Below are 72,089 nucleotides of genomic sequence, written 5' to 3'. Positions count from 1 at the left end.
TAGAAAACACAGTTCTAACATAAAAAAAAAAAAATAATTGAGTACAATAATCAATGAAATATGTAGAAACTAAAAAGAAACAATAGAGATTGGCGAGCAAACACAGAGGAAGACGAAAACAGGGGAGATGAGATATCAATTGCAACTGATACCATGTCAAAAGATAAACTCAAACTCCACAGATGAAATAATTGAGTTTGCAATGTGCATAACTATGAAGAAAAAGAAGCATTTGAGAATTGAAAATTTGTTATTCACCGTTCTAAGTTTAAAATGAGATACTATAACTATTTGGGTCTTGTTATCTTGTGCCCTAAGGGCACAGGATAAGAAACTAAATGTAGAAAGTTAATCTTAGAAATTGTGCATTCATAACCTCAAAATCTTAAAACTTATGTTTTCAATGCAATATTTATTTTTTAATTCTATTTTAAGATCATTATCTTGTGCCCTTAGGGCACAAGTTAACATTTCCCTAACTATTTATATATAGAATACAATTAACTCTTATAACTTGACTATGGTTACTAATCTAACCGCAGCTAACGATTGTAACAAACTAATTGTTGTGACAGTTAAAGTGGTTATAGTCTAGTCAGTTACTTGATATGCAAGTAATTGCTTATTATTCTGACTAGTCATAATTTAACATGTCGGTTCATGTAAGTTAGTTAGTCCCTGTGACCCAGTACTCTGATGTAGTCGGTGACGAGAGTCCGTGTTTTGAAGCAAGGCTTACAGTTTCTACCACTAGTCCCACTCGAGGATAAGAATTTAGCTATGGAGTCGATATATAACAAAGTGACAAGATTACGTGATATCCTTGTGGTTCATCAAACATTGGATGAGGCATGATATAATAGAAGGATGAGTGTTATGACGACTCTCTTTCTAATATTCACTTTCTTATACTTTGGAAATGGATCCCAAATAAAGTGGTGAGTCCCAAGTAAGTTCACCCAATAAAAGTGTTTCTAGTATTTCTCATAATATCATATCATATCCCGAATGAAGAAATGCAACTAATACTCTAAAGATTGGTTACAATAGCATATCATATCCTGAATTACTCCAAAGATTAATCTCTTAAATACTTCAAGAATTTCATTTCAAATACAGCAATGTGAGAAGATTGTATTACTACTGATCAGAAGTGAGAAGTCACGTAATATTAAATTAACACTTAATTAAAAAACTTGCGTATAAAAAGTTGGTGAACATCGGATACAATTCCAACTGTACTTATAAGAATAAAATCCTGACTGATGATAACTGCTCACAAAGAATAAGGTAATTAAAAAAAAAAATATTGAATGTAGATATAATTTACTGAGCCACTAGCTATCACTTGAAACCCTTCGGTTTATTTTCCACAATTTCCAATCGCATAGGAACAACGAAGAGACCCTATTTATGTATTGGGAATCAAGATATAGAGTAACATGTATGTACAACTCTTAAGATTAAAGTTTGCTCTTTTTCCATAAAAAAAAAAAAAAAGAAGATTAAACTAAAGTGGCCTCATTCAACTAATTTATTCATTCCACACAGTATTAAAGCAAACCCGATAAATACCAAACTATTCTATCTATTCAAAGTAGATTAAAACATTTTCTAGAATAGACTTCATTCACTTGAAACAGAATGGCCAAAAAATATGAGGGACCTGCTATCGGAATCGACCTTGGAACAACCTATTCATGTGTTGCTGTATGGCAGGAGCAAAACAATAGAGCAGAGATCATACACAATGATCAAGGAAACAGAACCACTCCTTCTTTTGTTGCTTTCTCTGGTGATCAAAGGTTGATTGGTGATGCTGCTAAAAATCAAGCTGCTTCAAATCCAGCCAACACTATCTATGGTGATTTATCTTCTTTTTTTCAATGCATAAATGTTATATAAATTAATTTCTCAGATATGCTTTGATTAGAAAAGAACAAACTATACATAATTTTCTTTTCTTCATTCAGATGCAAAGAGGTTAATTGGAAGGAAATACAGTGATATCATTGTTCAGAATAATATACAGCTGTGGCCCTTTAAGGTCAATGCTGGTAATGATGACAACCCCATGATTGTTGTTAACTACAAGGGTGAAGAAAAGGGCTTTTTCGCGGAGGAAATATCTTCTATGGTCCTCACAAAAATGCGGGAGATTGCAGAGAAGTTTCTGGAGTTCCCTGTTAGAAATGCAGTGATTACAGTTCCGGCATATTTCAATGATTCTCAGCGAAAAGCCACTAAAGATGCTGGTGCCATTGCTGGCCTCAATGTAATGCGGATAATTAATGAACCAACTGCTGCTGCTCTTGCATATGGCCTTCAAAAAAGAAGTAATTGTGTTGAAGAGAGAAACATTTTCATCTTTGATCTTGGTGGTGGCACTTTTGATGTGTCTCTCCTCACAATTAAGAATAATGTTTTTAAAGTTAAGGCCACTGCGGGAGACAGTCAACTCGGAGGGGAGGACTTTGATAACAGAATGATGAATCACTTTGTTGAGGAGTTCAAGAGGAAAAACAAAGTTGACATAAGTGGGAACCCAGGATCCTTGAGGAGGCTGAGGACTAGCTGCGAAAGGGCGAAAAGAACTCTTTCATTTTCTCTTATCACTACTATTGAGGTAGATGCTTTGGTTCAGGGCATTGACTTATCTTCATCTATCACTCGAGCAAAGTTTGAAGAAATCAACATGGACCTCTTTGAGAAGTGTATGGAGATCGTCAAGACGTGCTTTGTGGATTCTGGAATGGACAAGAGTAGTGTAGATGATGTTGTCCTTATTGGTGGGTCGTCCAGAATCCCCAAACTACAACGGCTATTGCGAGACTTTTTTAATGGGAAGGATTTGTGTATGAGCATCAACCCTGACGAAGCTGTTGCTTATGGTGCAGCTTTACAGGCTGCTTTGTTGATTGAGGGCATTAAGAATGTTCCGAACTTGGTGTTGCAAGATGTTACCCCGTTGTCTCTTGGTACATCACTAACTGGAGATGTCATGGATGTAATAATTCCAAGAAACACTTCCATTCCTGTAATGAAGACTGAATACTATGCAACAGTTGAAGATAATCAATCCTTGGTCTTGGTTGATGTCTATGAGGGTGAGAGTATGACAGCCAGTGATAACAAATTGCTAGGTTCGTTTGATTTATCAGTTCCTCATGCACCTCGTGGCCTTGGTATCAAAGTATGCTTTGCTATAGATGCAGATGGTATATTACATGTCTCTGCAGTGGAAGAAACAAGTGGTAATAAGAAAGATATTACGATAACAAATGAAAATGGTCGACTGTCTAGAGAAGAAGTTGAGAGAATGACTCAAGAAGCGGGGAATTTCAAAGATGAAGATATAAAACTTGAGCAGAAAGCTAAAGCAATAAATAATTTGAACGATTATCTTTGCCATGTGAGGAAAGTAATTGCTGATAGTGATGTTAGTTCTTTGGTTTCCCCTTTAGACAAGTTGAAGATCTATACTGCAGTTGTGAAGGGCCAAAATTTGTTGAATGGCAACAAGTGCGAAGAAACACAGGTCTTTGTGGAGTTTATGAAGGAGTTTCAAAGCTTGGTTGATTCTTCTTTGTACAAGATCACCAATGGAGTTTGAAGAATTAGATCTAATTAAACATTTATGCAATTAAAGATGTAAGCTTTTGACAATGAAACAACATGTATGAAAATGGTAGAATAATCAAAAGAGTGTTCTACATTTCCTAAGTTTTTTTAAAAAATTATCTTTTGCACATCATTTTATTTCTAAATTTATTTGAATAAATATAAGTTGTATGTCTTGTCGAAAAAATAAGTTGTATGTTGTGCTTGGCTCTCATATGTTCTGCTCTCAAAACATAGTTTAACCTCTTTAAATTTATTTTGTTTGTGTTTACTCTGATTAGGCAATAAGCTTAAGGTCTTACTCTCTTTTGTTTGTAATAAAATGCAAACAGAATACTTTCTCTTATTTGTTATTTTTAATCGGTGTCTTGAAAATTGGTTCAAATATAACCATAAAAATATATTAAAGAAAATTAATTAAAAGGCTACTAAATGTTAGAAAACATATTGGTTCTTGTTCAATCCCTTGTTTCCAACATGATCTAGTGTGATGAAAATGAGAATGGAAAATTGTTGTTGGATAATAGTAGAACTAGAAGTAAAATACCAGGGCAGGCGTTGGCAATTTAAGGGACTAATTCAGCTTCTTAAAATTAAAAATAAAAATAAAAATAAAATTAGAGCAAAGCGTTGATGTTTAATGTCACCACGTTCTGTGTCGCTTATCCGGATAACCCAACAAGTTAAAGCGTCGGACATATGAATCAAGTTAAATTATCTTTTCCAAAAGAAAATTAAATGCAAACTACATTTAATTTGTTGTCCCTTTCATTTTCTCCATAATCAACAACCAATGAAAATTGTTTTTACATCTTCCTATAAAATTTATTTCAAGGATAAGACAAGAAACTATGTTATAAACTACTCCCTCCGTTTCACAATACTTGTCCATTTTGAAGAAATTACACATACCAAGGAATCAAATAAATGTTGTCATTTTTGATGAAATTCTTTGTGTTTTTTCTATAATACCCTTACTCATTTATTATTTCATTCTATTATTTCTCTCTCTACAATAAATAAGTAAGGGTATTATTGATAAACCAATAATTAATGTTGCATTGAAACTTGAAAGGGACAACTAAAATGAAACAAAATAATTCTCCAAAATGGACAAGTATTGTGAAACGGAGGGAGTACTATGTTTTAGTTTTCTTAATAAATGTGAAATTGTGAAATTATTATTTTTGCTTATAATATGGGAGGGAGGAAGTAGTTGAGATGACTCCGGTTATAATACCAATGAATGCAGATCCTCTTCATTTCCTTAAAAAATTGAGATCTCACGCTTATTGCCAATGCGTTTTGCTTAAGAAAAATAAGTCAGAAAACAAAAGTGAGAATAGTGAAATACGAAGAGAGAGAATACATGTGTCCTAAAGTAGCCATGAAATACCATATCAACCTATCTTTAAGACTAGTTCTATATTTGTTAAAAAAAAAAAAAATATACTAGTTTTATATCCCTTGGATACAAGAACTGGAAAATATATATCCACTTGAGAAAAATGACTAAGCTGAGAGAAAAAATAAAATGTAAAAGTAAAAATTTGTATAACTACACGGTGTTGGTGTCATATTTTGTGCGAACAAAACATTTTTAGTGTCAAACTCAATTTTGTCGATCCAAATTTTAATATATATATATATATATATATATATATATATATATATATATATTAATGGCAAATATATATTATATATTTGATATAAAAAGGAAAAATATCTTACAAGAGTTCAAACACATATACAAATTTGACTACAAAAAGTACTTAGGTCATGCGATAACAAAATCCAAGAAATCCTCCCTCAGAAAAACAAGAGCGAAGACTAAAGCCACAACAGAAACACAAAACTCCTAACTGGAACACCCAACACGATCAAGAGAAAGACTATGAGCAGAGCCCCTCAGTCAACCAACTCATAGACAAATCCGCCACAAGACATTATCAGTGCCAACACAGAATAAGTTCATGATCCCACTCAAAGAAGGAATACGTGTGCAGAATGTTTTCCTAAAAACCACTTCCAAGAGGTGAATTTAACCATATCCACCAACTGGAGCACATATATCTCCTTCCCCAAAAAGATGCGAGCATTTCATGATCTCCACAAAGACCGCATAACAGATTGTCAGATTAATAAGAAACCTAACCTCTCCTTTTTTCCTCCATCTAAATCGAACATGTATAAAACTAAGAAGACTCGCTAGATCTGAAGGTAAAACCAACTCCCACCCCAACCACGTAAACACATTATACCACACATGACATAAAAAAGGACATCCAACAAAAAGGTGACTAATCGACTTTACAATCTCACTTCAAAAAACACAAGAAATACCACCAAGATCAACTATATTTTTCCTTGAAAAGAGATTTTGTTGAGTCGGAATCATAACTTAAAGTAGCTGTGAAGAGAAAACATTTACCTCAAGAAGAGACCAAGACTCCCACACCTTTGCAATAAGTTGAAAGATATCTACGTACCTTCCGTACACCACACTATCTCTCATATGAAGAAATTTATATGCTTATCTCACTGAAAAAATGCTCGATGAATCATTGCCCTAGACACAAAAGTCTGCACCTTCAGAGAAGACCAGACTCTCTAAAGCCTAGAGCAGCTCTGTCAAAATCAAAATTTCCCACTCAAAAAGATCTCTCCTCCGCTTAAGATCATAGACCCATTAAGATCCCTATTTGATGGTCATATCAAACAATTTAGCTTCTTTCTGAATAGAAACTTGGAACAGCCTAGGGAAACGAATACTCAAAGGAATAGCTCCTAACTAGGGATCTTTTAAAAAATATGTAGATCGACCATCTCTAACCTTCATGAGTATACTTCAGTGAACCAATCAGTAAATCCAGGATGACTTTTTCTCAATAAGGAGTTCTCCTTCCACCAGTTTGAGACACCTCTTCAAACCCCCGCCATCCCCCCACAATGATCCCAATGAGAGCCTTTCAATTATCTAGCTCTTACAATATCTTTCCATAAATCCTTCCCTCTTGTGATCAACCTCCAATACCACTTCTCCAAGAGGGCAAGATTAACCAATCTTTGATCTCTGATACCCAACCCTCCTTCAGTCTTAGGCTTACAAACATCTAACCATGGAACCCAAGGAATCTTCGTTGCCCCTTTATACCCTCCCCACACAATTTTTGTATTATTATTAAAAGAACTCAATATCATTGCAAACAAGTATGAACATATTTTTTTGACAAAATATAGTAGATAAACCTGAAAAGAAAAGTACGGATAGAGCAATAAGTACAAAGAATACTCGAAACCAGACGAATAAAGAAAAACCAAGGTACAAAACCCAAAACAGAAACGGAAAGAAAAAAGAACAAAACCACAACAGGTCCCACAAAGGCCACCACCTCATAAAACAACATTCTCAAAGGAGAAGTGCATAAGGAAAACGAACAACCCACCGACCAAGCTCAAGACGACCCATATGGTAAGAACATAAATAATTAAACATAGCATATAAGTTCATATGGTCATATTATTATTGAACAAGAACCACATCATAAAGGCCCTGTAGTTAAAATGAAAAATACATATACCTTGGTCCACAATAAATTTTCCATACTTTCAACGACTTAGACCCAACAAGGTATGAGTCATCATCGTCGGTTTCACTAACCCTAATCATAAACAACAGAAGAGTATGATAATATAGAAAATACACCATATATATCTGAATCCCGCATCTCTAGCTGCCCAGCTTCACCTCCTTAATAAACCTGAAAAAGAAAAAACAAAATAAAAAGTTAACGTTAAAATGTAGATGTTTAGCTTACTCATACTAAACTAATTTAAGAAAATGCAGGTATTGTGCCAAAAAAAAATTGTGTTTGGAAGCTAATCCTCTTGGTAGTATAGTAGTAGCATCCAAATGTGCAAATGTCGTGGCAGGCGTAGGATCAGTCAAGTCAAACTGGTGCTTGCTGTTGCACCAGGGGCAGTTGTACCAGGTGCTAAAGCGTGGTTATTTTGTATCCATTGAATAAAGACATGTTATAATCGTATAGCGGTATTAGAAAACATATCTTGAGGGTGCCCTAAAGCACTCATTATTCATTATGAATATACAAACCAAAACTGTGAAATCCTAAAAATATAGACACCCACTTGAGTTGTGATATGATTACATTGCGATGTCTAAAAACACGGTCTAATAGATCATTGTATTGAGTAGTTGGATCATAGTCGCTTACCATAAAAATGGATGCATGTGCAGCAGCACCAACTATGAGAAATGTTGAGTAACCAAGAACATTGAAGAAAAGAGAAAACTAGAGAAGAAAATCAGAGTGAAATGAGTGAAGAGCTCTGTACTCAGCTTCAGAGGAAGATCTGGAAATGGTTACTTGCTTTTTAGCTCTCCAAGAGATGAGTGAAGAACCTAAAAAGAAGCAGAATCCAGTTGTTGATCTTCTGGAATCCACACACCCTGCCCAGTCTACATCAACATAGCCCAGTAGTTGCTTCTCTGAACTTCTAGGGAAGAAAAGACCAAGACCAGGATTGTTCTTAAGGTATCTTAATACTCTACAAGCAGCTTTGTAATGTGTGATTGTTGGGGAATTCAGAAACTGGCTCAGCTGCTGTGTAGCTAAAGAGATGTCAGGTCTAGTAGTGTTCAGGTATAACAGTCTGCCAATGAGCCTCCTGTAGCAAGACACATCTTCAAAAGGTGCACTTGTGTCTTGATGCAACTTGATGGAAGTATCTAAAGGTGTTGATGCAGGCTTGGAACCTAAAAGACCAGAAGAATCAAGTAAATCCAAGCAATATTTCCTTTGAGAGACTGAAATGCCTGCTTTAGAGTGAGCAACTTCCAATCCTAAGAAATATTTGAGGATCCCCAAATCCTTAATCTTGAATTTAGCATCTAGAATGGACTTGATTCTTTGAAATTCAATCAGAGAAGTACCAGCCAATATGATGTCATCAACATAAACTAAAATTGCTGTAAAATTAGTGTTATGTTGAAGAGTGAATAAGGAGTAATCAGATGTGGACTGAGAGTAACCTTCATGAAGCAACAAAGCAGTCAATTTTTCATACCATTTTCTGCTTGCTTGTTTCAAACCATAAAGACTTTTCTGCAGTTTGCAGACTTTGCCAGGCAAGCTAGAAACCCCTTCTGGTATACTCATGAATACATCCTCTTGCAAATCACCATGAAGAAATGCATTGTTAACATCTAATTGGTGTAAATGCCAGTTTTGAATAGAGGCAATAGCAAGAAGGGTTCTAACTGTAGTGAGCTTAGCAACAGGAGAAAAAGTATCAAAAAAATCCAGTCCCTCAATTTGATTGTAACCCTTAGCTTCCAATCTGGCTTTGTACCTTTCAATAGAGCCATCTGCCTTATGTTTCACTCTATATACCCATTTACTGCCAATTGGCTTCACATTGGGTGGTAAATCCACAATGGACCAGGTACCATTAGCAGTCAATGCCTTTAATTCATCATTCATAGCCTTTAACCAATGTTCAGACTGACATGCCTCCTTATAGGTTTTAGGCTCAGTACTTTGAGTAATAGAAATGGAAAAGACTCTATGTGATGAAGAAAGATGATCAAAAGAGTGAAAATCAGTAATGGGATAAGAAATACCTGAGTTGACTGATTTTGATGATGAAATGGAAGAGTTATTGCAGATGTAATCTTTCAAATAGCTGGGGGCAGACTTGACTCTGGTAGACTTATGTATAACAGGTGATGAAGGAAGAGGAGGGTTAGTGATGGAAGTGGAAGATGGTGGTTCATTGGTGGAATTTGAATTTGAATTGAAAGGGCCTGACACAGTTTCAGAAGGAGGAGTTTCAATAACAGGAGCAATATCATAATCTTGTGCTAGATGTGTATGATATTCCCATGAGACATTTGAAGGATTATTTTTATAAGGAAAAATACTTTCATGGTGAGTGACATTTCTAGAAACAAAAATTTCTTTGGAGTGAGTGTCAAGAAGAATGACTCCTTTCATACCACTTTTATAACCAAGAAAAATACACTTTCTTGCTCTAGAAGCAAGTTTGACTCTGTTTGCCTGAAGAGTTGATGCATAAGCTAAAGAGCCAAAAACTTTCAATTGATGCAAATCAGCATTTTGATTGTGTAATAGAAAATAAGGTGTTTGATTGTTTAAAATGGGGCTAGGCACCCTATTCATAATGAAGACTGCATGAACTGCAGCATATGACCAAAAAGATTTAGGTAAGTGGGATTGAAAAAGAAGTGCTCTAGTGATGTTTAAAATGTGTTGATGTTTTCTTTCCACCCTTGCATTTTGTTGGGGTGTTTCAACACAGCTAGTTTGATGCAAAATACCTTTAGAGGCATAAAACTGAGGCATATTAAATTCAGGACCATTATCACTTCTAACAATTTTAACATGACAGTCATGTTGATTTTCAATTAAGGTGATGAAATCTATGACATGTTGTCTAGTTTCACCTTTAGATTTCATTAAGGTTATCCAAGTGAATCTACTAAAATCATCAACAACAGTTAGAAAATAGGAATGATTATGAACAGAAGAAATTGAAATAGGACCCCAAATGTCAAAATGCATCAATTCAAAAGGCTTTTCAGCTTTATTACAACTTTCAGGAAATGGTAATTTCCTGTGTTTAGCAAAGTGACACACATCACAAGTTGCTTTAGAATCTACATAGACAAAAGGAAACTGAGACTGTAAGGACTTCATTCTAGAAAAAGAAAGGTGACCTAGTCTAAAATGCCAAAGGGCACTATCTGGTAAAGGAGCAAAGTTGGGAACAATCTTGCTTGCTGAACAAGTCAGCTTATTTGAAAGATTCAAGTAGTATAACTCCTCCCTTTTATCACCAGAACCAATCATCTTCTTGGTTTTCTTGTCCTGAATAAAACACTGGAAACCATTAAAACTCACAATACAATTTAAGAAATTTGTTAATTTGGACACAGAAATGAGATTAAAGTGAAATTCAGGGACATAGAGAACATCATGAATGATAAAATCATCAGAAAATTTAATGGTTCCAGATTGATTTGCCATAGTTAAATGACCATTAGGTAGTTTTATGTTAGTAGGAATGATTTCATTGTAAGAATGAAACCATTTTAGATTTCCACAAATGTGATCACTAGCTCCTGAATCAATGATCCAAGAACTTAGAGTAAAATTGTGACAAGTTAAAGAAGAACAGAAACTAGTACCTTGCCTGTCAGTTGGTGAATGACCAAGAGACATGGAAGAAGAAACCTGATTAGAAGCATGTGCAGTTTTTGAACCTTGGTTAAGAGATGAATTCTGAAGTAAAGATATTAACTTCTCATATTGCTCATGTGTAATAGCTGGAGCAGTAGTTTTGCTATCACCACATGATGAAGACTTCTCATCATTAGTAACATCCTCCTTTGCAATATGATTAGCAGATGAAGAACCAAAAGTCTTTTGAAGGTGAGGTGGAACTCCATGTTTCTGCCAACAAGTTTCCACAGTGTGATTCTTTCTACCACAGAAAGTACACACACGTACACCATGTTTAGAATTGGTTCCTTGAGATTGTGATTTTCCAGAAGAGTCTCCCTTGTACTTTCTGGAATCAGCATAGTTAATCAAAACTGAATCTTCACTAGGTGAAGCAAAATTTCCTTGTCTTTCATGTTGCAAAACCATGGAAAAGATTTTGTTCATGGAAGGTAATGGATCCATTAACAAAATTTGAGACTTAACCATAGCAAAGTTCTCATTCAAACCAGTGAGAAATCTAATTGCATAAAGCAGATTATGATTTTGTCTAGCATTGCGCATGAATTCACAAGAACAACGTACTCTGCACACACAATTTGGTACAGGCATATATATCTCAAGCTCCTCCCACAAAATCTTCAACTCAGAGTAAAAAGCAGTTACAGACTTGGATTCTTGTTGCAAAGCATAGATTTCTTGCATAAGTTCAGAAATTCTTACCAAATCTCCTTGAGAGAATCGTTCTTTCAGATCGTTCCAAACATCACATGCATTTTCCATGAAAATTATGGATTGTGCAATTGAAGGAGATACAGAATTTACAATCCAGGAATGCACTAAGTTGTTGCAACGATTCCAAGGTCGAAACAGAGGATCAAAATCATCAGTGATAGGTTCAATTGTACCGTCAACGAATTCAAACTTCATTTTGCCTCCTAACGCTCTTCGCATTGATCGAGCCCAGGAATGATAGTTTAAACCGTCCAAAACCGGAGAAACAGTGACAGATGAAGGTCCATCACTAGGATGAACGAAGAAAGGACTAGATTGATCAGTGAGAACATCGTTGTTACGAGGCGCCATTGATGGAGCTTGAGAAAACTTGCGGAAGACGAATCAAAAGGCTCTAGATACCATGTTGAGTAACCAAGAACATTGAAGAAAAGAGAAAACTAGAGAAGAAAATCAGAGTGAAATGAGAACTTTTTCATTGAATAAGAGTTTGTTACAATGATCTCTTATATAGGTTGTTATTGTAGGCACATACTATGCTACTGTGTATCAACCCTATTACATTGTACCCTATCATCCCTATAAACTAGGAAGTTAGTTATTTCTGGTAACCAACTCTGAACTAGTGCCAGCTCATGTAACTTGCAGTGCAAGTAACTAAGGTGTAGTGTTAGCCTGTGGCACAAGTAATTGAGAGGCATTGTGTTCCTGCTGCTCATCATTCAATAATGATTCTTCTATCCTTTTTGTACTGTGTTTCAACAAGAAATCCCCCCAATCCATGTGTTATGTGTGAACAATGACTTTCCCATAGTCGGTAGCTAGGTATGTATAAGGAGGCATAGCATACATATATTAATTTAATTTTGGTACACTTTCAACATAGAGTTTGTTCACTAAAAAATTATCACAATTATACTATATGTAATTTATAACAATGCTTGCAATGGAATAAGAGGGAAAAAATTCTGTAAAAAACATATTTACTTATTGGAGCAGTGATGTGGTTAAGAATTTCCTACTTTTTAACACACTTCTTTGATCCAAAATCGTCAAACTGTTTTACTTATTGTGTATCTCTCTTGTTAGTGTAGTGGCATGTAAAGTGTTCAATATTAATTGTATGTTGGTTGTTGACCTGCTTTGCACGTCTTGTTTTAGTTCTCTCTATCAATCAATAACAGTTTGCTTATAAAAAAACCAATTAAATAAATAGTCATATAACCTTTCCGAAATTTAACCCGTGACTTTTTAGTCACATGACAATAATTTTACCGGTGCGTCAAGGCTTCCCTTATAATCATATACACTGGTGAAAGAAATTAATAAACAAAGCAAATGTTATAAGGAAAAATACGCACCAGGTAATAAGTAGCACCATGGTGGAGCGAATCAAGGGTAACACCCCATTCATCGGTTAGAACTGGAGTACCAGAGGAGTCAAAGAGAACTGCTCGATCTCCAAAGGATGCACGAACGTTAAAGGGCCCCACATCAACCATGAATGAGGCGTCCTTAGTAATCACAGTACATTTTTCCGCTCCATCTTCCACGCCAAATCCTGACAAACACACAAAAGAAAATTCATCTCTCACATGCAACTTGGAAACACAGACTTTAACTAAATGAAGTCTTGCGCATTGCACACGTCCGTGGAATATAATAAAACGAAATCATACCCGGAACTTTAAATTTTGGGTGCATATATATTTGTAATTTTTAAGGGAGCAATATATGTAGAAATTGATATATTTTTGTTGTTTTATCCGTCTGGTTCTCAAAAAGCGGCTTGGTAATTTTGCGTTTGGCTTAATCAGAAGGTAAGTAAAGTCTAATAGAAAAAATTGTTCCAACTAAAATTCACATTAAGTTTGTTTTAAACAGTTCATCTTTAATTAGAACTATTAACGACTCGAATTCAATCATTAGTTTTGTAAAACTTGATATTGATTACCTTGACGTTGATGATCAATAATGGGGAATGGAACAGCAACAGGTGCACCAATGGTAGTCGGAGGAAGAGGAGCAAGATCAACTGACTCATCATCATTACTTGATGTTGTAGCAACACCAAAATTAAGTTGTGGGTCTTGCTGGTACATGTGAATCATATTCATTGCTTCCTCTTGACTCTTCTCTTGATCATATCGGTCATCGATTGAGGAGATTCCATTTTTACTTCCATAGTTCATGATGATCTCGTGATTAACTAGAGGTACATCAACATTCTGTTGAGGTAAGGGTTGAACCATAGAGGAGCTTCCATTAACACTTCCATAGTTCATGAAACCAGATAAGTGATTAAACCTATGTGGTGTTGTCATGGCATTAGGCACTACTTCTTCATTAGGGAAAGAGAAAAATGGGGGTGTGGGTGGTTGTAAATTGGTTTCAGTCGGGGTGTGAAAATAAGCATCAACTTGGTTTTGGTTCACCGAGACTGCGGGGGAATTAGAAAACACCACAATCCCATCATTAGCATTGGAGAATCCGATATTGTTAGAAATTACAATTTCATCGGGAGAGGCTTTTTGATGACCAGAAGAAGATGACGATGATGAGTTGGGTGGTGATGTGAGTGTTTGATGACCAGAGTTTTGTTGTGTTTCTCGTTTCTTGTTGTGGATGAATCTCTTCTTTTGTTTGCTTCGAGACTTGCGGTTTTGAAACCAGTAAAAGACATTGGCATCACCAACTTGACCAAACTCTTGTAATTGTTCACGTATCTTCGTAATTTCCTCCCTTGGTGGGTTCACCATCCCTGTGTTGAAAATGGCTTCGAGAATGCGAATTTGTTGTGGTTTTGGGTTCCATCTTGGCTTTGGTTCTGGAGTTCTCTCTTCACCATCTCCACCTAAACAATATTTGTTAAAAGCCAATCAAACATGCTAAGTTTACAAATTCTAAAATTTACTAAAAATGTTCATTATATTGTATGAACTACCGAGTATTATGATATTTCTATAAAACAATGACAAAAACTACAATAGAAAAATTTATTAAAAATCAGATAAAACAATCAGATAATTATTAAAACAATGACAACATGAACTATCATAATTTTCTTTTGTAGTTTATATATCTAAACTGAAAAATTTGTAAACTACAATATGAACTATATGGAGTATTATAATATTTCTTTAAAACAATTGGATAAATTATCTTCATCTGTTTGCCTTGGTTTATAATCCGTAGTGTATACAATAAAACAATGACATAAACTACAATAGAAAAACTTATGTATATAATTATCAAAAATATATTTAAACACAATTTTTTTTCTTTAATAAAACGCTGCAAATATTGTAAAAAATAAAATCAATTATATTAAAATATAATTGCTCGATCGGATCTCAAGTGATGAATTTTAAATAACATAAAATCGACACCCAAACGAGTATAGATCAAATTTTAGCACTAAAAATCTAAAGTTTCAAATTTTAAATCGATTCGTTTAGGTTTTTTTTTTCCATGTTGGGGACATAAACTCGAAACTATAATACTTGTGATTTGTTTATATGACCCCCGACATTGAAAAAACCACATCAATTTAAGTTATTTTGATTGAAATTTTGAGTTTATAGACATTGATTTGGTTCTTTCTTACACACATACAGATTTTGATTAGATCTAACACATACGATTGAGTTTGACTAAATAATAATAATAATAAGTAGAGGGAGTTGTTTCAAAACCAGTTAAGAGAGAAGAGTTGAGGCCTTGAGAATTCCGTTGGTTGGACGCATTGGTAGACTTCTTGAACATGCTAGGCCAATGTTTGTTCGAGGAAGCCATCACTGATCGACCGATGATTTGCTTGGATTGATCGACAAATTATGGGAAATTATTGAACTGGAAGCTAGATATCAAAAGACACACAGAAGATTATTAGATACAGAAGCACTAAAATTGATAATAAAGCAGATACTAACTGAAATACATAATACAATGTATGATATTAAAAACGGAAGATAAAAGGCCAGTATTTAATATTTACAGTGTAAAAGTGGACACAATAGAAACAAACAAAAACGAAAAGAGAAACAAACAAACAAAAAAAAGAACATGAACCATGTTTGCTAACTCTCATGTATAACTTTATCTTTTACTTACACTTTTGTTTTTCACGAAAGTTTGTGTTCTGTGGAGAAAGGAGTAAGAAAACGAATTATATAATAAAAGGATAAATAATTGATCAGGGTATATATCTCTTTCTCACTACGTATATTTTCAAAGGAAAGAAAAAGGAGATAATTTTGCTGGATTTTGGGTTTGCATGAAAGGTGTGATAGAAGAGAAGGAGAAGAAATAGTTGTTGTAGGTAACTGTAATGGAAGATGATGCAATTGCAAGAGTAAATAAGGGAGGGTGGAGGTTTCAAAGCTAAGAAGAAATGTGAAGTGTTTTCTTTGATTGGAAAAACGGTGCTGTGTTAGTAATGTGCAAATTTCTTCATGTTAATTTGATGAAAAATGTGGAGATTTTTGGATTGACTCGAGGGGTCTTTTATTTTCATCTGTTGCATTAGAGATACACATCTATTTTTATTTTTTTTCAAAAAAAATTCTCTCTTTTATTTTCGGTCAAACTTAATAGATATCTAATCTTACAATATCCACATTCCCTCCGATTACATTTATAAGCAAAAAATGACTTTTTAGATCATCGAATAATTAATGTATTCGGTCACATTTATGGGTTAGATACATTAATTATAGGATGTATCTAAAAAGTTGTTTTAAATGTGACCGAATGGAGTATATCACACATGCATATACCGCCTTATGGTCACTATTATATAAGAAAAACCAACATTTTAGATTCATTCATTAAATGATGTATGTGGTCTATAATAAAGATCATGTATATCATTAATTGAATAAATCCAAAATGTAAATTTTTGCTTTTAATAGTGATCGGAATGTGTATAAACATAGTCATTCTGGTCTTAAATAAGTCAAAATTCAAATGTATATTTAGTCCAAATTTGATGTAAATGCATTTGACTTTTTGTTTATATTTAAAACCGAAGAGGTGTATATATTTTGACTTACATTATATATTGCTATTTTCTATAAAGTATTTTATGGTACATTGAACAATTAACGGGTGGTCATATAGTTATTTTCTTAAGTAATAAATTTAAGATAAATTTTATGAATCAAAAGATAAATTTTATGAATCAAAGATATAAGGGAAATGTTAATAACTCAATTGTCTTCGTGAGCTTAACTCAGTTGGTAGGGACAATGCATAATATATGAAAGGTCCAGGGTTCAAACTCTAACTACCCAGCAAAAAAAAAACTCAATTTTTTTGGAATAACTATTATATTTAGGGATACTTCCACTTGAAAGTGCATTCAATCAATCTCACGTCCCTTAAAAGAGTATCCAAACAACTAAGTCCTTTGTTTGACTCCGATACTCCATTTGGATTAATAGGGTTGCAAGCTTCTAAAAAGTCAGTTAGATGAATATTACAGTCTTCATCATCCTTACCTGAGTATTGTTTCTCTTTCAAAGCAGTGAGAACTGAGTTTTTGATGTCAAAGAAGACAGATTTTGCTGGCTGAAACCCCTAAGCTACTTCATCAAGGTTGTCGAGTCTTCCATAGTCTCCTAGTGTCATTTGTTCCATGACTTGATGCTCTTCGTCTGATGAGAAACCACTTAAACTTGGTAGTGGAACGGTTGCTGCTTCTCTTGCTTCTCGGATACGTCTCTGAATTTCCCTCTCAGTTTTGTCTATGTCGAAGTCAAATATCAAAGTGTCTGAACCTTCACCACTATTATTTAGAAATGACCCTATTATTTAGGAATGACTCTATTATATTTAGGGATACTTCTACTTGAAAGTGCATTCAATCAATCTCATGTCCCTTAAAAGAGTATCCAAACAACTAAATCATTTGTATGACTCCGATCTCCATTTGGATTAATAGGGTTGCAAGCATCTAAAAAGTCAGTTAAATGAATATTACAGTTTTCATCATCCTTACCTGAGTATTGTTTCTTTTTCAAAGCAGTGAGAACTGAGTTTTTGATGTCAAAGAAGACATAATTTGCTGGTTGAATCCCCTAAGCTACTTCATCAAGGTTGTCGAGTCTTCCATAGTCTCGTAGTGTCATTTGTTCCATGACTTGATCCTCTTCGTCTGATGAGAAACCACTTAAACTTGGTAGTGGAATAGTTGTTGCTTCTCTTGCTTCTCGGATACGTCTCTGAATTGCCCACTCAGTTTTGCCTATGTCGAAGTCAATTAGCAAAGTGTCTGAACCTTCACCACGCATGTAATAACTCGCAAGTGTTTAGTTGCTAATGGCAACATACATCATAACAAACCAATATAAAAACATATCCGAGAGAGAACAAGAGAAGGAAGAAATTCTGCCTTGAAACTTTTATGCTTGACCCTTGCCTTGAACCGTCAGTGTTCTGAATGAATAATAATGTGTGCAAGGGTCTCTATTTATAGAAAATAATTAACTAGGGTTTAGGAGAATAAAATTGGTCTTTTTAGGATAAGAAAATTGGGATTTTTACACCGATCCAGCTTGGAAAACAAGTTGCAGGAAATTTATGCCCGCAGCTGGGCGCAGATGGTGCATGAGGCATTAGAAACACTGCCTCGTGAGATAATGGCGCATGGCCATGCTGTAATGGCACCTGGGGCAGCCCCCGAATTGCGAATTCTTGCGTTTTTCAATCGTTCTTCAGTCTGGAAACTCCAAGGAATTTGAAATGAATTATCTTAAATTTTTATTGTCTTAAAAAAAACTTCTAAGAACGGTTGACTTCAATATTCTTATCCTTGACCCTTAATGTGATGTGTTGATTTGTCGATTTACATGATTTCTCACTACAAAACACTCAAAACACCTATGGAGTTGCATGATCTAGGATAAAAGTGAACTACAATTACTCGAGTTAAAACAATACAATATGTTTCTCAGATCATTGACAACTCCTATATCTCTAAACTTATTTGTCTTCAAATGCAAAGAAAAGTACTAAAAACATAGCCAACAATTTCATATGATGCTCTGTCATCATAATTTTCAATCAAGCATAGTAAATATATCTAAATTGTCATATAAAGGAACCACTTTTACTTATGAATATAGAATTTTACCACGTATTTTTGCTTGTCCCTGATTGATTAAATAGATAAGTCTAACCTTCTCTTACCATAGGAAGAGGATAAAATTCATATGCAACGATTCCGGATATAAGTTAGATAAAATTCTATAAGCTATTTCTAAGTTCAATCACTCTTCCTATGTATGTCACACTCCCTAGGGTTATGAAGACATTAAGACCGATGCAAATAAAAATTAAATAGATCACAAATCATAACTAAATAAAAGTTTTGCATTAATAAATTCTAATAAACAACTAGAGGTTCATTTTAGAAACCTAATCAAAGGATGTTTAGTTACTCATGGTAACCAAAGTCAAGTTACAAAAGAAATAAAACATACTCTACGAAGAAAAGTTGAGGAGAAAGATTCATCTTGATGCTCATAGTGATTTCCTTCCTCTTGAATCGCTAAGTTCTAAAGTAGAAATTATGATTAAAAGTTGTTGTATTTATAGACATACTTACACATGGGTTTCGGTTAAAAACCTAGTCTTTTTCCTCCAACCCGCGTTTGTATTTTGACAAAACTGCAAGGACCTTGCGCGTGGGGCTACGCACCTCACGCGTGAGAGCAAAATAGATAGTTGTTTTTGCTCTATCTCATGTGCATGGGAATGCACCTCACTTGTGGATTCATCCTTCAATGATAGTTTTGCCTTTTTCTTCATCTTTTTTAGTGTTTTCTTTCTCCAAATTGGTCTTCGGGCTTGGGATAAAATTTCTCCATTTAGTAATGTCTATAGACGCCTCTTGAATATCCATTCCATGTCTTCCATATCTTCATGAGGTGTCTTGTTCTATCGAATTACATGATTTTTCAATATTATACTTCAAAAATACCTATTAATTACTTGGTTTAAGGAAGAAATATAATTACATGTCTCGATATGAAAACATTAAAAATTATACCTTAAAAGAACGGTGAGGCCTACGTTACCCCCTCACGATTTGGGGGTAATTTACCCCTCATGATATCCACCAATCAAATTGAGTAGTGTGTACTTTATTAACTAAATTAAAAATGGAAAGAATTTTTACATAAAACTTTTGTTATTTGCAACTTTATCCCATATTCAAGTAATGTGCTTTTATCTTTCCAATCACAAAATTTAATGAGATATTTTATTTCCACATTTCAATTGTTTAGACAAATTTTATTCTTCTATTTTATTTACTGTTTTTTGTTTCAAATTTTTATTTTTCTAAACAGATTTTTACATCATATCTTGTTTTTTTAAGCTTGGATAAGGAAAAAAAAACATTCCAAAACGTTAATTTTTCGAGCATCAACTAGATTATTATTTTTATTAATTAGATTATTATATATTATCATATGCTTGAATCTATCAATATTAGCCTAAACGTCATTTTATTTTATTTATAAGATGACTAAATGCTATTAACCTAAACAAATATTTTCTTTGACAAGTTTAAAAAAACGAAGACTCCTTTTAGTTTTTGAGAAAAATTGTCAGGGCCGACCCTAGGCATAGGCGGGGGGGTGCGACGGCCTAGGGCCCTTGCTGGTAAGGGGCCCAAATTTTTATTTTATTACGAGGGTGCATATAGAAATATTTGATTTATGGGGGTTGATATAACAAATTTCACTGAAAGGCCCTAAACATTAACAGGATGAAGTGCTGGCCCGAAGACTGTTAATGATTTTGGCCCTCTTGGTAAAATTTGCTATATATACCCCCATATAGCACAAAGATTTCTTAATAGACCCTCCCTATAAAAAAATTGTTTTTTCTTAATAATGTGCCAAAAAATTTATTATCGATGAAATTTGTTGTATTTTTTTGAGCACTTTGTTCCCAATAATGTGTCACATTAATATTAAAAATATTGGTGATATTTGTTGTTAGAGCTTTGCAATTTTATACGACAAGTATGAGCCAAAAATTAGAAGAAGTGTTCTAAGAAAAATAAGACAAAAAAAATTGTATTGTGTTTATATTTGTAAATATTTGGAGGTAGAAAGACCACCTCAAATCCATAATAAATTAGACCCCAAAAAAAAAAAATTAAAACTGCAAAATAGTATCCTGGGTGTTAAACCCATGTCCATGTGATTATCAAACACAACCATCCGCCACTAGGCCACTCGTTACTATATGAATAGTTTCTCACGTTAACTAGTTGGCCACTCTTTATTAGTAGGCCACTCATTACGAGGGAAAAGCGAAGAAAAAACAACGAAATAAAGAGCTTATAAAAACACAATAATGAGCTAAAAAAAATTATGATGTATAATGTAAGGAGGTCTTTTCTCATATTATGCCTAAGCCCCCAAAACTCTAGGAACGGCCCTGAAAATTGTAAGACCTAATTTAGTCTTTTGAGAAATATGTAATTCACTTTTATTTCCCCAGAAATATAAATAGATACAACTTAGCCTCTACTTTCTTTACATTTTTTTTATTGATGAAAGATAGATAATGGAAAGAAAATAAGATACTAGCAATTTTTTTGAAAGATACTAGCAATTATTTAGTAGTATTGTATAAGAGATTTTTTTAACAAGCAAAAATTGAAGATATTAACACAGACAAGAAAATTCCTTGGCACAAGGTGTACCAAAGAGACCTTCAAGAATTTACAAGCTGTCAACAAAGTCAAGCAAGGTGATTAGCCAATACCCAAACACATAAACAGGTTTGACCAAAAACAAAATTGACTCCATTGGCTTTTAGCGACCACAACGAAAGATATTTTACTTTATCCAATAACTGAGGGATATAATTTTATTTATTTTTAAATAACCTACAATTACGTTCATTGCAAATAATCCAACCCGAGAGTAGCCATACAAGCTAAAGAAATGAGCGACGAGCTTTCATACCACCAACATAATATATGAACTGACTGAGATGGTCTGAAATACTATAAGTATTCGCTCCTAATATGCCAATCCAAGATCGCACACCATGCCACAGAGAACCATACATGCTGCAAGAAAAAAATAAAATGGTGTGCCATTTCCAAGTGTCCGCAACCTGTCATACAAACAGAAAAATTTGCAGAAATAATACCACAATGCAATAGGTTTGACTTAGTGGGAAACCTATCCCGCAAAAGTCACCAAGCAAAAATTGACACCTTCAAGGGCGCCTGTTTGTTCCATATCAAATGCCCAAGGTGAATGAGCAATGCCCAAGGCGCATGCAAGATGCCCATGGTAAATGCCATGTGCCCTTAAGTATTTCTTGTGACTATTTTTTTTTTTTTGTTCATTTATATATTTTCTATTAATAAAATTAATTGGAAATCAAATTTCACAAAATATTTATATATTATTTTTACAAATCCATCCTATTTAATAATATACGATATTTGAACTCAATCACTCAATCATACTCCCTCCGGTCTCAAATATAAGAAAATATTCCTTTTTTAGGTTCATTGAGTAGTTAATGTATCTGGTCTACATTGTAAAGCAGATACATTAATTATTTAATGAATCTAAAAAAGGAATCTTTTCTTATATTTGAGACCGGAGGGAGTAATATACAATATTTTTTTAATGGACAATTATAAGATATTAATTTCTACACATCAATCAATACAATTAATAACTAAAACTAAAGGTCCACATTTAGTTTTAAGAGGTTCATTATAATTGAGGTTCATATTATACACACTCATAATACACTATTCACTCATAAGCTTCATTAACAAACATCAAACTCAAACCCCCCAACAGTGAAGGAAAAAAAATGAAAAACAAGCCAAATTATGTTGTAGAAGTTGCCGGTCGATTAATTTGAAGCAAGAGCTTCCACGAGAGTACAAACAGCAGATATAGGGTTTCCAAAAATAGCTGAAAATAGTAGCTTGAAGATCACAACCGCTATCTTTGTGTACTTGCTCATAGTACTTGCTCTCCTTGACTGTGTGAGAACAAGTTGAGCTTCCCTATCTCCTTCAGAAAAATAACCCCTCCTCCAATTCTGAAGAATCAAATCCTTGAAACAAGCCACATGATAGCAAGAATTTCCATCATCATAAGACCATCCTTGAACATTTCCCATAACATGCTTATGCTTACATTTAGCACACTTTGAATGAACTCCCTTAGACAAATTCAACGTCACGTTTCCATTATCATCAGAAATACTATGTTGCAGCTTCAAACAACATGGATGAAGATCATAGTCTGTGCTAGAGCAATGATAAACAAAACCTAACACATCTTTTCCACAAGCATTACAATATCTTGTTTTATATCCAGGTGGTTTTCTATGGAACTCGAAATAGCTTTTCTCGAAAAATGGATGAAAGGCGTAAGGATCGGGATTTGCACATACTTCATGAAGGACATAACTGCAATTGATATTTTCACAATGGTAGCTTGATCCAAACCCTAATTCTCCACAACCACTGCATGTATATGGGGCTCCTGGAGGCTTCCACTGCAATGAGTGTTCGTGATCCATCTCAATTAGTTTTTGCGAATCCTGTTGAAACAAAGCAATAAAGAAAGGAAAATGCTACTTCTCAAGAAAAATAGCTTCAAGAATTTTTCAAGACACAGTTGGCAAATTTTAATTGGATGATTTATTTGTCCACTTCCTATTTTTCAGCCACACCTCCTTGAATTGTGGCAAATAGTGCATTGTGATTGGTTACTCTTTATTCTTGAAGAATTCTTGATGTTATTTTTCTAGAGATATAGCATTGCTCATAAAGAAATTACAAAGTTAATAAATGTTTTACTAATGATTTCTGTAAAAAAAAATATAAAAAAAGTATTAATGCTTTTTTTTTTTTAAGGAAAAAATATTAATGCTTAAAAGTGTATCTAACTATTTGGCATGAAATACGTACCAAATACTTTTCACTGTTGATATGAATTAAAGATACATAAGCTGGCTATTTATAGGCAAAAGAATTCTTGTCCAATAAGTCACTTCTTTTTTTACCTGTTGATAACTTTTCCAAGAAATTACTTCATATTATACGCATAGTTACCATTTTTTGTGTGTGTGTGTGACAAAAATAGTTATTAATTAGTAAGACTGTTGTTATTGAAGCTTCGTTGGCAGAAGGACGGATTTTCTCTTCAATTTCATTTTTTTTTTTAAAGATTCTCTTCAATTTCATTTGCTTCTAAGATAGGTTATCATCACTTTGGTCATACAAGTTTGAATTATTTCGGCATTTTAATAGTAATGATTTATTATTTAGAATATAAAATTTGGTCAAACCCAACAAATTTGGGTTAAGTGAAATGGCTCAAGATTTACATTGAACTTTTATATACGATGATGAGGACATTTTGGAAAAGGCAGGATCATCTTCATGCTTTTTAATAACAATATATACCAATTATCTTTCTGTAACATTTCTGAAACTTTTATATATGATTATTATTTTTTAAAAAACTTAGTAGTTTGAATTCATTTTTATGATATAAGTCAGATGTTTGGGGTTCAAACACTGAGACGTAAAACAAAATTTTATATAATACTAAAAAGTGGAGACTAAATATAGTATTTTATTAAGATTTTCTAAAGAATAAGTAAGATTCATCTATGAACCATGTCCTTACTTAGTTACTTGGCAGGGCCAACAATTCAAAACGTTTCCAATAAGTGACCTCTTTTATTTATTTTTGATAACTTTTCCAAGAAAAAGACTTTATACCATACGCATAAGTTACCGTGTAACCACAAAAAATACGCATAAGTTACCTTGTATTATATATATATATATATATATATATATATATATATATATATATATATATATATATATTTTTTTTTTTTTTGTGTCAAAAGAAAAGTTTCTTAATCCGTAAGACTGTTGTCATTGAAGCTTCGATGGCCTTAGGACGGATTTTCTCTTCAATTTCATTTGTACCATTTTTATATATATATTTTTTTTTTTTTTGTGACAAAAGAAAAGTTTCTTAATCCGTAAGACTGTTGTCATTGAAGCTTCGATGGCCTTAGGACGGATGTTCTCTTCAATTTCACTTGTACCATAGGTGGTTATCATCACTTTGGTCATACAAATTTAAAATATAATACTTGGTCAAACCCATCAAATTTGGATTACCTTAAATGGCTTAACATTTGTATTGTACACGACGTTGAAGACATTTTGGAAAATGCAATTGCATCTTCATGATTTTCAATTACAAATATAAATCACTATCCATAAAAAAAATCGTTATACAATTGTCGTATTGCTTAAATAAAATTCTTCTCATCATGAAATCAAATATAATTAGATTTCTTAATTAATAATTTTTGTTTGCTTTGTAAGTTGTTATGAAAGCGAAAATGTGTGGTACCTTTAAAAAAAAGTGTTGTATAATATTTTTGTCTTATCAAAATAGAATGAATAAGATTAAGAGGTTAGCTCAATGATAAGAGCTGTCCAAATCTCACATGAAACATTTCTAAAATGATCATTAGTACCACAATTATTAATAATAAAATTTAAGGATTAAATTCTACATAATTTAAATTATTTTATAATAATTCATTTTTTTTGTATAAAGGGTTAATATGTCTTTACACCCCTGTAATTTGAGCGAGTTCCGGTTTACAACCCTGTAAAAAAGATTCTTTAGATTCCAACCTTGTAAAATAAGATTCTTTGATTTTAGCCTCTGACCTATGTGACTGGGCAGAATTGATGACGTGGCGAGCTGATGTGGCATGCTCACTGTGCATATCTGATTATGTGGCATGCTGACTGTATATTTTTTTATTTTTTCTTTTTTTTAAAGGGTACATGTGGCATTTGTATTTTTTTAAAAAAATCATAAAAAATTTAAAAAATTCTGGAAAAATTAATAAAAATTTAAAATAATTAAAATGAAAAAAATGATTAAAATATTTAAAAAAATGAAAACAATTATGAAAAATTAATAAAATTAAAAAAAAATCTGGTAAACTGAAAAAGTAAGGAAAAAATATAGAAAATTTAAGAAAAAATAATCTGGAAAAATTAAAAAATCTGGTAAAATGAAAAAGTCTATCCCTCAAAAAAAAAAATTGAAAAAGTCTAGAAAATTTAACAAATAAAATCCCAAAAATAAAAAAAAATCTGGAAAAAGTTAAAAATCTAGAAAAAGTTGGTATTTATTTTTCAAATTATTTTCAAAAATTTAGAAATATATATTTTTTGAAATTTAAAACAGAGTTTTTTCGAAAAAGAATTTTTTTAAATTTTCTCATCAAAAAAATCTGGAAAATATTTTTATTTTTAAAAATCTGTGTACAAATTTATTTAAAAATTTAGGAAAACTCAGATTTTTTTTCAAATTTTTTTTTACGATGTGTTACAAATTTGAGAATATTTTCTAATATTTAAAAATTGAGGATAAAAAAAATCTGGAAATTTTTTTTATATTTACGATGTGTTACATGTTTTATTTGTATTGAAAATTGAGGACATTTTTTAAAAGAAACAACCAGCCCAAAAGAGCTGAAAGGGGTTGTTTTCTTTATATATATAAGCTAATTTTTTAATGTTTTGGTAGAAGAATATTAATTTTTTCTGAATTTTTTTATTTTTTGAAAAAAAATAAATTTTTTCGTTTTTTTAAAAAATTGATTTTTTTTTCGTTTTTTAAAAAATTAATATAAACGAAAATTAAATTTTTTCGTTTTTTAAAAAAATTGATTTTTTTCTTCTTATTTTTAAATTTTTGAAAATTAATTTTCATTTTTTTATTTTTTATCTTTTTAAAATTAATTTTTTAAACAATTACACACATGTCAGGTTTTAAAAAAATAAAAATTAAAATAATTACACAGTGGCGTGCCACGTCAGCGTTCATTACACACGTGTCAGGTTTTAAAAATAAAATAAAATGAAAATAATTACACAGTGGCGTGCCACGTCTGCGTCGGGATGAGGTCAGGGTTGTTTTGTGGAGAATCTTCATATTACAGGGGTGTTTTGTGGAGAATCTTCATATTACAGGGTTGGAAACTAAAGAATCTTTTTTACAGGGGGTAAACCGGAACTCGCTCAAATTACAGGGGGGTAAATACATATTAACCTTTGTATAAATTATCATTTTGCTTGTTGATATTTGCTAATATTTGTAAATACATTAATATTCATTAATACTCGTCTAGCGGATATTCACACGAATGTGAGAACGACATAAATATCAATTTTATCAAATAGAGAAAGTTCCTTAAAAAAATCAAATAGAGTTAACTACTATATATACACGTAGACATTCGTTACCATCCCTCGAAATAGAATAGTAACAACAAAAACGACAACAACAATAAAATATATATTATTTTTTAATAATAATAATTAATAACACTTTCATTAAAAAAAATAATCTCAAAGTATAATACATACCTTACGATAATTAATTTCAAATTGATAAATGTTTATTTGACATTGAAAATAGCTACAACAAATTTTGTTAATATGTAAGGAAAAAGACATCTAAGAAGAAAAAATAAAAGAAACATTGATAAAAAAAATTTTTTGAACAAGCCAAAATGAGATTAACATTACTGTTGTGAATTTTACAAAAATCACACCAATAAAATACTTAATGTGTGGAGCAGAGTAATCAAGCAACCAAAACAAAGTCGTTGGCGGTTATAAACACAAGCAAAAGTAGAAAACAACGAAAGAAAGAAATAAAAAAAGAAAGAAAGAAAGAAAGAAAGAAAGAAAGAAAGAAAGAAAGAAAGAAAGAAAGAAAGAGAGCAACTCTTCGTTCCACTATAATGATGAGTAACTTTACAAAAGAGATATCAAAAGGTTACAAGAATAAGTCGTCAAACCTAATTCTACCCAAAGTCTCATCTCGTCCCGTGAGCAAGAGACTTAATCATAATAGTGTTTTGTTCAAGGTGAATCAAAACAATCTCAACCCTAGTGTTTGTTGCCAAGAGAAATCTCTATAAACCCTAGTTTGTTGTTTGTTTCTAAACCCTGTCTTTCTACTCTCTACACTTTTCCATTTGATATATAATCTGTATTTGTAGAGAAATAAAACCCATAAAATTTGGAACAAATCTGTGCTGAAAATATGTTTATGAAATTTCTCCTTCAGTGCAAAATCGTGGTTCGATTTTTGCAAATCGTGGCCCAATTTTTCCAGAAGCAAAACTCCTAAAACTGCACCCAAAATTGTGGCTCGATTTCTCCAAATAAAGGCCCGGTTTTGACAGATTTCTGATCCTCAATTTTGAGTCAATTCTCAACAATTCTCCACCTTGATTCTAAATTAGTGATGATGCCAATTTAACTATCAATCACCTTGCTACTTTTTCCCTTTCTTCCAACTACACCAAGTAGTTCCACAAGTTTCCACTTAACCTCTTCAACCATCGGAATGTTTTCTGCCTTCTTAAAGATTCTTGCATCCAACTACACTAGGAATTTTAGGTAGTTACACAAGTCTACACCTTAACCTCTTCGACCATCAGAATGACTTCTTCCTTCTTGAAGATCCTTGCATCCAACTACACTAGGAATTTTAGGTAGCTCCACAAATCTACACCATACCTCTTCAGCTCCCAGAGTGGTCAAATCCGTCCTCCTGAAGATTCACTTGCTTCCAATCAACCTTGGTCTTTTAGGGTAATCCCACAAACAATGTTATACATTCTTCAAACTCCGGAAGCCTTCCGTCTTCATGAAGAATTCCCTTGCTCATAACTAGAGCATAGCACCCAAGGTCCACCATTGTCGTACCATTCCCGATGTGTTCAACTCCACCTCAAACTAAGCTTTCTCTACCTCAACTTCCAAATGCGTACATCCCACTATGTCTTCCACCTTGAAACTCCACCTCAAAGGTAGATCACATGTATTCTTACTTCCGCCGCTTCAGACTGACCATGAGTATTCTTGCCACCGCCTCTCCAGGATGATATTGAGTGTTTAACGTCTCTCAAGACGAACATCGATCTACAAGGCATAACTTCCAAGATGAGAAGTAGCAACTTATTCATCACCCCAACGAGACACCAACAAAGCACCTGCATCCTCATAAGCCTCAGAGACAATTTGTGTGGAGTTACCATTGTTCCCCAAACAATCCTTCTTGAAGTGATCCATCTTGTTACAATTAAAGTACTTAAACTTTGACTTGTTACCACTCTTTCCCCGGTTACCTCTAACTCCACCATTCCCTCTTGAAACACTTAGGCCTTCACCGTTTTCATCAGTTCTCAAGTCCTTGGACTTGGTCAACTCCTTAGTTCTCAAAGCCGCTTGAACTTCTTCCAAGGTAACAGTGCCTTCTTTGCCATAGAGCATGATATCTTTGAAAGATTCAAAAGATCTCAGTAGAACACACAACAAGAGTATAGCTTTATCTTTATCCTCAAGATGCATCTTAATATTCTCCAAGTTATCAAGTATTTTGTTGAACTCCGTAAGTTGCTCCATGAAGGCCTTTGACTCCACCATCTTGAATGAGTAGAGTTGTTGCTTTAGGAATTCCCGATGAGGCAAAGAATTTGTGATATACAAAGACTCCAACTTTGACCACATCAAAGCCGTGGTTGGTTCCTTCACTACATCTCTCAAAACTATATCCCTGATGTCGCGGTGATTTTCGGAGATCAAGCTATTGATTAGCGTTGACTCGCAAATTTTTATTTCACCACCGAGCTTTTATTTTTCCAAGGGAAAGGGGGAATAGTTCGAATAACCCACTATTTTTTAAGATTTTAGGTTCGGGGGTTAGTTACGTAAAGGGTAGGTGTTAGCACCCTCTTTTTAAGGGTGGGTGTTAATATCTTATAGGAACCTCTTGTTTTTATTTATCTTTTGGCTATTTATTTGGTTCAAAAAAGAAAATTAAAGTGATGAGTAAAAGAAAGAAAGAAAGAAAGTGTTTTTTATTTGATTTGGAAGGACAAATATCATTTGCCTACGTACCCGCGAGGGATCAAAACCACGTAGTTCATGGTAAAAAGACTGAGTGATTTGTTTGATTTTTTAATTATTTTTTAAAAGGTTTTAAAAATGAAAGCCAAATGGCAAAGAGAAAAATTTGTTTGGTGTTTTTTAGTTTTAGAAAAAAAAAGTTTAAATATGATTAAATGCATTAAAGTTTGTATCAAAGAAAATTAAATCAAAAAGTCTCTTGATAAGAATCAAGGTTTTTTTTTAGAAAAGGAACTCTTTTTGAAATTTGTTTTTTTTAATATTTGAATGTTTTTGGTTTTTATTTATTTATTATTTACAACCTAAAAATTAACGTGACGATAAAATAAAAACGCGAGGTTATTTCGTAATGACGTTGGATCAAAACGAAACACCTTTCCCTTGGATAATGAACTAAACCTAATATTTTTGCATTTTTGGTATATAAAATCTAAATAAATAAAGTAAATACATGCATATTTTTTTGATTTTTTATATTACAACTTCCTAAAATACAATCTAAACATGGATAATAAACTGAATATGGACTATGTTTTTAAGATCATTCTTAATTTTGAAGGGACATTGTAAACCGAAGGGACTTTGTTCTTAAGACCATTCTTAATTTCGAAGGGACATTGTAAACCGAAGGGACTATGGCCTTAAGAACACTCTTTAAATTCGAAGGGACAGAAAAAAAAAGGGAGAAGAAAAGAATAGCTCGTCAACACAAGCTAATGGAGGGAGAAGAGAGAAAAGTTCTTTGACAACTCAAGAGAACTTTTGGTGTCTTTATAAGTGAGGAATGAGAGCTATATTTATAGGTGAAGAGGTTGATGAAAATGAAAAATTGGTTTAATGGATTTAGATGGGGGATTTGAATGGTGTTTAATGGTGAATTTTGAAAGAGGAATGTGAAAGTTGACACTTGAATTGGCCACTGAAGGTGGAGCAGCTGAGAAAAAAGTTTCGGACCCCTGGACACTATTTTTTTAATTTTTTTGGACCGATTAAAATAAAATAAAAACAGAAAAAATAAAATAAATAACAAAAGGAAAGACTGAATAATAAAATAAAATAAAAAAATGAAGATAAAAATAAAAATAAAGTAAAATAAAAAAGGTGGGCCCAAAGAAAAATCAAAATGAGTTATTTTAAAATAGCTCTCTGCCGAAATTTTCTTTGAAAATTCATGGAATATTTCGGGTCAATGAGCGTGTGAAAGTGGGATCTTAGGTCAAAAATTGGGGTATGACATATGCCCCTATTCAAGTTTCTTCGTTCGGAGATTTGAAGATGAAATCTTTGAATTGACGGCCGGAAGAGACTTAAATCCATAGTACTCTATTTTTGACCCTAAGTAACTTTTTCATTAATGTTTTAAGAGTCATTAAGCCCATTATGAATAGTTTTAACCTAAGTCCAGTTGAGTGGTGACTATATATAGATAACTCATGAGAGAAACTAGATTAGAACTCATTCATTTTTCACATAAACACAAAGGGAGGCTAGAGAAATAGAGAGGGTTAGAGAGAAGAACAAAGAGGAAGTGACCCAAAGGGAGATTCAAAGAGGATTAAAGCTAGGAGCAAGGGCGAGTGACGATTTGCTTAATTTTGTGAAGGGGGTTAGGTTAGGGTGTATAATCACTTATGGTTAAGTTCTTAGCTTATGGATCATAAGTGCTATTGTGTGAATTATGATTTTGAATGTTGATTTTCGTGCTCTTAGTTAAGTGATGATTTTGAATATGTGAAATTTGTTAGAAACTTGTTATGGGTACTTAAATTTCATTATTGAACTATGTAGAAATGATTATTTTGAAGTTTTGGCTTAAATTGTTGAAAATGATGATGTTGTTGTTTCTTGATGTTGAATTTATGATGAATATGTGATAATTGTTGTTGGGTATATATTGTTGATGAGAATTCATGAATTTGAAGATGATAAATGTGAAGTTTGAATAAGTTAAGTTGTTTTTCACTGTTCTGTGCGGAATTGGATTCAGGTGTAAACCTGAAAGTTGTAGCCACGGATGGTAACTTTCTTTGGGCATTGGTTTGACTCAAAGAAATTTCAGCACAACTTTTTCTATGAACTGTGAAACTTTCTCAAAATTAATATTGGGTTTAAGGAAGTTATTAGAGTGAATAAACGAGTATGTATTTATATAGTTGTGATATTAAATGATATGATGGGTGGCTGTGAAGTTTGGCTTAAATTGTGAAGTTTTGTGATTTGTGTGAAAAACGAATAATAATCATGATACTTGGTGAATTGATGATTTGAAACATATGTTTTAATTGTGAAGTTGTTGTTGTGAATATGAATAAGTTGATGGTTTTAGAAATGGTTTTGGGTGGAATTGAATCGTAGAAAAACATGTTTTAAGCTAAAAGTCATTTTAAGTGATTATGTGAAATAAGCTATGTTTTGGTGATTGAACTTGAGATGTTTGAGTTGAAAATGATATGCTTATTTGCTGTTTTGATTAAAAAAGTTGCTGGAACATGATTTGCTTGGACTTATTTTGGTTTTGTTAAAATGGAGACGAACTTGATTTTGAAATAATCGGATAATGATTTTTCTTAAAAGAAATAATGATGTTATGACTTGTCTACTGTGATAATGGACTTAGATGAAGTATGTAGGTTTGATAAAGGACTATAAGAGCATAAAACTTGGTTTTGGTAAAAAGGTGAAGAATATACGATACTTTGGATTTTATAGACGAACTTCGGTGAAATTTTGAAATAAGACTTGTTAGCTTGCAAATGACTTATGTTCATGATAATATGATAGATTATGATTGAATTGATGTTTAATATGCATGAGATATGTTGAATTGTGTGAGAATGTCAACATAGGAGATTTCATGAAAATATATGAACTTTGTCAAAATGAGAAAATGATTTGATAACTTGCAAATGACTTTGTATTCATGATAACATAATGAAATAAGAATGAATTAATGTTGGATGAGTGTTAATATGTGGGTTATCTTGATGTGAGTGATTATTCGTCTATTATGCAATGTGTGCTTAATAAAGTGATATTGCTTATTTATTCGTGATGAGTATGTGGAGTTATTTATTTAGTGATAAATATGTGTAGTTTATTTATTCGATGATGAATATGTGGAGATTATTAATTGATGATGATTTGTGACGTATGGATTGTAATTACTCAACGATGCAAATGACGTGTTAATAATGATAATCACAAAGATGGGAAATATATTACATAATGGTGTAAATTATATAATGATGATGAGTTTTTGAGTTATGCATTGTCGAGTCTTTACTTGAAGTTCATGAATTCGTTGAGTATTGTAATCACGAAGATCGGAAAATCACAAAGATGAGGGAATGAATCGGTAACAATAAATCCGGTTGTATCCAAATAATCACGAAGATGGGAATCTCGATGATGGGTGGATCACTCGGTAATATTATCTACAAATCCAAACTTGGTACCACATGCATGTAGAGGTGTCTAGAACATTGGATGCATTCAGATTGGTGAAATATTACATACTTGACTATGTGGTTTGGTGATTATGTGTATTAGTGAAATTTTGTGAACTATATGAATTTGGTGATTTGGTGAATTATATGAAATTGTGATTTGGTGAATTATGTCACTTGGTGATTTATATGGTTGGTGAATAATGGGAATTTGTGTGGAGATGTGTACATGATGATGTTTGTTATTTTGGTGATGCTTTTACACTTGGTGATTTTATTTGATGATGTTTATTTTAGTGATAGTAATGAAGTGTAAATCATATGTATTTGATTTCGTGATTTCTTTGGTGTTAATGTTGCCGATCTTTTTGAAATGATGATTTGAATTTGTTTAGTTGAATTAGGCAAGATTTTATGTGATCTATATGATTGATGTGAATTAGCTGAATTATATGCATTATGTGAAGTAATTTGTTGAGTTGAATTATGCAAGACTTTACGTGATCTATATGATTGATGTGAATTAGTTGAATTATATGCATTATGTGAAGTATGTGCTTTATGTAAAATGAGTGAAGTTGCATGTATGATTATACTTTCTAAAATGAGTGAAGTATGTGTTTTAGGAGATACATACGTGTATTATGGAAAAGAGTATGGCTGAGAATATATGTTACTTTCTCCTAGACCGACCCACTTGAATGTAATGTTGTAAGTTAGTTGCTGCTCTGTTATAAATGTGATGAATGATGTCCTAAGCACAACTCCCGAAAATATATGTTTTTCCAATAAAAAAATGCATCGACTAACTCATGTTTTTCTTTTCGTTACTTTAGGACTAGCAACAGTTTAAGTTTGGGGTTGTGATGACAGATCATCTTACGTTATTTTTAGCATGTTTCTCAGTCTATTTTAGTAGGTTTTACCAGCAAACTAGAGGAGTATTAGATCAATTCCCTATGATTTCGGAACATTTGTAATATTTTCTATATTTGAGTCTAAAATTCTATTATTCCCGAAACATAGCAAATTTAGGGTGTTCTTGATGTAATTCAAGAAGCAATCAAGCAAATTAGGAAAGCAAGACATCCGCTGAATTGTGTGATCCTTGGGAAGATGAAGAATGAAGATTCAAGAGGCCTCATAAGAATTTACAAAGGGAGGAATTATGTTCCCAAGTTCCAAGACATTTTACTTTGAAGAAAACACCTCAACAGGCAAATAAGACAATCATTTCAGCATCAAATTATTTACACTGAAGCGCCCAGACACATAGGATAGGGCACCCATAATCAAGATCAAAGTGTCGAGGCACATGGTGTGGGAGCCTGGCGCCCTGAGGTGCAAGGCACATGCGCCTAACGCATGGCCTCAGGCGCCTATCGCCCATGACTTGCAAAAAGGTCACATTTTGTGACTTTTTCGCCACTGAAAGCCCATGTTTTTTGCCCAAGTTAGGTGAAAATTTTCCCTATAAATACTAGCTTTCCTCATTCAAAATTTCTCGTTCAGAACTGGAGTAGTTCAAGAGGAAGGTGATGAGTCAATAATTCGTGTTTTTAAGTGGTTATTTGAGTCTATTTTTTTTTATTTAGATTTTATGTGTTTTTATTTACTTTCTAGAACTATTTTACTTCAATTTGTTGTTATTTAATTTAAGGAACAAATATGGTGAAAGATTGAGTTTTAGAGCATAATTGAGCAAAAGAATGGATTAAGATGGATGATTAAAGCTTGTTTGAGAAGAAAGCTAAAAAGAGGGAAATTCTGCCATATTTATGTGCTGATTTGATGCATATTTATGTGTAGATTTAGTACAATTATATGTTTTGATTTTGTGTAAATTTATATGCCGATTTAGTACAAATCTATGTCCCGATTTAGTGCAATTTTATGCTGCTCCCATAGCTATCTATGTCCCGATTTAGTGCAATTTTATGCTGCTCCCATAGCTATAAATAGAGAAGCCATCAGACTTGAATAATCACCTTGGTTCTTAGGAATTTTCTCTGACAACTATTTCTATTAATCAAAGTCATCATCTTTTCTTCTTGGGAATTATATGTGACAATTGTTTCCATTAATAAAAGTTCTTCTTTCTATTTTCTTATTTACTTTCATGTTCTTCTTCTCCTTCTTCTCCATGTCTACAATGAACATGAGTGAGTAGACTTCTTTGTCTTGGGATTGTTGGATGAGTCTAATGACCTAATCCCTATCAAACCAAGCCTAGAACCCTAATCTTAAGTAAATCTATTTTCTAATCTATTTCACCGTTTTTCTAATGAAATAACAAGTATTAATCGAAGGACCGAAATGTGAAGTTTAATAGTTGTTATTTCATCATCACAAATATCAAGCAAAGGATTGAAAGATGAAGTTTTGATATTGGAACAAGTGAAATTGGACAAGGATTGCGAAACATGAGAATAGTCTAGGAAACCATGAGACATTAAAGTTTCGTTCTTAAAGGGTTTCAATAGCAATCAACCATGAGAATAAGCATGGTTGCTATCGAAATACATTCATTGAGACAAAAAGGAGATATGAAAAGCCAAAGAGAAACTTGTCTTTAGAAAATAGATCCAACGTAACATTTAGGTTTAGGGTTTAGTTTGTGAAGGATTTGTCATCAAGATGAACCAATAATCCCAAGGCGCTATTATTATTATTTTCAAAACCACAAAAATCCAACTTTTAACCTTTGAAATTTCATCTAATCATTATTTTAAAAGTGAATCAAATACACAACTACCTGTCGGAACGATACTCTTTATTACTACTTCGGTAAACCGTGCACTTGCGGATTTATTACATCAAGTTTTTGGCGCCGTTAGACTAAAAAAAAAATCTTTTTTTTTTCTACCTTCAACTTCTTTTTCTTTATGACAAGGCTTAAAACCACTATCAATGGACTTCTGCCCTTGATCACTTGATGCTAAGGTGGACGCACTTTTTAAAAAATTTCATAAGTTAACTTTTAGTGCTGTCACATCTGCCCCTGTTTTACCAGCTTGTGAAGTTTATGGAATGTTTGGTCATACTAGTGTTGAATGCCAACTAGCTCGGTAGTGTTGTGGAAGTCCTGAGCAAGTAAACTAGGCTCAATACAATTAGGGGTTTAGGAACAATCAAAATTTTTATAATATAACCCCTCAAAATCTTTTTGGACAACAAACAACACCACTCGGTTTTGCAAACAACCAAAGAGTCCCTCGAGAAGCTCATAATATAAGCAAGATGAAGGAAGATAAACTCATTAGATCCCTTCAAACTTTTGAGTTGGTAATAAATGACAGATCTGGAAAGATGAACAGAAACATAACTTTCATATACACTCTAGAGGATGAAGTTCAACGTAAAATTGATACTGATTAAAGCATTTCAGATGCTTTTGTTCTCTTGGTAGAGAGTTTAACAACGTTTTGAAGACGATGGACAAAAGGTCGAGGCCAAATGTCAAGAACATGTCGTCTGACAACTTTAAGAATATTGGTTCTCAACACAAGAGTATAATTGGGGAAAAACCAAACCAAGGGAAATAAATACAATGTCATGAATGTGGGGGTTTTGCTCATGTCATAGATGAGTGTCCCACGTTCCTAAAGAAACAAAATAAGGGAATGACAGCCACTTGGTCAGATGAAGATTCTAAAGGAGAATATAAGGATGAGACAACAAACCATTTGAGGGCTTTCAGTAGGAAGCGAGAATCTGATGATGAGTCCTGTGATAAAGATATTTCTTAAGAAGAACTTGTTGAATCTTACAAACTCTTGTATGTTAAGTGTGAAGAAGTTTTCCAAATTGGAGAGAAGCAGAAGAAACTTACGTTGGTCTATGTGGCAAACATGGGCATCCGATATAGGGGGTGAATAGCGTTTTAGTTTTTTTTTAAGAGTTTAGCGAAAACGTAAGTAGAAAATGTATGTCTTTTGAATTCGTGCAAAATAAATGATAACAAAAATCAAGACAGTGAATATAATACGAAGATTCACTACTGAATTGATATGTTCAAATGTAGAATATTAATTAGCACAATAAATTATCAATATTCAACGATAACCATTTACAAATGGAAAGAGAGGTTTGAAGACTCAAGAGAGATAGTTGCAATTTATTCAATTATTTAGGAGTTGTGTAGATATAGCTATATATAGAAATGAGTGGCATGTGTAAAGTTTTAGCCAAAAACAACGTAGTGACTCGAATCACTAAAAGTATGATTCGATTCAGACAAGTGAAAATAGACAATCTGTACTATGAGGATTGATACGAATCAAACAATGTTTGAATCAAATCAAACTCTCCCAAATGAAGGTTGATACGAATCAAAAAATTGTGATTCGATCAAACATGCCTTAAAACAAGACCAATAGAAAACAAACGAATCAAGGTATTTTGATTCGATTCACATATGATATGATTCAAGGAATCGTGAATCAAATCAAATTACATGACACTCAAGAAACAAAAGCATAGAGAATGATTGATATGAATCAAACAAATTTGAATCGAATCAAGCATCTAGATAAAAAAGTTTTTCAACTCAAAGAGGAAGACTTCTACAACTAAGGACACACTTGACATCCAAGAACCACATGACACAAAGAAGCAATGATTTCTAGGTGCTTTAACATGTTCAAGACTATAACTAACATTATATAAGCATCATCAAAATAACCTATCTAATAATAAGAAGGATTTATAATTTTTATTTTTAATTATATAAAAGAATTAGTTTTAAATTTTGAGTAATGACCATTAAGCGCATAAAATTAAGATGAACATTAGTTTAAAGAAGGACAATTAACTAAATTTGATGGACTTCAATTTTCATATATTGTTCGTATATAGCAACGAAGTGTTATTAATAAAAACTAAATGATAATGGGTTTCTTTCAAACACATATTTTATATTATTATATAATAATTAATTTTTTTTTCAAAACCCCCTCAAAAAGGAACAAATCTGAAGTTAGGCCAGCCTAACTTATCTCTAACCAAAGCAGGTTGCAAAGAAACCGGAATTGTTTGTAATACAGTGAAGTGATTTACAGAGAGACTTATATTAGCTAAACCATCAGCACATTGGTTTCCTTCTCTGAATACATGAGAGACATGGTGATTCATAGATTGAAGTAAGATTCTGCAATTCAACCATCTGTTTCTTAATCTGCAAGGTACCTGTGAGTTAGATTTCAAAGCATGCACCACCATAGATGAATCGAGTTCTAGCCAAAGATTGCTCCAACCGTTATGGTAAGCAATCTCAATAGCTCTCATTGCACCGATTAACTCGACTTGAAAGGCATTGTCAACGTCCAGCTTCTTAACAAAGCACATAATCATATCAGAATTAGAGTTTCGAAAAATACCTCCACAAGAGGATGAGGTGGTGGTGAAGCAACCGTCAGTATTTCATTTAATCCAAGGGGCAACTGGAGGGTGCCAAATCACCTCTATGATTTTTGGAGCTCTGGGGAGATGCAGAGAGATGTTAAACTTTTTGAGGAAAGAAAAGTCTGACATTGAGAGAGAGGTGGTTTTTGAATTGTTTCCTGCTAGAGAGACCAACGCCATAACTGAAGCAATGGAACTTTTCCAATGGATTTTTTTGTTATTAAACCTGATTTGGTTTCTAGCAAACCAGATAGCATTAATGATATTTATAATTGCAGAATTCACCACAAGCTTGCTTTCTTGATTGGAATACATGTTGCTTGTCGACCAGATGTCTTCAATAGAGTTGAAATGGAGGGGAATATTCATCAGTCTTGAGAGCCAGCACCATAGATTGCAAGAGTATATACATTCAAAGAATAGATGGAAAGAGGTTTCTTCGTTTTTGGAGCACAAGGAGCACATTGAAGGCATGTTGAAGCCTCTATGAGTCAACTTATCATCAGTTGGTAGTTTGTCCATCATAAGTCTCCATACCATAAGAGATTTGGCTGGGGGGACATCTCTACTCCGCACTTGACTTGTCCAAGGCAGAATTGGTGCATGGTGTTTTTTAAACTTGTAAGCTTCTGCTAGAGTCAACTCACCATTCGGTGTATGCGCCCACATAAGGATGTCAGCAGTATCAATTGCAGGCAGAGTAATTTGTGAAGTAAGATTTCTCAGGTTTGGAAAGAAGTTGTGCATGTTATCATCAATGTTCCACTGAAAATCATGAATGTAATCACAAACTTTGGTAGGGAGGTGATTAACCAGATGCTCAATCTGATACACGTAAGCCAAAGGCTCCCCACACCATTGATCAGTCCAGAAATTCACATGTTTACCATTGCCAATCAACCAAAAGGAGTTATCTTTGATAGTGTTATATTCAGCCTTTAAGCCATTCCAAATAGAAGATGATATATGATGAGAAATGCATGAAGAACCTCTAAAAACTCTATTTCTAAGCAAAACTGCCCAATGCTCATCAGAGTTGAAAAGTTCTAAACAAAGTTTCAAATTTGTGGCATCATTAAGAGAGATGAGAGATTTAATACCTAGACCACCTTCTTCATAGTTGTTACAAACTTTCTTCCAAGCAACAATGACCATCTTTCTTTTATTGATGTCTCCACTCCATTTGAAGTTTCTGATCCACCTTTCTAAATCTTTGATTAGGGAAATAGGCCAGGAATAAATTGACATTGTGTGTAGAAGCATGCTATGAATGACTGCTTTTACCATTTGAATTCTTCCTGCTATGGAGAGGAGGGAAGGTTTCCAAGTAGCAAGTTTGTTTTTGACTTTATCAGCAACTGACTGAAAATGAATCACTTTTGGTTTGCCTTTGAAAATTGGTGCACCAAGATAGGTAAAAGGAAGAGTTCCAACATTAAAACCAATCACATTAACAATATGATCAATTCTATTTTCATTAATTCCACCAGAAAAGAAGAAGAGATTTTTCAAAGCAACCAAATTTGAAACCTTCCCTTTACAAAAGACCATAAGATCATCTGCATAAAAATAATGAGAAGGTACCTTGTCACCTCTAGAACTTGAAATGAGATCCACCTCTCCATCATTGGCCAGTTTGGAGATCCCCTACTCAATGCTTCTTCTGCTAAACAAAAAAGGAGAGGGGAGAGAGGGTCCCCTTGTCTGACACCTCTTTTACATGAGAAGTAACCCTTTTGTGTGCCATTTATGGAGATAGAGATCATTGCTGACTTGAGGATGACATGAATCAAATTGCAAAAAGTGTTATTAAACCCAAAACCAAGCAACACTTTTAATAAGAAATTCCAATCCAGTGTATCAAAAGCTTTTGAAACATCTATCCAAAAGATTGATTGCTTCAGATGTTAAAGCAATGCAATCTTTTATATTTCTGCCCCTTATGAACCCTCTCTGCTCTTTGGAAATAATAGTAGGAAGAATTGCTGCAAGCCTATCAGCTATAATCTTTGAAATAATTTTGAATTTGAAGTTGGCTAGAGCAATTGGTCTATATTGTTCTATGGTGTCTGCATGATTGTGTTTGGGAATTAAAATGATAGAATTTGAGTTGGAACCTGGTAGTAACCATCCAGTAGTGAAAAATTGAAGCACAGCGTTGACTACATCATGTTTGATCACCTCCCAATATTCTTGAAAAAACCAAGCACCAAAACCATCAGGGCCAGGTGCTCCCTCCTTTTTCATGTCAAAAATAGCGTGCTTGATTTCTTCAACAGATGGAAGCTTAGTGAGTAAGGTATTAGTTTGATTATCAACAAGCTCAGGGATTACTTCCTCCACAAGTAAGTTATCCTGCAAAACAAGGTTAGTGGAAAACAAACATTTATAGTAAGAAACAATATGGTCAGCAATTTGTGATGGTTCCGACAAAATCTCATCATCTTTTCTGATTGATGAAATTAATTTTGTTTTATTTTTTTATCTTTGTGACTCTGTGATAAAATTTGGTGTTCCTGTCACCATCAAGGTGCCAATTGACTCTAGCCTTTTCTCGCCAAAAAAGATTTTGTTTTCTAAGAGCTTCCTCTAACTGAACTTGAGCATCTTTTTCCAGGTTGAGGAGAGTGTCAGAGTGGCCATTGGTGTTGATGAGGGCTTGAATTTGGTTCAGGTTGTTTTCAGCAATGTTGACATATTCATGAATGTTACCAAATACCTCCTTGTTCCATATTTTGAGTTTGGACTTCAGGTTTTTGAGTTTAGTACTGAGAATGAGCATAGGGCATCCAACAACATTTTCTTTCCAGCAATTCTCAATAAAAGTTCTGCAGTCTTTGTGGAGGGACCACATACTAAGTGTTGTCAAAGTGACTCAAAATTGGAGTTTGGAGGCCAAAATCATGTTTGCTGGAACTAGGAAAATCGGTGGCCGATTTTGGAAATCGGGGCACGATTTTGGACGCCTGTTGGAAGCTGTTGCTGCTGTAAAAATCGGCAGCCGATTTTGGAAAATCGGGGCTCGATTTTGCGTGCTGTTATTTTTCAGAAACGTATTTTTGGGCCAGATTTGGTACAAATTTATGGGAGTTACTTTTACTATAAATATAGGCATTGTATCAGTGTAAACCTTGAGATAAAGGGGGCTGAAACAAGGGTTTAGAAAGACAACAACAAATCTATGGTTTGTATAGAGTTTGTCTCTTTGGAACAAACACTAAGGTTTGAGGGTTGATTCACCATGGGAAACACTATTAGGATTGAGTCTCTTAGTTACGGGAAGAGGCTGGGTTTTGGGTAGAATTAGGCGGGAGACTTATTCTTGTAACCCATTGAAATCTCTTTGTAACGTTACTCATCATATAGTGAAACGGAGGGCTGCTCTCTCCCCCAGACTAGGTCAATTTGGACCGAACTGGGTCAACAAATTCTTTGTGTTCTCTCTTCCTTTTCTCTCGCTTTTGTTTTCTACTTTTGGCTTGTGATTATAATTGTTCCATACACTTTGATTTTGGTTGCTTAATTATCCCTTGCTCCACACATCAAGTTGTTATTGGTGTGAGTTTTTCATCGAATTCGCAACAATTGGCGCCCACCGTGGGGCAAAGATCAAAGGATAATCTAGTACCATGGGTTCGAAGTGGGATATTGAGAAGTTTACCGGAGATAACGATTTTGGGTTATGGAAGGTAAAGATGGAAACGGTGCTAATACAGCAAAAGTGTGAGAAAGCTTTGAAGGGTGAAGGTTCGTTACTGGTCACCATGTCACGAGCGGAGAAGACCGAGATGGTGGACAAGGCCAGGAGTGCCATTGTCTTGTGCCTCGGGGATAAAGTTCTGAGAGAAGCAGCAAAGGAAGAAACTACGGCATCGATGTGGTCAAAGTTCGAATATTTGTATATGACAAAGTCTTTGGTTCGTGGGCAATTCCTAAAGCAACAACTTTACTTATTCAGGATGGTAAAGTTAAAGGCCATCATGGAGCTACTTGTGGAGTTCAACAAAATCATTGGTGATTTGGAGAACATTGAGATGCGTCTTGAGGATGCGGGTGCTCTGATGGTGTGGTGTTGTTTGGAGGATGAAGAAGGCGATGTGTCTCACCTTGAGAGTGATGCCTAGTGGAGCGGTGGTCGTCTGGAGAGACGTTAAACACTCAACATCAGCCTGGAGAGGCGGTGGTAAGAATACTCATGATCAGTCTGGAGAGGCGGAGGCAACAATACTCATGATCTACCTATTGAGGTGGAGTTGCAAGGTTGAAGACATAGTGGGATGTACGCATTTGCTAGTTGAGGTAGAGTACGCTCAGCTTGAGGTGGAGTTGAACACATCGGTAATGGTACGACTATGGAGGACCTTGGGTGCTATGCTCTATGGTGAGCAAGGGATTTCTTCATGAAGACGGAAGGCATTCCGGAGGTTGAAGAATGTATAGCACGGCTTGCGGGATTACCCTAAAAGAAGGCCAAGGGTGATTGGATGCAAGGAGACCTTCAAGGATACGGGAGATGTCCTGTGTTGAAGATGTCATGGTGAATGCTTGTGGAACTACCTAAAACTCCTAGTGTAGTTGGACTGCAAGGGCTCTTCGAGAAGACGGAAGACGTTCCGATGGCTGAAGAGGTTGAGGTAAAGGCTTGTGGAACTACCTAAAATTCCTAGCGTAGTTGGACTGCAAGTACCTTCGAGAAGGCGGAAGACATTCCGATGGCTGAAGGGATTAGGGTGCAAACTTGTGGAGCTACTTGGTGTAGTGGGAACAAGGGAAACAACAGCAAGGTGTTGGTGTTAAATGGGCATCATCACTAATTTGGAGTCAAGGTGGAGATTGTTGTGAAAGTGACTCAAAATTGGAGTTTGGAGGCCAAAATCATGTTTGCTGGAACTGGGAAAATCGGTGGCCGATTTTGGAAATCGGGGCCCGATTTTGGACGCTTGTTGGAAGTTGTTGCTGCTGTAAAAATCGGCGGCCATTTTGGAAAATCGGGGCCCGATTTTGCGTGCTGTTATTTTTCAGAAACGTATTTTTGGGCCAGATTTGGTGCAATTTTATGGGAGTTACTTTTACTATAAATATAGGCATTGTATCAGTGTAAACCTTGAGATAGAGGGGGCTGAAACAAGGGTTTAGAAAGGCAACAACAAATATAGGGTTTGTATAGAGTTTGTCTCTTTGGAACAAACACTAAGGTTTGAGGGTTGATTCACCTTGGGAAACACTATTAGGATTGAGTCTCTTAGTTACGGGAAGAGGCTGGGTTTTGGGTAGAATTAGGCGGGAGACTTATTCTTATAACCCATTGAAATCTCTTTGTAACGTTACTCATCATATAGTGAAACGGAGGGCTGCTCTCTCCCCCAGACTAGGTCAATTTGGACCGAACTGGGTCAACAAATTCTTTGTGTTCTCTCTTCCTTTTCTCTCGCTGTTGTTTTCTACTTTTGGCTTGTGATTATAATTGTTCCATACACTTTGATTTTGGTTGCTTAATTATCCCTTGCTCCACACATCAAGTTGTTATTGGTGTGAGTTTTTCATCGAATTCGCAACACTAAGGAACTTGAAGCTTGACGCATAAGTAATATCATCTGTTTTGAATTCATAAAGGAGAGGATAGTGATCAGATTGATGCCTGATAAGTGTCATACAGGAAATTGAGTTGCAGCTGTCAATCATATCATGATTACATACTACTCTATCTAGCCTTCTTTTGGTATGCCTTCTACCGGATCTTCCATTGTCCCAAGTGTGGTTAACTCCTCTGGTGGGAAGGTGCAGCAAATCATTAGAGTCTGTCCAATTTTGGAAGTCAATGATCGGTGCTCTTGCAGGGTTGAAGAAACCAGCATGTTCATGTGCCCCAATAATTGTATTAAAGTCTCCAATAAAGGTCCAAGGTCCAGTGTGAAGGGTTTGAAGGGTTGAAAGGGTGTGCCAGAGATGTTTTCTAGTTCGGTAATTTGTAGATGCATAAATGGCTGAGAAGTAAAAAACTTGTTGGTTAATGGACAAGCTAAAAGAAACTTGTTGATTGTCAATGTGAATGGGATCAGGGTTTAGGTCGAGGGAGCATATACACCAAAGGTTAGGAATATTATCAGTTCTAGTGTTGAAAGAGAAAGCTTTGTAACCTAATCTGCGTAACCAGTTTGTAGGGAAAGCATCAAATCTCATCCAAGGTTCTGCTAGGAAAACAAAATCAGGTTTAAAAGAAACTAAAAGCCTACTGAGCGCCAATCTGGAAGGGGAGTTGGCGATACCCCTCATGTTCCAGTACAACATCTTCATTTGAAAGGCTTAGGGTTAGAGGCTTTAGCTCTTGTTGAGTAAGTTGATTTTAAAGAAGAGGGTTTCTTGACAGTTTTACCTTTCTTCCTTGAGACAATTTGAAAGTCATCCGCATTTGATGGTGCATTTAAAGCTAATTTGCTAGTAACACTACTGCAGGTTTTTAGTAACATTTTTCGGTAACACTTATTTGTAACAATTTTTAAAATTCATCACAGATTTTACTGGTTTTTTTAGATGATTTTTTATTATTTTGTTACTATTATATAAAAACCTCAAAAGAATGAAAAATTTATTTTACAAAATATTAGAAACACATTCTCGTTACTTTCCTAGTGTTGCAACGTTTCTCTCACTCTCGTCACTTCAATCGCAACTTCATTGACAAATCTCTTACTTCGCTGTCGTATCACAACCTTGCGCCTCTCATTTTGCCACCGTATCTCTCATCTCGCCGCTGCATCTCTCACCTCGTCGCCGTATGTCACATATCTATCTAATACCATTCATTCTATCCTCATCATGTTGTTGTATTTAGGGTTCTGATTTCCCTCTGTTTCATTCTTAGATGCTGGATCAGTTTGTGTTATTATATCTTTCTCCATCCTCAATGTCAGGTATACGTGTTTGATTTTGTTATATGTTTTATTTGAAAAATAGACCAAGTTGGTGATTATGTATGCTGATATAGATGATATAACCTTCACACGCATAGTAAATTCCTCGTACCTACAACAGGTTAGCATGGACATGTAAAATTGCTTTGCATCGGATTCAAACTTTACTTACCATATAGGGCATGTATGGCTGATATAGATGATATAAAACTTTGCGTGCAAAGTAAATTCCTCATATACATGTATGGTTGAAACATGACATTTTCTTGTAAGTGGAGAAATCCCAAAATTTATATATGCATAGACTCTTAGACTTATTGTGCAATGATAGAAAATGCTAAGTATTAAGGCCATCTTTATATCTCAATTTTTTATAGTAATTATTGGATTTCTTTCAATCACTTATACCTCAGATTTACTTTTACTTTGTTTTTGTTCTCACATATTCCTTCTAAATACTTGCATCTAAAAGATATTTCTTGCTCCAACTGAATCTATTAAATATGTTGCAAACTTGTCAAACAATTGAAAGTACAGCCAAGAAGAATTGCGTTGCATCATTAGCTTGCTTAAAATCCCTCATGGCTAGTATTTTTTTGTTAGTTTTGTGAAAAAAGTGATCAGTAGGATTAGTTAGGATATCTTATTTCATTGTCCTGTTATTCGAAATTGATGATCTAAATGTTGATCGAAATGTAGTATTGTGATTTGTCTGGATTGTATAAAAATACAAGTTACGTGATATTTAGATTCATTGTGGTGGATTGACTACAACATTCATTTTTCTAATTTATTTCAATGGAACAATTTTTGTTAGATTCACAATTTTTTAGTCTAGACAATTTTGTGACTTTTTACAATTTCTCAAAAATTATGAATGTAACATTTTTTTTTTTGTTATTAGTGATACAAAAGGTGTTACATTAATGTAACATTTTGCGACACTTTTTTATTGTTACAGATAACATTATAAAATGTAACTAAAGTTCTTTAGTAACGAGGGTTTAACTTAACAATTGTTCAAATGTTACTAAATTCAATCGGTAACATTTTTCTTGATTTAGTTACAATTTTAAGTGTTACTAGGTCTTAATTATATTGCAGAGGAATCACGGGGCAAAATGCCGTTGACATGAACGGAAAAAGAATAAACTAAGAAGATCTTCTGTAAAGCATAATAATTTTAGTTCTTTGAATAATATTGGCTAAACTGCAACTTTGGCCCCCTATCTTTTAAAAAGTTGCGATTTTGGCCCCTTAAGTTTGAAAACTACAATTTTGGTCCCCTATGTTTTAGCCCCTTTGCATATTTGGTCCTTTTTTTCAATTTTGACCAGTCAACGCCCATGTGGCATGCCACATGGGTAATTATTAAATTAAAAATAAATAAAAAATCATTTTTTAATTAAATAAATGAAAAATCTAATTAAAAACATTTAAAAAATCAGAAAAATTGAAAAATTAATAAAAAAATTGAAAAAAATTCTGAAAATATTAAAAAATTCTGGAAAAATAAAAAAATTAATAAAAAAATTGAAAAAATATAAAAAATTCTGGAAAATTGAAAATTAATAAAAATGAAAAAATACTTAAAAAATTTAAAAATTCTAGAAAAATAAAAAAAATCTGGAAAAATACGGAAAAAATTTAAAAATTCTCGAAAAATTAATAAAAATAAAAAATGATTAAAAAATAAAAAAATCTAATCAAATGAAAAATAATGAAAAATTCTGAAAAAAATAAAAAAGATTAAAAAATTCTGGAAAAATGAAAAATTAATAAAAAAATTGAAAAAGGGAAAAAATATGAGTATTTATAATCCGAGCTTAGGTTTTTTATGTATTTATTTCCAAAAAAAATTTAGTGTATTTTTGTGTATTTATAAACCGAGAATAAGGGAAAAAATATGTGTATTTAAAAATCGAGCTTAGGTTTTTTGTGTATTTATTTCCAAAAAAAATTCAGTGTATTTTTGTGTATTTATAAACCGAGAATAAAGGAAAAAAATATGTGTATTTATAAACCAAGCTTAGGTTTTTTGTTTATTTTTTGAAATTTCGAAATTTTCATTAGTATTTTTTTCAGGAACTTTTGTGTATTTATAAACCGGGAATTTTTGTGTATTTATACACTGAAAAAACCTAAGGTCGACATATATACTTATGAAAATTTCGAAAAATACTAATGAAAATTTCGAATTTTTTTTAAATAATTTCCAGAATTTTAATTTTTTCATTAAAATTTTAATTAGAATTTTTCCAGAATTTTAATTAAAATTTCGAAAATTTTAATTAAAATTTCAAAAATTTCATTTTTCCAGAATTTTAATTTTTTTAGAAAATTTCGAATTTTAATTTTTCGAATCATTTTTCAAATTTCGAATCATTTTTTATTTTTATTAATTTTTCCAGAATTTTTAAATTTTTCCCGTATTTTTTCAATTTTTTTCATTTTTATTAATTTTTCAATTTTCTAGAATTTTTTTATATTTTTTTCAATTTTTTTATTAATTTTTCATTTTTCCAGATTTTTTTAATATTTTCAGAATTTTTTCAATTTTTTTATTAATTTTTTAATTTTCCTTATTTTTTAAATGATTTTAATTATATTTTTCATTTATTTAATTAAAAAATGATTTTTTATTTATTTTTAATTTAATAATTACCCATGTGGCATGCCACATGGGCGTTGACTGGTCAAAATTGAAAAAAAGGACCAAATATGCAAAGGGGCTAAAACATAGGGTACCAAAATTGTAGTTTTCAAACTTAAGGCGCCAAAATCGCAACTTTTTGAAAGATAGGGGGCCAAAGTTGCAGTTTAGCCTATAATATTAAACAATCAGTGGGCATCTTATGTTTACGACATTCAACAAAACACTTGGAATTCAAAGCTATTTTACTTGTTTGGCACTAGACTTCCAATGCTGACTACGCTACCTGGAATTTCAAAGCTATGCAAAGTAAATAATTTAAATAATTTATGCCTCAGATTTTTTTTGAACAAATCAAAATGAGATATATTACGAGACCACCGATGGTAACCCCGCACAAGATGTGCAATAGGAGAAACACCGGGAGATATTTACAGAGTCATAGTGCCTTAACTAAAGCACCTACCGAAAACAAAAGTAAAAATTGCAAGAGAACTCTCATACAAGGAATAGGATGTTTCACCAATCGTGGTAAGAATAGACAAAATCCACCTGTTTAGACCTCAACCATAAGTAGGAAGTAAGTTTTACTTTTTCATTGAGGTTAATAGGATCGGACACCGTATTTTGAAATACCCGGTTTCCTTTCATTCCAAATGACCCAAACAGTAGCAAACCAAATAATCCTGAAGTATAAGTGAGAGTAAATCGGCATACCCGCCATCTTGGTGAACTGATTAAAGTGGTGTCGAAGCTCACCAGCATACACAAAAGAAATACCTAGCCAACTCCAGACAAGAGCCCAAAGGTTACCTGAAAAAGTACAATGAATAAAGAGATGAACTGCTGATTCAGATGAAGCACAACCAAACGCACATGACATGTCTGTAGATGGTTTAAAGCCTCGGATTTAAACCACAATTTAATCATTCAACAAATGTTAAAACTCTTTCCTTCAAAAAAATGTTAAAATCTTACACTATGTTTCATATTAGGAAAACATGAAGCAAATGAAGAGAAGGGAAAGAAGTCTTGAGAAAGATTCTTCTTTTCATTGTTTAGTTTGTGATTAAGAAAATACAAATGAAATTTAAACAACTATTTTATGATAATTTTTAGACAATTTTCTCTCTCATACTCACATGAAATATTTTTGACGAATGAGAAAAATAAGATTATCACAAAAGTTGTCATAGTTATTCAAATATCACTACTAAGAAAATAAAAAAAAAAAACAGAATATTGTGAAACTCACATCTATTTTAGTTCTTTGAATAATATTAAAATAATCAATGGGTCACCCTTTGTTTAAGACATTCAACAAAACACGACATCCAATAAATTATTTCCAACCTACTTTACTCATTTGACAATTGACATGCATACATACACTAAAACGAGGGGCAGTAGTCTTCCAACGCTGACTTCACCGTGTGCAGTTTCATTCTTATGCAAAATAAATAATTTAATTTTCATAACCAATATAAATAAAATAACACGTTTAAAAAAAAAATGAAAGAACTTTTTTACTCCCTCCGTTTTAAAATGAGTGTCGCTTTAGCCAAAAAAATTTGTTTCAAAATGAGTGTCGCTTTCAATTTCCAATGCAATAATAACTTTTTCTTTTCAATTGTACCCTCCAATTAATACTCTGCACACTACTTCCAAAGTATTACTTTTAAAACTAACCAATAGTTAATAAGGATAATTTGGTAAAATAACCATTTTCTTTCTTTTAATCATTGCATTTCTTAATATGTGTGTAAACACCTAAAACGACACTCATTTTGAAACGGAGAGAGTATTAAACTACTAGATGCAAGGGACACAAAAAGCACATGGTTTCTATACCATGTTAGTAGTTAAAGAATATATTCTTCTAGAAGCAATTGCTAATGTCTATATATACATGGAAGGATCCAACTCTTCTCATCAAATCACATCCATTTGCAAACGCAATACTCTATTTGTCAATACAAACTACCTTCCATTTTAGACATCAAGTAGAAGAGAAAGATGAGTGTAGAAATTTTGGATGGGGCCACAATTTTCCATTTCCTTGAAGATGAAGAAGCATTTAATAGCTTGGTAGGTAATCGGTTTGCTCGCCTCGACACAAACAACGACGGTCTTCTCTCCTATGAAGAGATGTTGAAGGAGCTCCGGAGCTTGAGGGTTTTCGAAACACACTTTGGTATTGATGTGGATTCAGACCCAAACGAGCTTGCTCGTGTTTATGAATCTTTGTTCATACAGTTCGATCACAACTTGAATGGCACAATTGATCTCGAAGAATTCAAGAAAGAAACTAAGCAGATGATGCTTGCAATGGCAGATGGGTTGGGTTTCATGCCAATTCAAATGGTCTTGGAAGAAGACAGCATCCTCAAAATAGCTGTTGAAAGAGAGTACAATAAAGTGGCAGCTTAAGTGCTACTCCAATCATGCCTAGATTTTTAACTAATTTTGCTTGTATTGTAGTATTAGAATATTCTGCTTAATTTGTTGTTATATTAATACCTTTGAAACTCCTTAAACTGTTTTGTTATGGATTCCGAATGTATTCATGAAATGAGTATTACTTTTCCTACCCTATAGGATTCTCTAGCGCCCTTCGTTTTTTCCAAAAATGCCCTTGAGGTTTCCGGATTTAATAATCTAGAATGGTGTTTTCCTTTGTTATAGGGTGAAAAATGTAGTTACAGATTTTGTAATCCGGAAACTTCAAAAATAGGACGCGTTACATGATGTTTCCGGATTACATAATTCGGAAACCCCCTAAACACCCTTTTTCAAGGTAAAACGGTTCGAATTATATAATCCGAACTGTATCAGCACACACTACAAGAATTCCTCAATATACTAGCCAATTCAAAATTGCATTACTGGGCGATTCAGACCCTCAGTAATTACTGGCGGAATAAACCTCCAATAACATCAAAAAAAAACCTCAGTAAAGTTACTAACGGAAAAAACCCTCAATAATTCCATGACTTACATTACTGACGGATAAATCCGTCAATAAAGAACCATCGAATTATTACTGGCGGAAATGGTCCGCCAATAATGTAAACAACATGACTTTGTTTTACTGAGGGATATATATCCGTCAGTAATTTTATAACGGATTAAATAGTCCGCCAGTAATGCAAAGTATCCGCCAGTAATACTGTCATTTAATTTTCCATCAGTAACGAATAAAATCCGCCAGTAATTAAATCATACAATCCGTCAGTAGTCCCTCATATCCAAAAAAAACCAAATCGCTCAGTTCTCTCCCCTCTCACAAACAAATCGTGTTTCTCTCTTCTCTCCCCTCTCACAAACAAATCGCTCAGTTCGCCGCCGCTGAAGCTTCTCCTCAGTTCGCCGCCTCTGATTCTTTCTCTCAGTTCTCAATCTCCTTAAGCCATGGTAAGCCAACCGATTCTCTAATTTCTCATTCATTCTCCAATTTCTTATTTTAGGGTTTTGAATTGGGATTTTTTTTAGGGTTTTAGAAGTAAGATCGTGGGTTGAAGAATGATGTTGTTCCTCTTGGCTTTTGAAATATGTTCAGAATCTTAATTTCGTTTTGATTTTCCTTTTTTTTTTTTGTGGGATGTAGTGTTTTGACTATGAATTGTGAAACCTTTTTTTGTGCTAGTTAAATATCAAACTTCAAAATATATTTATTTTGCATACAGTTCTTGCTTGTCTTAATTTTTAATTTTAACTGGCTTTAAGAACTTAGGCTTTAGTTATTTTTGTGTCTGCTTGTTATATCAGCTGAATGATTACGGTGCAAATAAATTTATGTTTGTTTGCATGGTTGAAGTGGTTGCAGACGTATGTCTATTAGAGGCTGAGATTTTTAGCTTCAGGAAACCACAGAAAACTGGCAGGGTACCATCAAAGCAAAAGCAAATCCAAACACATGTAGTTAGTGAAATTCGTAGTTTGTAAATCGGCTAAATTTTGTAGGTGTGTTTGCTTAGTATTAAAATTAGGCCCTCATATGAACATATATGATAGGAAGTTCTACCTTGTGTTGACCTGACTGGACATGTGAAATGAGTTTTTGGCAAATAGGAATGTACCTGTGTCTATGGGAAAATGTGACAATTATCTAGCTTAAGATATTGCTAAGGCTTTGTTGAGTTCTGTTTTGTTTCCTGTAGGCTCACTGACTGCAAATGTATGTTTTCCACTACATCTTAGTCTAGACTTTAACCTTATATTTTTCTATGTAGCCAAAGCCATGGGTCATGTTAGGTGATCCTGCTTAAGGTTTAAAGTTAAAATTTTTCTACCATCATCATTATCCATTCTGCTTTATTATGTGATTGAATTCAAATCCTTAAGTTATATTATATTGGGATTTAGTTGGTTTGTTAATATTTTGATGTGCCAAGTTATGTCATGAAACTCCCAATTTGATTTCTATGAGTTAAAAAACTTTATGAATTTGAGCGTATCTATGAATCATTGTATTACCCTTGGCTTTTTAAACATTACTGTTGGATTTAGCTTGTATATAGATGTATATAGATTTAACTGTGTATTAGTTCTTTGCAATTGTGCATGTGCATGTAAACAAACCATAGTGATGCGTTCTTCCATAGAGTTTGTAGTTCGGCACGATGTCAAGACCATTTAGCTTTTCATTTTATTATTTTAATTTGTTCGTCATTTTTCTCATATTTTTTGGATGTATCAATTATGATTGTTGCTGCAGCATTTATAACAGAATATCCTAAATTTGTCATTGATTTATCAGTTTCAATACATATTTCATATGATTATGATGAAGGGGAGGAAAAAAGGATATCTGGATGTTTTGGGAGAATTTCATCTAATAGATTAGCTTACTTGGATCTTTTTTTTACTTCCTGTAGAACTCTCTTCTGATGGTGGCACTCAAGGTTCAATACGACTACGTGATGTTGATGCTGAATTGCGTGAAATAAGGTTGAGTCTATTGATGGAGATAGAGAAGCGAAAGCAAATTGAAGAATCAATTAAAAGCATGCAAAGCCAGTGGGAGAGAATCAGAGAAGGGTTATCTTCTGTTGGAATTGTTTTACCTGCATATCTTAGTGCTATTGCAGAAGGTGGGCAGCTGGATTCAGATCCTGTAGATGATCTATGTCAGCAGGTTTACATTGCTAGGTTCATATCAAACGCCATTGGAAGAGGAACTGCTAGAGCTGAGGCGGAGACAGAGATGAAAACCCAATTAGACTCAAAGAACTATGAGATTTCTCGACTGTTGGAACGCCTTCATTACTATGAGACCATGAATAGAGAGATGTCTCAGAGGAACCAGGAGGCAGTAGGTGAGATTTATATGGATTATGCTTCGCAAGAAAATCATATAATGAATGAATTTTTCGTTATTTTATTTTTCTACTCGTTAAATTTATCTTTTAATGTAGTCTTTATTCTTATGAGATTATCATATCATGTTATATGCATTTGTTGAAGCTTTTCAAAGGTAGCAGGATAATTATATGGATACTTTAATAATTATATGGATGAGGCTTCGCAAGAAAATCCCCAAAACACGGGAAGAGGAGGAAATAGGAGCGAAGATCACCGAGAGGGAGATCAAGATCAAATTTGTCCGAATATTATGATAATTAGTTTTTTTTCTTAGTTTTCTAGATTGTAGGAATATTATTAAAATATTTATGATTTTGTATGAAAATTATTTATGTATTGTACAAATATTATAATGATATGTGGTTTAATTAATTTGTCGTATAAATAAAAAAATTATTTCTTTAATTTATTTGTGTTTATTTAATTTTATTTCTCTAATTAAAATCAAAAAGTGGGGGAAGGGATCAAAAAAAAAAAAAAAGGTGAAGTACATTACTGGCCGACATTTTCCTCAGTAATGCAAATTCGATTAACATTACTGGGGGGATAAATCCGCCAGTAATATTATGACAAATCTGAATCTACATTACTGAGGGATTATTCCGTCAGTAATGACTGGCGGAATAATCCGCCAGTAATTACTGACGGAATAATCCCTCATTAATGCTTTGTCAGGACTACATCCTCATTACTGAGGGAAAAATCCGCCAGTAACATTTCTGACGCCAGTATTACTGAGGGACACCAATCCGCCAGCAAAGTGCATTACTGAGGGAATTTTTGCATTAGTGAGGGTTTAATTCCGCCAGTAAAAGGCAAAATTCTTGTAGTGACAAATCCTAAACATATTTGTAACATTTTTTTTTTTGAAGGAAGGATAAACATATTTGTAACATGTATAGCCATTTTTAGGGATAATATTAATCTTCCTAAATCTTATCATTCTGTTTTGGGTCATTGTTACATGTTCTTAGTCAAAAATCGGGTTTTCAGGCTACTTGATTGGATTGCTCCGAAACTTCCCCAGAAAATCAGAAAAAATTCATGGACCGTGACTCCCCTAGAAGGGACTTCTTGCGTGACTCCGCCCCTCAAAATCCAAAATTCCATCGTTTAGACCCATTTTTCATTTTTTTTAATATTTCATATTCTCTGAAAAATCCGAAAAAATTTGCACTAGTTTTATTTGATTTTTAGAATTTTTTAGTGGTATTTTTATATTTTTATGATTTTATTTGACAGGTTTTTAGCATTTTTTACTTAGTTTTTTTGTTGTTTTTAAAAGCATAACTCAAAACTGCTGAAATGTGAGAGAGTCTGATGACTGATTATACATAAGAATTGTCCGGATTATAAAATCTGAAATAGTAAACATGAATCCGGATTTTAAAATCCGGACTGCACAAGGGTATTTTTGGAAAAACGCAGGGAGCGCGAGAAACCTATAGGGTGGGAAAAGTAACTCTCTCATGAAATAAACCATCATAATCTGAGCTTTTACATCTTTGTTATATGGATTTCAAATGTGTATTGTCAAAATAAAAGCTATGTAGAATTTGACAATTTTTTAGTGCGTATTACTTTTCCCACCTTGCTTGTTTTTAGCGCGCCCTTTTTTTTTATCAAAAATACCCCTCGTCCGGATTATATAATCCGAACTACTTTTGAATTATATAATCTGAAACTTTTCGAGCCTTTTGGAGCTTGTAGCACCATGAAGGATCATTATCCTAAAGTGCATTGATTGGGTTCGGAGTATATAATCTGAACTAGTTTTACACATTTTAGATTATATAATCTGAAATATGTCAAACACCCCGTAAAAAGTCAACATTTGGGGTGAAAAAGGAGGTTTCCGGATTATATAATCTGGAATGTGTAAAACCAATCCGGTCTCTGAAGAGTGATAGTGCAGCAGCTCCTCATGAATAAACAGCAACCACCTCCAGGTCTCTGAAGTACCTCAGATAGACAACATCCACATAGTGGGAGCTCTTGTCAGTGAAGAGAGTGATCCCCACCAAGTACAACAAATATATGCAGATAGCCTGCCCCCGCAACTTTTGCACCTCCTCCTCGATATCACCCTCATTATCAGCATTCATCTGCTGCAAAAGACGTTGCTTGAAAATCTTCCTCAAGTACCAAAACCGTGCATGTGCACCTCTGATGTCATTCACCTCCTCAATAGCATCTCCCGGACTAGAACCCAAATACCGAATCATCATCTCCACCGCATCGTTCCTTGAAATACTCTTGTGGGACAAAAGCATACCATCAATGGGGAGATGCATCAAATAGACCACATCATCAAGTTTCACTGTCATCTCCCCAAACGGAAGATGGAAGCTCGAACTCTCCTTGTGCCACCTCTCCGCAAATGCAGAACATAGGTCGTGGTCAATATGGTTGTAGCTGATATCCTGAAGCCAAGTAAGACGGGTGACACTCAGTCCATCACGCCACCACCGCGCAGGAATTATCCTCTTATTCTCGTCATCATGTATTGCATCAATCTTCTCGTTTTTTACGCATTTTAAATTGCCTCGCCACTGCAAAAAATTAAAATTAAAACATTAACACCAGTTTCACAAAGATTAACAACATTTTATAATCATTAAAGTATCACATTAATAGGTACCTCACCCTCAGCCGCCTTTCTGGCCACATGAAGCTGGTACCTCGTTAGCAGGGGTCGTATCATGTGGGCCACCGGGATAGTCATCAAGAGGCTCAGGCTTTGACTCCGGCACACGTTTCCTCTACCGCCGCCGCCGCTGCTGGAAATCATCCACATCCTCCTCAGCCTCAACATCACCCACATCCTCCTCAGCATCATCTTCCACCTGATGCTCCATGTCCATGTCCATCTGATCCTCCACCTGAGGCTCAGGCTCAAGCTCGTCGTCATCATCAGCACGGCGTGCCCTGCCACCCCTACGCCTGGGAACTAGACCCTCCACCTCCGCCTTCTGTCGACGCTCTCTCATAACGGAAGTGTGCATTGTTAAGCTATCACCCCTTCTACGATCAACATGATCCATACATGTAACATGCATAATAGTACAATTCAGATTATATAATCAGAACTGCAACAATACAGTTCGGATTATAAAATCTGAACAGCTTCATTGTGTAGGAAAAAAATTGACCTAATTAACTTGAATGCATAAGGAACCAGTACTAACTTTCACTTTGATGTTTATTAAAGCTTCAAATGCGGTGATTTTGTGCAAAAAAAACTCCAAGTTTGGACAAATTTGTGTGGTTCGGATTTTGGGATAAGGGAGAGAGAGAAAGTGAAAAGTTGAAACTATAAAACTGTAAAATGGGAGGGGTGATTTTCCTTATATATATCGAAGCAGTTCGGATTATATAATCTGAATTGCATTTCATATATTTTCGGATTTTATAATTCAAGGGGAATTTTGGGAATTTTTGCAGGGCGCGTGAGTATGGCATAGGGTGGGAAAAGTAATAGTCCTTTTTATTCACTGTAAGGGAGGTCGTTAGACCAAACAACAAACGGACACGATGATTAAAATAGACATTGACTACATCTTACCGTACAAAGGTTAACACAACTCAACAGTGGATGATCTAAATAATAAGGAAAATGTTAACTAGTGCCCCCGGGGCACTAGTTAAGGAAACTAAATATAGTATAAGTATCTTGGAACTTGTGTAATCAAAGTTTAAAAAGCGTAAATAATGATGTTTTCAATGCAAATATTTTCTTTTCTGTTTCCTTAACTAGTGCCCCGGGGGCACTGGTTAACAAGACCCAAATAATAAGTACTATCACCCAACATCTAAAGCATCAAAGCAAAGTTCACGTGAAAACCAAAATTTGATTCACCAAAAACAAAGTTATACATTTTATACCAAGTGGTATTTGAATAGTTAAAAGTAAATGATCTTCCAACACAAGGTTTTAGAAGGGTCGTTTAGAGATTCAAAGTGTAGAGTAAATGATATATGAGACAAGATAGCACGAGTGATTAATTGCAAAAGTGATGTTGCGAAAATCAAAGAGGTTATGGACTTATGGATAAAGAATTTTGGTGGTGGAATGAATGGCTGCAGAATAAAGTTAGAATAAAAATAAAATATTTTAAAGTTTAGTTTATGTGTAAACATGTTAAAAGTTGGAAAAACATATAAGTTAAGAAAGAGACCAAGAAGACGGTGAACGAGATCAAAAACGGGAGTTTGTGAAGGTTATACCAATTCTTTAATAACTAACATCGCAAAGAAACCATGTGTTGTTTGTGGATCCTTTGTTTAAATAGTGTATTAGGTGTGTGTTTTTCTTTTATTCTTTGGTCAAACCGACTCAATTGGATGCTTCCCTCAACCACTTGCCCTTGATTGTTGGATTTGAATTGTTCCTTTTTTAGTAATCCATAGATATACAAAGTCGGGTGGCACTTTGGTGACATAATGTCACCGTGACATTAAATCTGGGCCACACAACACACACCTTTGTGTGGCTCAGATTTAATGTCACTCATACAACACATCTGAGCCACACAACATAAACATTTGTGTGGGTCAGATTTAATGTCACCGTGACATTATGTCACTGAAGTATTATCCATACAAAGTCTATTTAAATTGAGTATCCTTCATGTACAACAGTAGAGGTAAATTCTGAAAGTGAAAGGAAAGAATGTAACCGGAATAAATGGAATCGAAAGTTAGATGATTTTTTAGTTATTTGATATGAGTAAAATTGAAAGTGAAAGGAAAGAAAGATGAAAGAAGTATAATTTGAAAAATGACATAAACACCCACAAGTAATGATAAAATAAGTTAGATTTTAAGACAACTAAATACGTATTTTAAATACTCATATAATATATACTATTTATATATACACAAAAATATTACTTCTAATATATATGCTTGTTGAAGGGAGGGAAAGAAAGACGAGAGATTTGCACCAAGTGAAGTGTATGAAGGATGAAAAAATAAAGGTTTGGTTCACGTAAAAAATGTTAAGGAGATAGATGGAATGATTATTTCCACATCCAAGGACCAGCACCAAGATGCATGTTTTTAAAGATGATATAGTCATACTTTGAGAGTCGGGTGAGAATTAAATTGGAAGTTAGAGACTTGAAAACAAGCCTTAGAAGCATATGACTTTCGCATGAGTAGAAATTATACATAGTATATGGAATGTGATTTTAGCAAAAGATATAACATTTCAAACGCATAGGTAAAAGTTTGAGACTGTATCATACGACAAGTTACACAATTTTTATATGTTCAATCCATAGTCCAAAATGATAGAGAAGTAGAATATGTAAACAATCGGCTTCAAGATGGGTCTGAAATGGATGAAGGTCTGATGTGTTTTATGAAATACAAAAGTAACTTTCCAGATAAAGGAATTTTTTATTATACAGCAATAAGGCCGAAGATGTAGTATGCAACGGATTGTTGGATGGTGAAGAACCCACACATGAATAAAATAGGTGTAGCATAGATGAGAATGTTGTGTTAAAAGTGTTGTAAGACTATCATGGAAAATATGGAGAAAACTCGGCTCTTTGGTTTAGTTATGTAGAAAGAAAACCTTCAGATTTTGTAGTAAAGAAGGATAGTCAAATCACCAAAGGTAAATGAATGTTTAGAAAAATTATATGAGAAACTATTAAGAAATATCTAGAGACTAGTAGATAGGTATGTGTGGCTTTGTCTGATGTGCAGAAGCAACATAATATTATACCATGCTCAAACCTGTTTTTCACCATTAGATCATTAAATCTCATCATATTTATTTACTTTAATAGTAAGATTTATGCAAGTCATATGTTTTGTCAAAAAAAAATGCAAGTCATATGTTATTTATGCATCATATACTTAACATTATGTTGTTATTTTATCGCTCACGCTACCTGGTAGAATAAGATTTGAATGTTGTTACTATTATTTATATTTTTTACAATGATTTGAATGTTATCATTGTTTGGTTTCTTTTGTTTGGTTTCTGCTAAAAGCATGTTTTATATTACGTAATTTACTGCTAATCACGGGGTAAAATGTTTCGACAAGAAAAGAAAAAGAAGAAGAATAAACCAAGAAGATCCTTTGTAAAGCATAATAATAATTTTAGTTCTTTGAATAATATTAAAATAATCAATGGGTACCCTTTGTTTAAGACATTCAACAAACCACCACGTCCAATAAATTATTTCCAACCTACTTTACTCGTTTGACAATTAACATACACTAAAACGAGGGAATTAGTCCTCGAACGCTGACTTCCCGACGTGGAGTTTCATTGTTTTGCAAATAATATATATTTTAATAGAAAATCGAGGAAGAAAATATTTTATTAATTAAAGTGACGCTAATTATCATTTTACAATAATCCTCCCGTGAGTTTTAACTAAATATCTTGAGGTTACGAGCAGTGACGGATTTAAAAATGTTGACTTGTGGGGTCAAGATTTTATATGATAAATATTTATAGAAAATTTTTACCAATGCAAAAGGGATAAGAATAATAACATCATTATCATTGAGCAAAATACTTTAGATTATAAACATTATCATATTATATATTAGAAAAATTAAAGACTCGTTAACATTTACAAATTAAAATTGTTCTTTACTTGTCTTTATATTTAAAAAGTATTGTAGAAGTTATTCAAAATTTCATTTCAAATGCATTTACACATTTGATTTTACAAAAATTCATGTGCGAAACTCTTTTTCTATGGTATAATTTTTCATTTAATGGGGCCAATCTATTAATTTAAGAGGGGACAATCATTAAAATAGCAAAAACTTAACAAATATAATCGGAACATTAGTAGGGGCAGTTGCCCCAATTTACTTAACCTGGATCCGTGGCTGTTTACGAGATTTAATCTTTTGCCAATATGTGATAGAACGGGAGTGTTGTTTTTTTTTTTTTTGTCAGTTAATCTAATAACTAGAAATTTACTTTTTAAAGATGAATAAGTGAAGTATTCGGAGTTTGAAATATGACTCATGCATATATTATGTAATGTCTGTTAAGTTTACGACACAAATAGAACTTTATAAATAATGTATTCATATCATCATATCTTTAGTATATCCGTGGATTACCGACAAGGAACAATTCCAACCATCAGGAGCCAACAGTTGAGGAAAGCATCCAATTTAAACGGTTGGACTAAAAAATAAACTAATAGATGCAAAGGGACACAAAAAGCACATGGTTTCTATACCATGTTAGTAGTTAAAGAATATATTCTTCTGGAAGCAATTGCTAATGTCTATATATACATGGAAGGATCCAACTCTTCTCATCAAATCACAACCATTTGCAAACACAAAACTCTAATTGTCAATACAAACTACCTTCCATTTTTGACATCAAGTAGAAGAGAAAGATGAGTGTAGAAATTTTGGATGGTGCCACAATTGTCCACTTCCTTGAAGATGAAGAAGCATTTAATAGCTCAGTTGGAAATCGGTTCGCTCGCCTCGACACAAACAGCGATGGTCTGCTCTCTTATGATGAGATGTTGAAGGAGCTCCGGAGCTTGAGGGTTTTTGAAACACACTTTGGTATTGATGTGGATTCAGACCCAAACGAGCTTGCTCGTGTTTATGAATCTTTGTTCATACAGTTCGATCACAACTTGAATGGCACAATTGATTTGGAAGAATTCAAGAAAGAAACAAAGCAGATGATGCTTGCAATGGCAGATGGGATGGGTTTCATGCCAATTCAAATGGTCTTGGAAGAAGACAGCATCCTCCAAATAGCTGTTGAAAGAGAGTACAATAAAGTGGCAGCTTAAGTGCTATTCCAATTTTGTTTGTATTGTTATATTGATACCTTTGAAACTCCTTAAAACATGTTTTGTTATGGATTCCGAATGTATTCATGTAATAGACTATCATAATCTGAGCTTTTACATCTTTGTTATGGATTTCAAATGTGCATTGTCAAAAAAAAGTTATGAAGAATTTGACAATTTCCAACAAGCATTTAGTACTATCACCCAACATATCAAAACAAAGTTCACATGAAAACCAAAATTTGATTCACCAAAAAGAAAGTTATATATTATATACCAAGTGTTTTTTTTTTTTTTTTAGGAAATACCAAGTGGTATTTGAATAGTGAAAAATAAATGATCTTCCCACACGAGGTTTTAGAAGGATGTTTCAGAGATTCAAAATGAGTAAATGATATATGAAACAAGATGACACGAGTGATTAATAAAGTAGCATAAGAGACGTTGCGAGAATCAAAGATGTTATGCACGTAGGGTCGGGTAAATTTTTTTGGTGGTGATGGAATGAATGGGTGCAGAATAAATTTAGAATGAAAATAATGTTTTAAAGTTTGGGTGTAAACATGTTAAAAGTTGGGAAAACATATAAGGAAGCTAAGAAAGAGACCAATAAAGCGGTGAGTGAGGCCAAGAAATAAAGTTTGTGAAGGTTATACCAATCCTTAAGTATCAAGAAGGGAGGAATTATATATGTGTATATGCTTGTTAAGGATTGAGAAAGAAAGACGAGAGATTTGCACCAAATTATGTGTATGAAGGATGAAGAAGATAAATATTTGCTTCACGTCGGGGAGACTATCTTTAGCCAGGCCCTCCAGCATGAGGTTGAAGTAGGTAGCCCCATCAGAACCGTGTTTCATCGCTTTCGACAGAACCTGTCTGATTCTTTCCAAATTAGGACGAATTTGATGAAGCATGAAAGCAGCTATCACCACACTACAAAAGGGATGTCCACTACTAGATATCCTGCGCACGAACCGACATTTAGCAGGGGACGAAGTGGGATCGACGATGTACCACAAACAATCTCTGTTCAACGCCCTGAACGCCGCCTTTTTGTTAGCAAGCTGATGGTGGAGCTTCGATGTGGCACCAAAATTCAAAAGGTCTTGAGTTCCAAAAGAAGCAACCTTTTTGGTGATAACCATGAGGAGATCGTTTGGAAGCGTTTCCATCTTTAAGGGATGAGAAAGATAAAACTTTATAAGACGCTAATGCAGAGTTCATAAAGCAGAAGTGGAGAGACACTTTGGGAAGCAGGACCCAAAAGTTTTATAGTGGAAAGCTAACCATAGAGCAGTTTCTCCAAACAAGAGGGACATTTCCTTTAAAGGGGTTAAATCCCATGTCTCCTTGAAAAACAGTACCTCACTAACACCACAAAGAGGGTTTTCGGATAACGGTTCATCAAGGCATTAACGCACGACTAAAAAAAAAAAAAAGGAACCCACTAAGACACGAAGTAGCATTTGCTCTCCAGTATGGAATAATGGTCTGGAAGGTGTGGGATATCTTCAAAAATTCCAATCTTCTCCTTTCTTGACAAGTTTCGTCGAAAATAGCATTTTTGGGGGGCAGTTTGTTAGCTTGTAATTTCGACAGGCTCATTTAATGTGGTCCACATTTAGTTGACTTTTAACTTTCCAGGAATCGAAGGCTTTCTCATTTTAACTTGAGAATCTCGACAAGATAGCAAGTCTAGCGCACATGGTCAAGAGTTCAGCAGAGTAAGTATGAAAGCATAATTGCGTCGAAGTCAAGCAATCAAGGCGGGAAAGATTCGATTTCATGCTCAAAGGCAGTTTCCTTAGTGGAAACGTGGGGACAAGCGGTTGTCCAAGATGGAGGAAGTGTTGATCATGGGATTAGTCTTTTTCCAGTTATTTTCCTTATGTATAAATAAGAGTTTCTTAGTCGAAAAATGGGACGCAAATCATTTGTAGAAATTCTACAACACTTAAACTATCGGCGCATAGGGAAACGAGTTATACAGAATGTATGTAAGCTGATTTGTAGACCATTTTACTTTTAATGTAATGCATTTTACATTTCCTTTAAGTTTATGCGTTTAAGCTTTTACCCTTTTCTTTAATTTTACTTTGCTTTTACTTGCAATCTCAAACCTGTCGAGAGACAATGCCTTTTTTACTCTAAAACTCGTCCTGCTCTCTAAGTAACCTGAGTGCATTTTGTGGCCTTTTTCAAAACGTTTTTGATCAAAACCTTTGCACAACATGTCCTGAGATTTCTAGTTCGGTCTCGCTTGTAATAATTAGAACTAGACCGTAGTTTGCCGAAAACACTGGTAAACACCTACAAATCACATCCAATGGTCGACACCAAGTTGCATGTTATTAAAGATGATATAGCCATGACTTGAGAGTTGGATGAGGAATTAATTGGAAGTCAGAGACTTGGAAACAAGCCTTAGAAGCATATGACTTTCACATAAAAGGAATATTACATTTCTAACGCAGAGGTAAAAGTTTGAGATCATACCTGAAGTTACATAATTTATATATGTTTGATCCATAGTCTAAAAATGTGGAGAACTAGAATATGCAAACAATCAACTTCAAGATGGGTGTCTTAAATGGACAAGGGTCGCATGTGTTTTATGAAATACAAGAGTACCTTTCAAGATAAAGGAAATTTTTTATTGTACAACAATATGACCAAAGATGTAGTATGCAACAGAGTGGTGGATGGTGAAGAACCAACACAAGAATAAAATAGGTGTAGCAAAGATGTGAATGTTGTGTTAAAAGTGTGGTAAGACTCGTAAGAAATATGGTGAAAACTCAGCTATGGCGGTTTGGGCATGTAGAAAGAAAACCTTCATATTTTATAGTAAGGAAAGATAGTCAAATCACTAGAGGTAAATGAATGTTTAGAAAAATTATATGAGAAACTATTAAGAAAGATCTAGATAATCTGGTAGATAGATATGTGCGGTGGCTTTGTCTGTTGTGCATAAGCAAATTAGTATTGTACCACGCACAAACTTATTTTCCATCAGCATATCATTAAATCTCATCATATTTAATTTAGTTAAACAGTGAAATTTATTGATCAAATGGTAGAAACCACTCTGTGGATGGTGCAAGTCATATGTTCTTTGTACAACATATACTTAACATTATGTTGTTGTGTGATCGCTGACACTGCTTAATCGAATGTTTTGGTTCCATTCAAAAGCATGTTTTATTTTTTTATTTTTTTTGAGGGATCAAAAGCATGTTTTATATTATCGTAATTTACTACTAATCACGGGGCAAAATGTTTCGACAAGAAAAGAAAAAGAAGAAGAATAAACCAAGAAGATCCTTTGTAAAGCATAATAATTTTAGTTCTTTGAATAATATTAAAATAATCAATGGGTACCCTTTGTTTAAGACATTCAACAAACCACCCGTCCAATAAATTATTTCCTACCCACTTTACTCGTTTGACAATTGACATGCATCCATACACTAAAACGAGGGAATTAGTCTTCCAACGCTGACTTCACGACGTGGAGTTTCATTATTAGGCAAATAATATATTTTAAAAGTAACTTGAGGATGAAAACAATCATTAATTAAAGTGGCGCTAATTATCATTTGCAATAGTCCTATAGTGAATTTAAACTAAATACCTTGAAGTTAAGAGACTAATTTTTTGCCAATATGAGATAGAATGTAATGTGTTTGGATTGAGGGTTTGGGAGGGGAGGGGAGGGTTTACTTTCCGTTTTTAAATTACGAACTATATAACATGTTTTTTTAAAATAAATGAAGTTTGATTGAAGTATTATATGATTGTTTATCAGGTTAATATGTCAACTTTTTATAAAACATTTCATAGTGTCTGTAATTTAAAAATAAAAAGTAAAGTCTCTCCTCCCTTCTCCTCTCAAACCCTCAATCCAAACACACCCCAAGTGTTTCTTTTTTTGTCAAGTAGTCTACTGAGTAGAAATTCACCTTTTTGAGTTGAATAAGTGAAGCATTTGGAGTTAAAAATACAGCTCATGCATATATTATGCAATGTACCTACCAACTGAGTTAAGTTTACGGCATAAATAGAAAGCAAGTGTTATAAATAATGTATTCGTATCATCATATCTTTGGTATATCCGTGGATTACCGACAAGGAACAATTCCAACCATCAGGAGCCAACAGTTGGGGAAAGCATCCAATTTAAACGGTTGGAGTATAAAATAAGTTAATAGATGCAAGGGACACAAAAAGCACATGGTTTCTATGCCAAGTTAGTAGGTAAAGAATATATTCTTCTCGAAGCAATTGCTAATGTCTATATATACATGGAAGGATCCAACTCTTCTCATCAAATCACAACCATTTGCAAACACAAAACTCTATTTGTCAATACAAACTACCTTCCATTTTTGACATCAAGTAGAAGAGAAAGATGAGTGTAGAAATTTTGGATGGTGCCACAATTGTCCACTTCCTTGAAGATGAAGAAGCATTTAATAGCTCGGTAGGAAATCGGTTCGCTTGCCTCGACACAAACAACGACGGTCTTCTCTCCTATGATGAGATGTTGAAGGAGCTCAAGAGCTTGAGGGTTTTTGAAACACACTTTGGTATTGATGTGGATTGAGACCCAAATGAGCTTGCTCGTGTTTACGAGTCTTTGTTCATACAGTTCGATCACAACTTGAATGGCACAGTTGATCTCGAAGAATTCAAGAAAGAAACTAAGCAAATGATGCTTGCAATGGCAGATGGAATGGGTTTCATGCCTATTCAAATGGTCTTGGAAGAAGACAGCATCCTCAAAATAGCCGTTGAAAGAGAGTCCGGTAAAGTGGCTGCTTAAATGCTACTGTGATCATGCCAAAGATTTAAGTAATTCTACAAGAATTGAATTTTAACATTATGCTGTTATTCATGTTACCATAAAAACACCTTAGTTATACCATTTTTTCTTGGGAATTTCATATGTATCCATGAACTAAACTATCTTAATCTGTCACAAAAGGAATTGTATTGTACTTGTGACTGTGAGAATGATTGAAAGTTATGGCTGCAATATAGAATTCGACATTTTACAAGTTATACCGTTTTTTTTTCTTCTTATAATCGAGTCTAGAGATATACCCTTTATCTTTAAATTCAATACCAAGAGATAAAAGAAGCACTAAAAGGATGAATAATCACAACCCAATTGAGTCGGACAACATACCTATTGAGGTATGGTAAACTCTTAGACATAGACATTGGATGGCTCACAAAGTTTTAACGAGATTAAGAGGTCGAAAAAACGTCGGATGAGTAGAAAAGAAACACTTTCATTCCGATTTATAAGAACACTCGAGATATACAAAATTGTACAAATTATAGGAAAATTAAATTTATGAGTCATGCCATGAAATTATGAAAAAAAGTGCTTGACAAAACTTAAGAAAAAAAGACTCAAGATAATGATAATCAATTTGATTTTATATCTTGGAGGTCAACACGAAAGCGTTTTACTTTTTTTTCTTTTACAACATGGAAGCGTTTTACTTATTGTGGCATATGATGGATAAAAAGACATATTTTTTTGGTTTTTATTGATTTGAAGATTGTATGTGATAGAGTACTGAAAGATATTTCATATGAAGTTGTACTTGCAAAAAGTACAATAAGAGAATTTAGAATTAGACTGTTTATTGGATGTCTTGAGAATGATCTCAAGAGTTATATTTATAGCCTGCTATGGGCTTGAGTTTCGGTTGCTTGGTTCCCAAGCAACAGGGGTATTTGTCTATTTTATGCGGTTTCTAGAGGTTTCTAGAAGCTTAGAAGGGCGGCGTCTTAAGGCGAGCGCGCCAGAGTCTCAGGAGCCCTTCTGGAGGGCGCCTGAGCCCTTCTAGAGGTCTTGGAGCCTTTCTGGAGGTCTTAGAGCCTTTCTGGAGGGCTTCTAAGCCTTTAGGAATATTATGACGGTTCACAGTCCCCCAACCACGAGTCTTGGGACCTTCTGAAGGGCACCAGGTCTTTTGCGAAGGCGTTGACAGTTCACAGCCCCCCAAGCACGAGTCTTAGGACAGGGCGAAGTGATTCAAAGTCTTAGGTTACACTTGGTATTATTTTCGAGGATTTTCCTGGGGCGATACTGAAATGGACTGGAGCCCCCGAGGGTATATATGTGACCTGTGTTTAAAGTGTTTCCTTAGAGCGATCTTAAGGTGTCTTAATAGTCCCTAAGGGCACGTGTATCATCTTTGTACAGGTTACTTGGTCCATATAGCCCCCCAAGCATGAGTCTTGGGACAAGGCGAGATGGTTTGTAAAGGCGTGAATGATGCATTTGGATTTTGGCGATTCCTTTTTGTGTGTTGAATATTTTGTGTGTATTTTGCTATTTTGTTCGTACAATTTCTTTTTGCTATTCAGTAGAGTTTTTATACTTCTATTGGTGATTTGCTGGTGGTGATTCTGTTACTACTCTTGAAGTTTCTATCCTTGGCGTGCTTGTTAGTTGTTTTACTTTTACTTTAGCGAAAGTGTCTCTTTCTAGATTGATGATAATTCGGCGATCTCAGTCGTCCTGAGCCTCCCTGCGACCTTAGTCGTTTCAGGGATGTCGAACCTCGCCAGAGCCTCTCATAGAGGTTGACATTTAGGGCGATTTGTGGATTTGCAGATTCCTTTGGTGTCGAGCCCCGCCGGAGCCTTTCGTGAAGTTTGACGTTTAGGGCGCCTATGTAGATTTGTAGATTCCGTTGATGTCGAACCCCGCCAGAGCCTTTATAAGGTTGACATTTCAGGGCGATTGCAGAGTTATGATAATTTGGCGATTTTTATAGTCGAACCCCGCCAGAGCCTCTCGTTGAGGTTGACGTTTCAGGGCGATCGCAGCGATTTCAATTAGTCAAACCCCGCCAGAGCCTCTTATAGAAGTTGTGATCGCATATTTATGATACTTTGGCGATTTTTATAGTCGAACCCCGACAGAGCCTCTCGTGGAGGTTGACGTTTCAGGGCGATCGCAGCGATTTCAATTAGTTGAACCCCACCAGAGCCTCTTATAGAGGTTGACGTTTAGGGCGATCACATATTTGCAGATTCCTTTGGAGTCGAACCCCGCCAGAGCTTCTCACGGAGGTTGACGTTTAGGGCGCTTTGTAGATTTGTAGATTCCGTTGATGTCGTAGTAGTTGCACCTGGACAAAATAACATACTGAAATGGCAAAGTATTTGTAGAGATTAAGATGGCTCATTAAAAACCTGCAAAACAAATCTCAAAGGTTGAAAAAGTTGTTTGAGAATATAATTCCGCGTTTCATCTTTATGTTTTCAATGGCGGGATTGTTGCTTCCATGCTCTTTTAAGTATGGCGTGTTGTTTGGCGAGTTCTTTCCTTTCGTTCATCTAGCCCTTGGTGGGCTTGTTAGTATAACATCCTTGATTTACCTGAAATATAACAATTCTTCCACGCTTCCAAAGTAATCAGTATCATGAATAAAGGAGTCTGCAATTATATTCTACGGGAACTAACTGTGTTTTGTCTTCTTTTATTTAGCTCTTATTTAGCTCGCCTATGCTTTGTACTCCTCTTCCTTTTCCTCTCCATTCTTCTAATTGAATACCTCGCCTATTAACTTATCATTCTCCTAATAAATCCGAACTAACTCGCTCAGCCCATAACCCTCTATATTTCCTTCTATGAAGTTGGAACTAAGTTTCCTACTCAACTTTATTCTTCTATGTGTGTCGATTTTGTCCAATCTGGCTTATTACTCCATTATTTATGTTTTTACTAAACAGTTAGTCCAGTTCGCAAAGAAAACGGTACATGAGAGGGGTTCCCAGGAAAGAGAGGTGGGTCGCTTGGACCACTTAAATACCAAGACTTTCCTTGCCAGAATCCCTCATATGTAACCTTTTAACCATACTTCAGACCTCGCTGTTTTGAGAGTTTATCCGAGCTCATTCTTTGTGGCGTGATTGTATATGAGCTGACAGTTAAGTTCTTCCATCTCCATCCTTTTGCTTTATATACGTTAGCCCGTTTGGTGCGCAGGATAAGGAGACAGGATATGATTAGAATATCCTATCCTGTCTCAATCCGTTGTTTGGTGCGCCGACAGGAAAGGATAAGTTTAACCTATTTCTAATCCTATCCCACTTCTCCTTTGTTATTTTAATCCTTTGTTTTTGGTGGGTTACAAACCTGATAGCATAACACTATCAACGCGTGTTTACTATTTCCTCCAAAACCCTTCTTCGACTCCCACCCTCCGCTATTCTACTCCACCGTTTTTTTTTTTCTTTTCTTTTTTCTTTTCCTTTTGTTTGTCTATGTTTCTTCTTTCCTATCCTCTGCAACAGCCGTTGTTCTATTGCCTAGTAATTTTATCCTCTGCAACCCTTCTTCGATCTCTTTTTTTGTTTCAAAATCTTTTTACTAATCTTTTTCTTTCTTTTTGTGCTTCGACAGAACCCAATTGAGACCATGCCTTCTTGTTACTTATTTATTCTTTAATTTATGTAACTCTAGATTTAGTTGCTCCTTCTAAAATTGGTACTGTGTATGGTGTTCCTTCAATCTCTTGTTACAATTGATACCATGGAGATTTAGTTTTCGAAAACGGTTGCTACTATGGTGGGTGGTATTTGAATAAGACGACAATTCACAACCCTATTTTATTTTATTTCATTTCTTATATATTATTAAAAAATATTAAATTTTAATTTTAAATTTTAATTTTTTTAGAGTAATTTTATTATTTAAGTATAATATATATCATATCATGTCAATATCAAGTGTGCACCAAACATATGATAGGATTAAATAATGTTATCATCTTTCTTATCATGTGTTAACCAAACATATGTGATATGATAAGTGTTTATCCTGTTACTATCATATCCTGTCATTATCCAGTTTTTTATCATATCATGTCTCTATCCTATCATGCGCACCAAACGGACCCTATGTTCACCTATAACAAAATATAATATACCCTCTCGCCGTGTTCGACCACTACCAGATTCGCCGGATTCAAATCATAATATCGTTGATTCACGGAATCACATATATCAAAAGGAAATTCATAAGGACAACAAAGATTTTGCGAAAGATATTACTCTGTTTTGGAAGCGTCTTCTACATAAGAATGTGTGATATTTAAACATGAATATGGTAAATTTTTGATATCCACATAAAAGGCTCGGATTCCCGCAAGCAATATAGAGTAGCTTATTATAACTGCCAAAATACATGGTCTATATAGGATTGTTATAATTTCATAAAATCTAAAAGCAAGTGTATCATGGATCAGCTTGTGAGTTCACCCAACAAATAATATAAATAGAATATGATGGACCTACGAGGCTAACATGACATGTTATGTGCATCAATTAAAATCAACATAGTATATGTGTGTATATATAAAAACGGCGTGTACGTGTGAGCCACTAATATTCAATTACTGATCACACAACATCACACAACATTCAGATAAGTCAATGACCTGCAAATTAAAAACAGAAAAATAAAGAATTAACAATCGCGATCGATTTTGATGAAACTTGTGAATCGCTAACATAATTGGAAAAAGCCATCGGAGTTGAGGTCGATATAACCTGGATTATTTGGGCGATTAAAAAACAAACTTGATTGAAAGAACTTGCTTCCGATTGGAAATAACTGACCGCTTTAGGGCAGCTTGCTGTTAGTCGTCTGATTGTCCTCTGGAAAAATTGAAGTTGATGGTGATTTGGTCTTCGTCGGCCACCGTCTTTTCGAGGTTGTCGGGAAGTTTTTAGGTTTACGAAGGATGCGATTTAGAGGTTATGGTTTGTGTTTTCTAAATCGTTATTAGAATAAGGGTGTCGCCTAGGTTAGTTTTACCGAGGTTCCCACAGACGGCCCCCAACTGTACTTGCAAAAAGTACAATAAGAGAATTTAGAATTAGACTGTTTATTGGATGCCTTGAGAATGATCTCAAGAGTTATATTTATAGCCTGCTATGAGCTTGGGTTTCGGTTGCTTGGTTCCCAAGCAACAGGGGTATTTGTTTATTTTAGGCGGTTTCTAGAGGTTTATAGAAGCTTAGAAGGGCGGCGTCTTAAGGCGAGCGCGCCAGAGTCTCAGGAGCCCTTCTGGAGGGCGCCTGAACTCTTCTAGAGGTCTTGAAGCCTTTCTGGAGGTCTTAGAGCCTTTCTGGAGGGCTTCTAAGCCTTTAGGAATATTATGACGGTTCAAAAGTCATAGAAAATAAAGATGTAAGAAGGGGCCTCTACTAGTGTAAGGACTCGGAGTGGGGACAAAATATTTTTCCCTAACTATAGGACTCATCAAGGGTCAAGTTAAAGTCCTTATATTTTTACTTTTCTTTTGGACGTACTTACGAATCACATCCAATAGTCGGCATCAAGATGTATTTTTTAAAGATGATACACTCATACTTTGAGAGTCGGATGAGGGATTGAATTGAAAGTTAGAGACTTGGAAACAAGCCTTAGAAGCAGAACATTTTTAGCGACTTGGAAACAAGCCTTAAAGACTTGGAAAGTTAGTATATGGAATGTGATTTTAGCAAAAGGAGAAACATTTCTAGCGTAAAGTAAAAGTTTGAGATCCTACCATACCGCAAGTTACACAGTTTATATATGTATGATAAATAATCCAAAATGAATGGAGAAGTAGAATATGTAAACAGCTTGCTTCAAGAGGGTTGTCTTAAATGGATGACGATCTCATGTGCTTTATCAAATACAAAAGTACTTTTCAAGATAAAAGATTTTTTTTTATTGTACAACAATAAGACCAAAGATGTGGTATGCAACAAATACTGGATAGTAAAGAACCAACACAAGACTAAAATAGGTGTAGCACAG

The 72,089-nt window shown here is 34.1% G+C and overlaps 7 protein-coding genes and 1 pseudogene across 7 annotated transcripts; 5 read left to right on the top strand and 3 right to left on the bottom strand.

Annotated features, from left to right (window-relative positions):
- The first annotated feature begins 1,641 nt into the window (after positions 1-1,641).
- Positions 1,642-3,613, top strand: LOC146905107 (heat shock cognate 70 kDa protein-like). The gene is made up of 2 exons (XM_085728443.1): positions 1,642-1,864; positions 1,974-3,613. Exons 1-2 carry the CDS (start codon positions 1,645-1,647, stop codon positions 3,611-3,613), a joined length of 1,860 nt encoding a protein of 619 aa, XP_085584569.1. The 5' UTR covers positions 1,642-1,644.
- A 3,478-nt stretch (positions 3,614-7,091) lies between these two features.
- LOC146905106 (WUSCHEL-related homeobox 9-like) lies at positions 7,092-15,474 on the bottom strand. Its single transcript, XM_085730392.1, has 4 exons — positions 15,317-15,474; positions 13,576-14,475; positions 12,983-13,182; positions 7,092-7,382 (listed from the first exon to the last, which is right to left on the bottom strand). The coding sequence occupies exons 1-4, from the start codon at positions 15,414-15,416 to the stop codon at positions 7,374-7,376; spliced, it is 1,209 nt and encodes a 402-aa protein (XP_085586518.1). The 5' UTR covers positions 15,417-15,474; the 3' UTR covers positions 7,092-7,373.
- Positions 15,475-22,307: 6,833 nt separating this feature from the next.
- Positions 22,308-23,454, bottom strand: LOC146905105 (uncharacterized). Its single transcript, XM_085730391.1, has one exon. The coding sequence runs from the start codon at positions 23,202-23,204 to the stop codon at positions 22,527-22,529; it is 678 nt and encodes a 225-aa protein (XP_085586517.1). The 5' UTR covers positions 23,205-23,454; the 3' UTR covers positions 22,308-22,526.
- A 5,256-nt stretch (positions 23,455-28,710) lies between these two features.
- LOC146905104 (uncharacterized) lies at positions 28,711-44,783 on the bottom strand. The gene is made up of 6 exons (XM_085728441.1): positions 44,236-44,783; positions 41,005-41,278; positions 40,628-40,865; positions 39,048-40,069; positions 38,295-38,435; positions 28,711-28,959 (listed from the first exon to the last, which is right to left on the bottom strand). The coding sequence occupies exons 1-6, from the start codon at positions 44,781-44,783 to the stop codon at positions 28,711-28,713; spliced, it is 2,472 nt and encodes an 823-aa protein (XP_085584567.1).
- A 5,221-nt stretch (positions 44,784-50,004) lies between these two features.
- On the top strand, positions 50,005-50,669 carry LOC146905103 (uncharacterized). Its single transcript, XM_085730388.1, has one exon. It carries the CDS (start codon positions 50,091-50,093, stop codon positions 50,502-50,504), a length of 414 nt encoding a protein of 137 aa, XP_085586514.1. The 5' UTR covers positions 50,005-50,090; the 3' UTR covers positions 50,505-50,669.
- Positions 50,670-51,326: 657 nt separating this feature from the next.
- Positions 51,327-53,810, top strand: LOC146905102 (uncharacterized). Its single transcript, XM_085730390.1, has 3 exons — positions 51,327-51,488; positions 52,952-53,392; positions 53,541-53,810. The coding sequence occupies exons 2-3, from the start codon at positions 53,038-53,040 to the stop codon at positions 53,552-53,554; spliced, it is 369 nt and encodes a 122-aa protein (XP_085586516.1). The 5' UTR covers positions 51,327-51,488; positions 52,952-53,037; the 3' UTR covers positions 53,555-53,810.
- A 6,819-nt stretch (positions 53,811-60,629) lies between these two features.
- Positions 60,630-61,433, top strand: LOC146905101 (uncharacterized). The gene has a single exon (XM_085730387.1). The coding sequence runs from the start codon at positions 60,833-60,835 to the stop codon at positions 61,244-61,246; it is 414 nt and encodes a 137-aa protein (XP_085586513.1). The 5' UTR covers positions 60,630-60,832; the 3' UTR covers positions 61,247-61,433.
- Positions 61,434-65,399: 3,966 nt separating this feature from the next.
- LOC146905100 (uncharacterized) lies at positions 65,400-66,313 on the top strand (annotated as a pseudogene).
- The last annotated feature ends 5,776 nt before the right edge of the window (positions 66,314-72,089 follow it).

This window comes from Medicago sativa, chromosome 7 (assembly GCF_051527215.1).
Source record: "Medicago sativa cultivar Bolivia chromosome 7, Bolivia_mono, whole genome shotgun sequence".
Classification (NCBI taxonomy): Eukaryota; Viridiplantae; Streptophyta; class Magnoliopsida; order Fabales; family Fabaceae; genus Medicago; species Medicago sativa.
This window is presented reverse-complemented; position numbering and strand designations above follow the sequence as displayed.

What these genes read in the sequence shown, in the direction of transcription:
- LOC146905106 (XM_085730392.1), bottom strand. Translation starts at nt 15,416, where the DNA reads ATGGCTTCCTCGAACAAACATTGGCCTAGCATGTTCAAGAAGTCTACC. An exon ending in CAACTCTTCTCTCTTAACTG is followed by an intron (nt 14,476 to 15,316) that starts GTTTTGAAACAA and finishes AATATTGTTTAG; the next exon opens with GTGGAGATGGTGAAGAGAGA. An exon ending in TATTGATCATCAACGTCAAG is followed by an intron (nt 13,183 to 13,575) that starts GTAATCAATATC and finishes TGTGTTTGTCAG; the next exon opens with GATTTGGCGTGGAAGATGGA.
- LOC146905102 (XM_085730390.1), top strand. Translation starts at nt 53,038, where the DNA reads ATGGAGATAGAGAAGCGAAAGCAAATTGAAGAATCAATTAAAAGCATG.
- LOC146905105 (XM_085730391.1), bottom strand. Translation starts at nt 23,204, where the DNA reads ATGGATCACGAACACTCATTGCAGTGGAAGCCTCCAGGAGCCCCATAT.
- LOC146905103 (XM_085730388.1), top strand. Translation starts at nt 50,091, where the DNA reads ATGAGTGTAGAAATTTTGGATGGGGCCACAATTTTCCATTTCCTTGAA.
- LOC146905101 (XM_085730387.1), top strand. Translation starts at nt 60,833, where the DNA reads ATGAGTGTAGAAATTTTGGATGGTGCCACAATTGTCCACTTCCTTGAA.
- LOC146905104 (XM_085728441.1), bottom strand. Translation starts at nt 44,783, where the DNA reads ATGAGGGGTATCGCCAACTCCCCTTCCAGATTGGCGCTCAGTAGGCTT. An exon ending in AATGGAAGATCCGGTAGAAG is followed by an intron (nt 41,279 to 44,235) that starts GCATACCAAAAG and finishes GCTCATTCTCAG; the next exon opens with TACTAAACTCAAAAACCTGA. An exon ending in CTTTGAAATCTAACTCACAG is followed by an intron (nt 28,960 to 38,294) that starts GTACCTTGCAGA and finishes AGAACTAAGGAG; the next exon opens with TTGACCAAGTCCAAGGACTT.
- LOC146905107 (XM_085728443.1), top strand. Translation starts at nt 1,645, where the DNA reads ATGGCCAAAAAATATGAGGGACCTGCTATCGGAATCGACCTTGGAACA. An exon ending in TCCAGCCAACACTATCTATG is followed by an intron (nt 1,865 to 1,973) that starts GTGATTTATCTT and finishes TTCTTCATTCAG; the next exon opens with ATGCAAAGAGGTTAATTGGA.